Source organism: Bos indicus x Bos taurus, chromosome 19, assembly GCF_003369695.1.
Source record: "Bos indicus x Bos taurus breed Angus x Brahman F1 hybrid chromosome 19, Bos_hybrid_MaternalHap_v2.0, whole genome shotgun sequence".
NCBI classification, from domain to species: domain Eukaryota; kingdom Metazoa; phylum Chordata; class Mammalia; order Artiodactyla; family Bovidae; genus Bos; species Bos indicus x Bos taurus.
In genome coordinates this window covers 30,689,248-30,760,204 of record NC_040094.1, presented here as the reverse complement: position 1 = coordinate 30,760,204, position 70,957 = coordinate 30,689,248, and the positions used below count along the sequence as shown (strand labels likewise).

At 44.4% G+C, this 70,957-nt stretch overlaps 3 protein-coding genes across 5 annotated transcripts; 2 read left to right on the top strand and 1 right to left on the bottom strand.

Annotated features, from left to right (window-relative positions):
• Positions 1-24,866: 24,866 nt before the first annotated feature.
• TMEM220 (transmembrane protein 220) lies at positions 24,867-41,640 on the top strand. Of its 2 annotated transcripts, XM_027519295.1 has the most exons (6): positions 24,867-25,044; positions 25,732-25,761; positions 30,061-30,121; positions 32,197-32,320; positions 34,169-34,228; positions 40,391-41,640. In XM_027519295.1, the coding sequence occupies exons 1-6, from the start codon at positions 24,952-24,954 to the stop codon at positions 40,524-40,526; spliced, it is 504 nt and encodes a 167-aa protein (XP_027375096.1). In that variant the 5' UTR covers positions 24,867-24,951; the 3' UTR covers positions 40,527-41,640. The 2 variants fall into 2 exon arrangements, with proteins under 2 accessions (XP_027375096.1, XP_027375097.1); XM_027519296.1 differs by lacking the exon at positions 34,169-34,228.
• On the bottom strand, positions 40,877-50,439 carry ADPRM (ADP-ribose/CDP-alcohol diphosphatase, manganese dependent). Its single transcript, XM_027519293.1, has 4 exons — positions 50,355-50,439; positions 47,729-48,346; positions 46,754-46,870; positions 40,877-43,765 (listed from the first exon to the last, which is right to left on the bottom strand). The coding sequence occupies exons 2-4, from the start codon at positions 48,327-48,329 to the stop codon at positions 43,470-43,472; spliced, it is 1,014 nt and encodes a 337-aa protein (XP_027375094.1). The 5' UTR covers positions 48,330-48,346; positions 50,355-50,439; the 3' UTR covers positions 40,877-43,469.
• A 32-nt stretch (positions 50,440-50,471) lies between these two features.
• Positions 50,472-70,745, top strand: LOC113878282 (protein SCO1 homolog, mitochondrial). 2 transcript variants are annotated; one of them, XR_003506963.1, is made up of 7 exons: positions 50,472-50,800; positions 52,275-52,365; positions 55,002-55,199; positions 55,877-55,969; positions 60,626-60,741; positions 66,675-66,829; positions 67,746-67,824. XR_003506963.1 is itself a non-coding variant. In XM_027519294.1 (6 exons), the coding sequence occupies exons 1-6, from the start codon at positions 50,516-50,518 to the stop codon at positions 67,878-67,880; spliced, it is 918 nt and encodes a 305-aa protein (XP_027375095.1). In that variant the 5' UTR covers positions 50,473-50,515; the 3' UTR covers positions 67,881-70,745. The 2 variants fall into 2 exon arrangements, 1 of the variants encoding a protein (XP_027375095.1); XM_027519294.1 differs by lacking the exon at positions 66,675-66,829 and having other exon boundaries at positions 50,473-50,800; positions 67,746-70,745.
• Positions 70,746-70,957: the final 212 nt, after the last annotated feature.

Below are 70,957 nucleotides of genomic sequence, written 5' to 3'. Positions count from 1 at the left end.
ATTGAAAAAAGTGGAGAAAACCACTAGACCATTCAGGTATGACCTAAATCAAATCCCTTATGCTATACAGTGGAAGTGAGAAATAGATTTAAGGGACTAGATCTGATAGACAGAGTGCCTGATGAATTATGGATGGAGATTTGTGACACTGTACAGGAGACAGGAATCAAGACCATCCCCAAGAAAAAGAAATGCAAAACAGCAAAAGGGCTGTCTGAGGAGGCCTTACAAATAGCTGTGAAAAGAAGGGAAGCCAAAAGCAAAGGAGAAACGGAAAGATACACCCATTTGAATACATAGTTCCAAAGAATAGCAAGGAGAGATAAGAAAGCCTTCCTCAGCGATCAGTGCAAAGAAATAGAGGAAAACAATAGACTGGGAAAGACTAGAGATCTCTTCAAGAAAACTAGAGATACCAAGGGAACATTTCATGCAAAGATGGGCACAATAAAGGACAGAAATGGTAGGGACCTAACAGAAGCAGAAGATATTAAGAAGAGGTGGCAAGAATACACAGAAGAACTGTACAAAAAAGATCTTCACGACCCAGATAATCATGATGGTGTGGTCACTCACCTAGAGCCAGATATCCTGGAATGTGAAGTCAAGTGGGCCTGAGGAAGCATCACTATGAACAAAGCTAGTGGAGGTGATGGAATACCAGTTGAACTATTTCAAATCCTGAAATATGATGCTGTGAAAGTGCTACACTCAATATGCCAGCAAATTTGGGAAACTCAGCAGTGGCCACAGGACTGAAAAAGGTCAGTTTTCATTCCAATCCCAAAGAAAGGCAATGCTAAAGAATGCTCAAACTACTGCACAATTGCACTCATCTCACACGCTAGTCAAGTAATGCTTAAAATTCTCCAAGCCAGGCTTCAGCAATATGTGAACCGTGAACTTCCAGACGTTCAAGCTGGTTTTAGAAAAGGCAGAGGAACCAGAGATCAAATTGCCAACATCCGCTGGATCATGGAAAAAGCAAGAGAATTCCAGAAAAACATCTATTTCTGCTTTATTGACTATGCCAAAGCCTTTGACTGTGTGGATCACAATAAGCTGTGGAAAATTCTGAAAGAGTTGGGAATACCAGACCACCTGACCGGCCTCTTGAGAAACCTATATGAAGCTCAGGAAGCAACAGTTAGAACTGGACATGGAACAACAGACTGGTTCCAACTAGGAAAAGGAGTACATCAAGGCTGTATATTGTCACCTGCTTATTTAACTTATATGCAGAGTACATCATGAGAAACGCTGGGCTGGAGGAAGCACAAGCTGGAATCAAGATTGCTGGGAGACATATCAATAACCTCAGATATGCAGATGACACCACCCTTATGGCAGAAAGTGAAGAAGAACTAAAGAGCCTCTTGATGAAAGTGAAAGAGGAGAGTGAAAAAGTTGGCTTACAGCTCAACATTCAGAAAACGAAGATCATGGCATCTGGTCCCATCACTTCATGGGAAATAGATGGGGAAACAGTGGCTGACTTTTATTTTTCTGAGCTCCAAAATCACTGCAGATGGTGACTGCAGCCATGAATTTAAAAGACGCTTACTCCTTGGAAGGAAAGTTATGACCAACCTAGATAGCATATTCAAAAACAGAGACATTACTTTGCCAACAAAGTTCCGTCTAGTCAAGGCTATGGTTTTTCCTGTGGTCATGTATGGATGTGAGAGTTGGACTATAAAGAAAGCTGAGTGATGAAGAATTGATGCTTTTGAACTGTGGTGTTGGAGAAGACTCTTGAGAATCCCTTGGACTGCAAGGAGATCCAACCAGTCCATCCTAAAGGAGATCAGTCCTGGGTGTTCATTGGAAGGAATGATGTTGAAGCTGAAATGCCAATATTTTGGCCACCTGATGTGAAGAGCTGATTTGAAAAGAGTCTGATGCTGGAAAAGATTGAGGGCAGGAGAAGGGGATGACAAAGGATGAGATGGTTGGACGGCATCACCGACTCAATGGACATGGTTTGGGTGAACTCCAGGAGTTGGTGATGGACAGGGAGGCCTGCTGTGCTGCAGTTCATGGGGTCGCAAAGAGTCGGACATGACTCAGTGACTGAACTGAACTGAGGCCACCTTATTGACAGCCATCAAAAGGGCAATGAAATGGCCTAATTTTTTTCAAATCAGTGTGTCCATGTCCATCCCAGGAATACATAGCTACTGAAAGGAGTGTGTGTATGTGTGTTGCAAGGGATTAGGGGGTTGAAAGGGTCCAGGTCACAGTGTCCAGGGCTTAGCTGAGCTCTCCAGCCAAACTTTCTGAGAGGATGCATGTGTTTCCCATCTGTGCTGTCCAATGTGGTAGCTACTGGCCACATGAGGGTAGTGAGTCTTTGAAATGTGGTTCATGGGACTTTGTGAATTTTTCATGTTATTTAAGTTTAACTAATTTGCATTTAAACAGCCATGTGTAGCTACTGGCCACCTTACTGGACACCTCAATGTGGTGGTGAAGAACACAAAAGCCTGTTCAGATGGCCTGGGTTTGAGTTGCAGCTACTGCCACACTGACTTTGGCTAAATTATTTAGCCTCATTCTACTTATCTGTAAAATGGTGTGACCCTAGAATTTCCGAGAATTTCATGAGTTGCATACAGTCAACATGAATTGCTGTGTATACTGTGTGCTCATCATGCTCATAGGAAGTGACATAGAAGCTCCTGTGCTGGATTTCCTCCGTCGGCCCCTCCTGATCCACTCTCCACTCTTTCTGCCCCACTCTGTCCTCCAGGAGTTTAGCTTTCACGGACCACATCAATGGCTCCCTTGTCCTCTGGCTTCCAGTTGGCTTCAATCAATGAGAAGTGCTGACATGGAGCCGGAGGGTGGGAGCAGAGAGAGGGCAGGGTGTTTGATGATCCACCTCCGTCCTGTGTGGCCACCAAGCTGAGTCCCTCCACGTTAGGGCATGGCCCCTGTAGGCCTCTTGCACAATGCCCCTCTCCCACAATGCCCCTCTCCATCAATGCCCCTCTCCCACAATGCCCCTCTCCATCAATGCCCCTCTCCCACAATGCCCCTCTCCAGTTTCTTGGGCCCGGGGGTGGTAGGGATTTGCTCCTGGGGGCATCACTGACTCTCCCCACTGACTTCTGTTAACGCTGCCCACGCCTTGGGAACTAGTCCCTGTAACAAGCCCCGCAGGTGACGTAATCATTTCCGGTCAGACTTGCAGGTACCGTCTTGTTACTCCCATGGTCATCATTGTCTCACTGTCCCCCCACCACTACCTTGGGAAGTCTTTCTCGACTGTTGGGCTCTCTCTCTCTGTTGGACCCCTAAGCTTTGTTCACTGCTCTCAGCTGGTTGGGTTGTGATCTCTGCAAGTGGGAAGATGATCATCAGTGAGGAGAAAATGTGTTTTCTCTGCAAGAATCCCTGCCCCCAGAGGATAATCAGATCCACTCCGCTCACAAGCCAGAGCCAGAGAACACTCTAATTGCTGCTTTTCTGTGCTTTGCATGGGAATCTGAAAGCCTGAATCCATTATCCCCGTTCCAGGGGGAGGAGCACTCTCCCCACACCACCAGCCTGCCAGCTTGTCACACCCTTAACCACAGCCATCACTGAGGACAGGCTGGGATGAACCCTGTCTCCCCAAGAAAGACACACAAGCTCTGTCTCTGCCGACCTCAGGGCTCATTGGCTGGAAAGATGGCCAAGGTCAAGGGTTGGTCACTGAGTGCTCAGGGTGAGGACCAAGTATGGCCTTGAAAGAGACGAGGATGAAAGCTGGCATTGATCAGCAAGTGTTTACTATTTGAGAGGCACTGGTGCATCTGTGAGGGTTTGTATACACAAGTGGCAAAAGAAGTCAATTCTGGTTGATTTAAGGAGAAAAGTAATTATTGAGGGGACATTGAGTGAAATGGCCATGAGCCCTGGAAGCCAGGTTCTGGGAATGGGCAGCTCAGAGGGAGGCTGAGCCAAAATCATGCCAAAGAGCAAGTCACATGACTTCTGTCCCCAGAAGCCCAGGATCCCCAGCTCGCTCTGCTTCGCCACTGCCTCTACAGGTGCCACCACCCAAATGCATCCCCCACTCCAGCCCCCATCCCTGCTTCTTCGGGTCACCAGCTTCTGATTCAAATTACCAGGAGAGTGAGACTGCTTGGCTGAGTCCGCATGCCCATGTCCCTGTGCCAGGGGGCTGGGAGGGCAGGACTTGGATCTTTCAGCTTCTGTGGGGAAGTGGGCTTTGTCTTCTATCAGGACAAGATGGCCAGGAATCCTCCAAACATAGGGAGGGGGAGGTGCTGGACGGCCATTTCCACAGGGTGTACGTGAGTGAGCCGCAGAGCCATCAGCCTGGAGGGACTGATGGTCCCCAGACCAGAAAGTGTTGTCAAACATTAATGCCAATATGCATAAGAATCAACCCAGGTAATTAAGAAACAGTGCAGACAGGCCACACTGCTCTGATCCAATCAGCCTATGATGGGGAACACGCGTGATGCTGAGGCAGGTGGTTCCCATGCGGGCGCCATGACCCTGTACTCTGCAGGCACAGAGGAGGTTCTGACTTAACAAACCACACAGGGATGAGCTGAGGCTTGAAGGGCCAAGGGTAGGTGACGATGGGGAGGATGACGATACAGGCAGAGGGGATAGGGTGAGAAAAAGCACCAGAGTGAGGCCTAGCATGGGATTTGTGCTATGCTAAGTCACTTCAGTCATGTCCGACTCTGTGCAACCCCATAAACGGCAGCCCACCAGGCTCCCCGTCCCTGGGATTCTCTAGGCAAGAACACTGGAGTGGGTTGCCATTTCCTTCTCCAGTGCATGAAAGTGAAAAGTGAAAGTGAAGTCTCTCAGTCATAAAGGAACTCAAAGAAATGGAGACCAGAGACTGATGAGAACCTGCAACAGGAGTGGGGAGAGATGAGGCCCGGGAGCTGGGCAGGACCTGGGTCACTACGGAGCCTTCTGGGCCATTCCCAGGGAGCTCCGCTTGTTTCTTCCAGCCAGTGAATTTCGAACAGATCACGACTCACTGGTGGATGGTGAAAGCAGTTCAGTGGGTCTTGGCCAGAAGTTTTAAGAGTGATATAGGGTGGCAACTCGGGTAAGTAATGACTATTGAAAATGTTGCCTCAGTTATACAAATAAGTGCATTGTAAAATCAGTTGCAATGTAAAATAAATTTCTTCTTGTAGGTCAAGGTCATAGAACTTTGAAAGCTGTGCTTGTGGGCAGAAAGGCACTATTTGAAGCTTTATGAAGGAGAGGGTCTTCCCTGGTGGCTCATCAGTAAAGAATCCACCTGCAATACAGGAGATGAGGGTTTGATCCCTGAGTCAGAAAGATTCTCTGGAGGAGGGAATGGCAACCCACTCCAGTATTCTTGCCTGGAAAATCGCATGGTGACCAACAGTGAGACACGACTGAAACGACGGAGCAGAGCACGGCAAGGACAGGGGTGATGAGAGCAGATCTGCAATATACAAAGATCCTCTGCTGCTGGCTGCACATGGGAAAGACCCGAGGGCCGAGCCTTCGGGAGAAGGAAAGGCGCCGCAGGCCTGAACTTCAGCAGTGCTCGCAGGAATGGAGAGGAGGGTCATGGGCAAACGAGGTGAAGTCGCCACCACGCTGGAGGCCTGGAGGAGAAGAGGAAGGGCTCCCCACTCCCCGTGTGAGCAGCCAGGAGGACAGAGGTACCAATACCTGGAGTGGGGAAAGGACAGGGGAGGATGCAGACCTGGCTCACTGTTTGGGGAAGCAGAGCAGGTGGAGAGAATGAGCCGAGGGCTGGACACTGTGAGTCAGCCATGCCTGTGGGCCTCATGGGGCCCTTTGTCCAGCACATGGCCTGAGACGCGGGGCACCTGCCCTCACTCAGCCCATCAGACACCGTCCCTGGAGTTGGAGCCTTGAGTAGAGGACACAGGGCCATTCAATCTATAGGGCTGCCCTGGAGAGAGCCCTGCTTCTGCTCTGAAGGGTCCTTCTAGAGAGCTGGTCCTTCAGTTTTCCACTAAGTCAGTGAGCTCCCCTATCCTGTCCTTTCTGAGTAAATGAGCTGAAGCCCTTTTCTACTACTTGAAGGCGAAATGAAAGCAGCTCAGTCGTGTCTGACTCTATGTGACCCCATGGACTGTAGCCTACCAGGGTCCTCTGTACACAGAATTCTCCAGGCAAGCATACTGGAGTGGGTTTCCATTTCCTACTCCAGGGGATCTTCCCAGCCCAGGGATAGAACCCAGGTCTCCTGCATTGCAGGCAGATTCTTTATCATCTAAGCCACCAGGAAAGGCCTTGCATTGCTTACCACCGAAGAATTCTGAGAAATAACACCCACTCTACTGACCTCACAACATCTGGGGGATTAAAAAGGTAAGGTTTCAAAGTGCTCTGCAAACTGTAAGGTGCCAGACGGCTGTACAGAACAAGACCTGGACAACACCCGCTTCCGCAGGTCCTTCACATCCATCGTGTTAGGAGCCCACTCATTCCTTCACTTCTGAGACTTGCTGAGAACCTCAGGGGAGGCACGGTGCAGGTGAGCCTGTGAGAGGCCAGAGATGAACGCTGCATGGTCCTGAAACTGCCCCCACATAAAACAGTCAACCAAAACTACTCCCAACCCATACTACCGACACCCTTTACAGGTGAGGAAGCGTTTGTGATGGGCTTGGGAAAGCTGACCTAGACTGAGATGGGCCAAGAGAAAGGGAAGGAGGATCAGCCAGCAGGGGGCCTGGCATAGGTGACATCACAGAACCTGCAACCCTGCACCTACCCGACTCAGTCACTGCAAGCAGCCTCGTGGTTTGGGCAATGGAAACAAGGGGAAGGCTGTGGGATGTTACCAAACCAAACTCGGGTCCACTTGCTGGAAACGCGGCAAAACCAATGTACTGATACTGGGTTGCAATGAAGGAAAATGCAGCATTTATTGCAAGGTGCCGAGCAGGGAGTACAGGCAGTTTGTGCTCAAAGATGGAACTACCCTGAGGGTTTTCAGGAAAGGGTTTCTCAAGGCAAGGTGAGGGTGCTTGATCACCTTCTGGACATTCTCCTGACTGACTGGTGGTGAGGTCACCACAGTGTATTTCAGGAGTCAACATGACCAACCTGGTTCCAACCATCCTGGGGTCAACATGCCGGTGGTCAGCATGCAGTTAACTTCTTCTACCTGGTGTGTTTTAGTAGCTACAAAATAATTCAAGGATATTAAGGTCCTTGGTTTTGTGTTTCAGCTAAACTATATGGTTTGGTTTTGTTTGACTGTTTCCTTTGTTTCTGCATTTTCTCACTTCTCTGATTAAATTTGCTCTTTGGAACTTGGGGAAGGCCTAAGAGGCTAAAACTTTTCTACAAGAGGTGGGGGACACAGAGGGTGGTCTGTCTCGAGGAAGGCCCGACAGGTTCCTGATCAGTTTCAGGAGCAGAGGACTTGGCTCATGCAGATATGAAGATCAAAGCATAGATTTGATGCCAGAGCATTTAGGGATGGATCTAAAGGTTTAAAGCACTTTTGTTAAAAGGAGGGGAACAGAGTAGATTCATAGTTTATGAACAGGGCTTAGTGTCTTTTATCTGACCCACCCCAGGACAGGTTAAGTGCCTCTTTCAGGTTCAAATCACTCCTATGCTTCCCCAGGGTGATCACTCCTTCCTTGACAGTCACCCCAAAACTTGTCAGACTCAAGAGGGGAAGACAGTACCTTTACTGTGTCCTTTACATAGGGCCAAGCACCCAGCAGGCACTCCACAAGTAAAGAATGCATGAATGAATGAGTGGGTGAATGAATGGATGAGGGGCCCTTCCTCCTGCCAAGTAGCTACAATGCCTCCCTTTCTACTGAAGTATCAGAACTGAATGCTGTGTACACATGGCACTGTGTGACTTGTCAACCCCAGAACTGGCGCTCTCAGCTCCTTCTTTAGGGGATGTGTGGGGGCTCTTGTTTACCCAGGTAGATAAGCAGAGGCCATGGCTGGTCAAAAAGAGCTGAACACAGCTGGGTCATGAAAGAGGCAGCAGTGGAAAATAGCCAGCCCACCCAACCTGGATGCCCCACTGGGGGTGGGAACTCAGATCTCATGCTCCTTGTGCAGCAACATCCTGACGGTGCTGGATGGCAGGCAGTCCTCACCCAGGAGCCCCTCTTTGCTCCCACTCTTCCTCTTTAATATGTGGTGATGGTGTGGAGGGCACAGGTCTGGGTCAGGCACAGGACAGTCCTTCGTCACTGGCTCTGAAGAGAGGTTGGCAAAGCTTTTCTGTAAAGGTGTGCTAAGTTGCTTCAGTCATGTCTGACTCTTTGTGATCCTATGGACCATAGCCTGCCAGGCTCTTCCATCCATGGACCAGATAGTAAATATTTAGACATTGCAATCCGGACAGTCTAGGAAACGGCTCCAGTATTCTTGCCTGGGAAATCCCGTGAACAGAGGAGCCTGGCGATCCCATAGGGTCGCAAAAGAGCTGGACATGACCTACAGCAAAACAACAACAATCCGTCTTCTCCACAACCTCCCAAGCCTTGTTGCCTTTCCTCCTCTGATAACAGCCATACTGACAGGTGTGAGGTTCTGACTGGCATTTCTCTGATGATCAGTGCAAGAAATAGAGGAAAACAATAGAATGGGAAAGACTAGAGACCTCTTCAAGAAAATTAGAGATCCTAAGGGAACATTTCATGCAAAGATGGGCACAGAAAGGACACAAGTGGTATGAACCTAACAGAAGCAGAAGATATTAAGAAGAGGTGGCAAGAATACACAGAAGAACTATACAAAAAAGACCTTAATGACCCAGATAACCATGATGGTGTGATCATTCTCCTAGAGCCAGACATCCTGGAACGCGAAGTCAGGTGGGCCTTAAGCAGCATCACTACGAACAAAGCTAGTGGACGTGATGGAATTCCAGTTGAGCTATTTCAAAACTTAAAAGGTGATGCTGTGAAAGTGCTGCACTCAATATGCCAGCAAACTTGGAAAACTCAGCAGTGGCCACAGGACTGAAAAAGGTCAGTTTTCATTCCAATCTTAAAGAAAGGCAATGCCAAATAATGTTCAAACTACTGCAAAATTGCATTCATCTCATACGCTAGCAAAGTCATGTTCAAAATTCTCCAAGCCAGGCTTCAACAGTACATGAACTGTGAAATTCCAGATGTTTAAGCTGGATTTAGAAAAGGCAGAGGAACTAGAGATCAAATTGCCAACATCTGTTGGATCATCGAAAAAGCAAGAGAGTTCCAGAAAAACATCTATTTCTGCTTTACTGACTACGCCCAAGCCTTTGACTGTGTGGATCACAACAAACTGGAAAATTCTGAAAGAGATGGAAGTACTAGACCACCTGACCTGCCTCCTGAGAAATCTGTATGCAGGTCAGGAAGCAACAGTTAGAACTGGACATGGAACAACAGACTGGTTCCAAATAGGAAAAGGAGTATGTCAAGGCTGTATATTGTCACCCTGCTTATTTAACTTATATGCAGAGTACATCATGAGAATTGCTGGGCTGGATGAAGCACAAGCTAGAATCAAGATTGCCAGGAGAAATATCAGTAACCTCAGATACGCAGATGACACCACCCTTATGGCAGAAAGCAAAGAAGAACTAAAAAGCCTCTTGATGAACGTGAAAGAGGAGAGTAAAAAAGCGGGCTTAAAACTTAACATTCAGAAAAGTAAGATCATGACATCCTGTCCCATCACTTCATGGCAAATAGATGGGGAAACAATGAAACAGTGGGAGACTTTATTTTGGGGGGCTCCAAAATCACTGCACATGGTGACTGCAGCCATGAAATTAAAAGATACTTGCTCCTTGGAAGAAAAGTTATGACCAATCTAGAGAGCATATTAAGAAGCAGAGATATTACTTTGCCAACAAAGGTCCATCCAATCAAAGCTATGGTTTTTCCAGTAGTCATGTATAGATGTGAGAGTTGGACTATAAAGAAAGCTGAGTGCCAAAGAATTGATGCTTTTGAACTGTGGTGTTGGAGAAGACTCTTGAGAGTCCCTTGGACTGCAAGGAGGTCCAACCAGTCCATCCTAAAGGAAATAAGTCCTAAATATTGATTGGAAGGACTGATGCTGAAGCTGAAACTCCAATATTTTGGCTACCTGATGCAAAGAACTGACTCATTGGAAAAGACCCTGATGCTGGAAAATATTGAAGGCAGGAGGAGAAGGGGACAACAGAGGATGAGATGGTTGGATGGCATCACTGACTTGATGGACATGAGTTTGAGCAAGCTCTGGGAGTTGGTGATGGACAGGGAAGCCTGGCGTGCCGCAGTCCATGGGGTTACAAAGAGTTGGACACGACTGAGCGACTGAACTGAACTGATGATCAGTGAAGCTGAGCACCTTTTCATGTACCTGCTGGCCATCTGTGTGTCTTCTTTGGAGAAATGTCTATTCAGGTCCTTGGTCCATTTTAAAATCATGTTGTTTGCTGTCTCTGCTGTTGAATTGTATGAGTTCCTTGTCTATTGTGGATATCAACCCCTTAGCAATGCTGGAAAGCTAATGTATAACATTGTGACTATAGTTAACAAAACTGCACTGTATGCTGGAAACCTGAGAAGAGGGTGCATGCATGCGCAGTCGCTTCAGTACTGTCCGACTCTTTGGGGCCACATGGACCTTACCTGCCAGGCTCCTGTGTCCCTGAGATTTGCAAGGATACTGGAGCGGATTGCCATTTCTTTCTCCAGGGGGTCTTCCCAACCCAGGGATCGAACCTATGTCTCCATTGTCTCCTGCAGTGCAGGCGAATTCTTTACCCACCGAAGCTACCTGGGAAGCCCAATAAGAGGGCAGACCTTAAGTTTATTTTCACTACCAAAAGAACAAAGAACAGGATGTGACTGTGTGAGGTGATGGGTAAATTTATTAGCTTGACTGTGTTGACTGAGGGTAATTTCACATGTATACGTATACCGAATCAGTAAATCGTACACCTTTAAATGTACACAACTTTTAATTGTCAGTTATACCCCAGTAGAGCTCGTGGGGGAAACAACGGCAGACAGCTTTCCAGGTGATTCTGACACACACGAAAATCTGAGAACCACTTGGGGAAAGAGATCAAGAGAGGCTGGAGGAAAGGGAGGTGAGGAAGGGCAGGGTGGGCAGAGCTGGGAGCAGGGACATGCCAGGCTGTGTGCCGGGAGGGGTCTCAATGCGATGAGACAGAGGTCACATGACCCACAGAGGCAAGGATCAAGACGGGAACCCGTGGAGGTGGGGGTGGCGGCACTAAGGATGCCAGTCCCAGAAGGAGGTGTGAGAGACAGGAACACAGAGAAATCAACACTTCGAGCCAAGGGTGGAGCAAGGTGTAACCGAAGGGCATGGACAGATGAGGGAGGGAAGCAGAGTTCACCCATTCCCAGAAGCTGCTAGAGGAGGAGCAGAGCCCCTGATGGAAGAAGAGGATGAAGGGGAAGGGGGCATCGTGGACAGTCTTATTGCCTTCTCACAGCAACTCTGAAGGGTACAGCTGATTATCGGCTCTGTTTAGTGGATGAGGCTCAGCAAGGTTCAGTAACTTACTCAAGGTCACACAGCAGGGACATGGCAAAGTTGAGACTCCACGTCCTCAGGAAGGAGCCCATGCCCTCAGAGCACAGAAGTGACTGGAAATCAGGAGGGGACTCGGAGACTGGCTCTCTCCACAGGGCTCTGCAGGGGAAGAGCTGACAGCCACCTATTTATCGCAGCAATAGTAAGATCTCCAGCACTCCGCTCCATTCAGGGCTTCCCCACCCCCTCTCCATCTTAATTCCTATAATTTCTCCTTGAGAGGGGGATCAGCCAACTGAGACAAACAGCTATTCCAAGTTTCAAGTAAACATAACCCTGGGAGGTGAGAATTCTTTTCTAGGCCATTTTTTGGTGAGAGGCTTGGCTGGGGCCGCAAAGATAACCACTCCTGTGCTTCTCCCCCACCTGCCCCTGCTGATGTTCTCAACTACAAAACACTCCCCTCCTGGGATATTCTCCTTCCATAAAGTTCTTCCAGCATATTTTCTGATGGATTTCAAGAGTGAACCAGAGATTTTTATCTTTGTGATTTAATTAAAATGTGTTTGCTTGATGGTGAGGGAAGACAAGCTTCACCACTGTGGACACCTCTTCGAAAATGCCCTTTTCCAGCCCTTTGGTGGCTTCCCCGATGCTTGGGGCTGCCCCACCCAAGAGGGTAAGGGATGTGGGCTCTTTCAAAAAGGTACCCACCAGGGCCCACCCCCCCACAGCCTGATTATGCATGCCCACCTTCCCTCTGGGGCAGCCTACGTGAATCAGAAGGGAGAAAGCGCTGGGCGTGTTAGACGAGCAAACCAGGCAAATGCCATTTGCCCTTTGGGTGTTAGGAAATTGGCTGAGCAGCAATGGCCTCCTTAATTGTTGACTTTGAGCTCACGGGAGATGAAATGAGTGGGAAGAGTGAGCAGCCACTGCCTCCAGGGTCAGCCTCAAGGGAGACAAGCGCAAACTCCTAGAAACAGGAGTTGGAGATGAGGGAGACGGGCAGTTGCTGAAACAGAATCAGAAAGCTTACCAGGCAGTGTCCAAAGCAGATAGCTCCTGGATTAATCTCTTTGTCCAGGGTGACTCACACGTCCTCACTGAGCCCCACCCAGCCCCACCCAGCCACAGACCAGCTGGTCCCAGAGGTGGGGAGATACAGTGCAGCAACTGGCCTGAACGGTCGTGGCCCAGCAAGTCCCAAGTCCTGGCTTCAGACATGACACTCAGGAGAGCACATTGTCTACAGAAGCCGAGGAGGGAATTCAAGGATGTGCTGAGACCAGCAACTCAGACATCAGTCTGAGAGCACTTCAAGGCAGCCAACTGGGCTGTGATAGTAAAAGGGGACCAGTTCTCAACCCATCAAAGCCCTCTTTGCCTTTAGCAGTAGAGGTACTCTTGGACACCTTCTTCGGTTTCCTGAGCCCCACTTTGAACATCTGAGCTCTTCACTGGACTGACCTGTGCTCAGGGTCTCCCACTCAGAAGCTCACAACAGTAAGGGTCTCCATACCCTACCCCCTCCATCACTCAGGAGCTCACAATAAAGGTCCCCATACCCCACCCCTACATCACTGACTGCCTGGCAACTCCTCCTGCCTGCTTCTATTTTATGGGATATTTATATTGTTCTATAGCTTTCCTGGGAGTGTATGGTTTTTCCAAGCACATAAAAAATCTCCTGGAGATCAAGGTCCATATCTTAAACTCCACACTGTTGCACAACATATTAGACCCATGTCTCAACCAACTTGATACTTTCAGAGACATACAGATTAGTGGCTCGACTGATATACATAGTAGAGGCAAAAAAAAAAAAAAACACGTATTGAGTGAGTGAATGAATTTAGCTTCCATGCAGCTCTTCCTAAGAAGGCCCAGGACATCTCCTCCCCAATTCCTTTCTCAGAGCCTTCATGGCTCAGAACTCTGATTAATGGTCCTGCTGAGGAGGGCAGAGGCCAGTCTGCTGTTCCCCAGCAAGCAGAGCCCACGGGTGGCCAGGAGCTCCCAGAGCAGATACTTACACAATGCCCCACAACCCCACAATGAGCACACAAGACCCTTTGTGTCCTGTGCTCTGTGTCCACACCCTGTGCTCCCCTGGGCTGCCAGGCCTGTGCCGTTTCTAGGCAACCACCTCACTGAGCTTCCAGGTGATGGAGGACCTGCAGGTCGTTGGGGTGAGAAGCCCCTGCCTACTCCCAGGTCCAGACACTTGTGATGGGAGCAGATTGTCCTCATCTGGACCATCACCTGTGCAGAGGGCTTCCTCCAGGGCCTGTCAAGGTATGGATCAGGTCCTCCTGGAAAGACAGCAGTTGATGGGCCCTCCCCTGTGAGGAGAGCAGGCAGCCACCACTCTGTCCTGTCTAGCAAGGAAAGATAACGGTGGAGGGGTGAGGATGAGACCACATCCTGGGGATGCTGGGAGGTGTTGGGTGGTGTCTGTTCCTTGGAATGAAATCCCCAAGAGAGGCAGAGAAATATTTTGCTTTTCCCTCTCTCCTTTCAGAATCATGGAAATCAGTGGACCCCAACCCAGAATAATTTTGTCTCTCTGCCCCCTGTAGGGACATTTGGCCAAGTCTGGAGATATTTAGACTGTGAAGACTGTGGTTTCTGTGAGCTCCTGTTCATTCTTCAGATCTCTCCTCCCCAGCAAGTTTTTCTGACCCCACTGCCCTGTTCAGGTTATCTCCCACCTCATCCTCTTTTACCCTCTCAAAGCACCTTGTGCTCACGCATCATAAAAACACTCTTGTAGCTAAAGCAGTCGATGTGCAATTGCTGATTCAAGGTCCCTCTCATTAGAATATAAGCTCCTGACAGCAGAACCGGAGCTTTCTCATCCACAGTGCATCCCCCAACACCAGGATCAGGATGGAAAACGGAACCAGGAGTACCTTTGCTACTGTACTGTGCTCTTCTCCAACTTGTTCATTTCTCAGCACAGCTGAACTCACCTTAGACAAGTGCCTAATGACTCAAAGGCACTTAGTGAGATTTAATAAACATCGTTCCCTCCCCCACCTTGTTCCCACCCCCTCCCCTTCTCAACCTTCAGCCCCCAATCCGAAGTCAAGCACAAGAGGGAAGAGTCAACAACCAGTCTGCTGATTGACTGATGCCTGCCGGCACCTGAAACCCCAAATTCACCTTCCAGGCAGAGGGGTGAAAGATTCTCATGCTTCCACAGAGACTGAGGGCAGGAGCAGGGACAGCTCTGAACTGGGCCCCCAGGCAGCAGGGAGGGAATTAGCTCAAATCACATTAACATGCTTCTCAGGAAACACTGCTGAATTAGAGGTTACAGTCACAGCCACTGCCTCTTTTTAATAGGATGCTAATGCTCATTCTGAGCAATTACTCTATTTGCAATGGTTTCTTAATGTTCAGCTTCTGGAGCTCTGGGAGGAAAGGGCCTTGTGTTTCCAGTAACCCCGCCCCCCTCCACTGGCAAAGCAGAAGGATGAGCTGCGGAAATGCACCTCATGGCCGGACCAGGGACCTGCTCCAGTGAGCCTGGGGAAGGGGCTGGCAGCTGGCTGCCTCGACTGGGAACCAGGCCAAGGGTGAGCCCCTACAGGCTGAGGCAGAATGGTCTCCCTGAACCTCCTTCTCAGTTCCTTGAACAGCTGTGCAGCTGCTGAGCACTCTTAAAGCATCCTGTCCTTGTCCCAGCATAACACTTACCATGCTTATTTTGACTTTAACATTTCCCCCTTTTGGTTATTAGAACAATGGAGGTTCATTGCAAAAATAAAGCAAACTGTAAGAGAAGAAAACAGATCACACTGCATGGTGCCCAGAGATCAGAGCATGCTACCAGATTTTATTCTATATACAGGCACACATAAAAATCTGTAAATACCTTAAAAAAAAATGGACCCATTGTACTCTCTACCCTGCTTTTTAACAGTAGGACGAACATACTTCATTGTCATCGCTTATGCAATTGTCTGTCTTTCCCAGTGAGTTTTCCCCACAGTGTGGGCGGCTCCCAACTTCACTAGGTTCACTGTGCATGCTGGGCACAGACCCTAGCGCATGGCAGTCATCCCTTAAATGTTAATTAGAGATGACATGTCAGTCAGGATTCTTTGGGGCCACAAGTTGCCCAGTTAAGTACCCAATTAAAGCTAGCTAAAGCAAAACAGGAGTGTATTGGCTAAAAAAATCTGGGATGTTCAGAAATAGTTCTAGCTTCAAATGAGACTTGATCAGTAATTCAAACCATGCCATCCAGGACCTAATCAATCTCTGCTCAACATCTCTGTCTTGTCTCTGTGTCTCTCATCTCGTGTGGTGTTAGTGTCATCGTTAGGCTCCTCCTGGTGGCCCAGATCCCCCAGATCATGTCCTCACACCACAAGGTCCAGGAGAAGAGAGCAGGTCACTTTCGATAATGGCAGCATATGTTCTAGGGGTGATGGTGGGGTGGAAAGGAGGGGTCACTCTCTCTTTAGCCTAAATTGGGACACAGACCTTTCTCTGAACCCATCCCTGTGGCCAAGGGGATGCTAGAGCTGGGGGTGGGGTCAACCCCAGCCAAGTCCCAAGCATGAGGATAGAGAGTAGATGGAGTCACAGAGGAAGACAACAAGTGCCCGCTAGAAATGAACGATCACAGAGGCAGGTGGGAGAATGAGTCAAGTATTGAGGAAGGTGGGCAAATTGTTCTCTGCCAAGATAGTTTAGAATCTAAGAAAGGAAAATACAAGGAAGGAAGGAGCATGGCTCACTCTGCCTCGAGTTCCCAGCTCACCAACAAGGTGCAGAAGCAAAATGCAGTGACACCCACATCAGTCACGAGCCCTTGGGACTGTGCTCATCCAGTGTGAAGGGTTTCTTTCTCCTCTCTTGCCTCTCTCCCTCCTCCCTCCCTTTCTCTGTCTGCATGCAGGTGTGTTTTTCCCCATCTCCTTCTCTCTGTTTTGCTGCTATCAGGTATTTGAACTTGATCAAACACAGTTACTATATTATCAACCAAGTAGGTGCTCAATATTTGTAGTATGATTCTGGAACTTCAAATCTCCTTTCTGATAAGTGAATCCTGTTTATTTCCATAGACTATGAAGCCTTAAAACACACTTAGAATGTAATTTGATTTTTAAGAGCCATAACATGGGTCTCCTCACAGAGCTCAAAAGGCCCCACTTCCTGCAGGTGGTACAATGGGCCATACCTGTGTGTTGGCAGAGATAAGAAGGGCAGTGTCCAAGCTGAACTAATTTCAAGGCACGCCTGGCAGACTTCTGGTCAGTCTTTTAACCAGCTCTGCTGAAATGTCCAACAGCACTGCCTTGCAGCAACTGGAAAGCTCTGGGCTCTAAGTGGTGGTATGTTAGGGTCATTTCAAAGAAATGCTTCCCACGTAGAATCAGACAATCAAGTGAAGAAAGGGCTTTAGGCAGGAGGGCAGACTACTGACCAGGAAGTGGCGGCAGCCATTTCTGGATTATGTGACATTCTAGCGTCCAGTTCACCAAAGCAACATCTGATCCACACCCATAATAAACCTGACCAAGGGACTAAGGATTTTTCCCACTCAGCTCCCAACTTTGGGACCACAGTTGAGACCTCCCCCACAAATTTTGTCCTTTTTCTCCATAAAGGACCATCATTATGGTAATGAAAAAATCATTCTATGGGTGCACTTTCCAGGCCAGTGCTGAGCTGGGCAACTCTTCATCTGTTCATTCATCCTATAGTTCTTCATTGGCCAACTACTGAGTGCCAGGATGTTTTGGGTGTTGGGGTGACAGTGAGGGATAAAATATATGAAGCCTGGGTTCTCAGTGGGAAGAGACAGGTCGTTTAAAATGAGTATATAAACACAGAATATCGAGCAATGAGAGGTGCTCAGAAGAAACACAAAGCTGAGTAAAGGGATAGAACGTGAAGAGGAATGCCATTTCTGACAGAGTAGTACAGTCTTTAGGATGGGGTGCCATTTGCGAGAACCCTAAAGGAAATGAGAGATCAAGCCACAGGAGAGGGAAGGATGGTCTGAGTGGAGGAAATTGTGTCTGGAAAGGTGACAGCCTGCTTGGTTTGCTGGAGGAAGAGCTGGGAAGTCAGCAGGGACGGTGCAGAGAGAGCAAGGGGAAGACAGTAAGATGGGGGACCAGGGAGGTCATGGGCCATGTGGGAAGGATCCAGATTTGGGACTTTATTCCAGTGCCATTGGAGAGTTGTGAGATGGGGAGAATCTTGTTTTGTTTTGTTTTGCTTTAAGAACGGTTCTGGCTTCTGAGGGGAAAGGAGGGTCTGGGACAAGAGCGGAAGTGGAGGCACAGTGAGGCAGCAAATGCATTCTTCGAGGTGAGAGATTTTAGGGCGGGGAGGAGGGGCTGCTGTGGATGGATTTTAGAAGCAGAAGTAACAGGTTTTGTCACTGAATTAAGTACAGAGGAGAAGCATACGTGGAGGATCACTGCAAGGATTTTAGCTTGAATACCTGGGAGAACCGGTAGTGCCATTGACACACTGAAGACTCAAGGGCGGAGCCCATGAGGGGGTGGGGGCGGATCCAGGATTTGACTTCAGATGGGTTATCACTGTTGGGGCTGGGCAGAGGGAGACCAAAAGGCTGAGGAATCAACCCCAGGGGAATCCACCTTGTGACAGGGAAAGTGAGGATGGGGCAAAGGAGGCTGAGAAAGGGTGGCAGGGAGGCTGGGAGGGACCCAGGAGGGACCCTTGACCCCTGCCTGAGGGCAGCAAGTATTCCACGGAGAACCGGATCAACTGTGTCAAAAGTTGCTGGTAAACGGAGCAACAGAAAACCAGGGACTGACCTTGGAACTGAGCAGACAGGCCAGGAAGGCTCAGTGGTGCCGCCGAGGCCACGTCAGCAGTGAGAGGGTTGCAGTGTGGATGTATCTGTGCCCCAATCAAGGTCATCACACCCCAGCCACCCAGGCTCCTCACTCCTGTGGCCTCTGAGAAGACAGACCTGACTTTACTGCTAAGGGGTTGGTGTCAGCAGGCAGTCCTTTTAGAAAGCAGCTTGACACGGTTCAAAACACGAGCCTGACATTTCGTTTTCACTGTTTTGACTCCTAAAACTTACTAGGTTTTCTCTCAGCCTAGCTTTGAGATGATATCTTAAAAATGTTATTATTTGTAACTGGACAATTTTTGGTGAGCTAGTTTTGAGGGCTAACTCTGCCCACGTGATGATTAGGGGAACAGGTGGCCGCTGTCTCCCTTCTCTGTGCCTATCAACCCCTTGAAACTAACGCGAAATGACAATAAGTGATTTTCTTTTCCTGCATCTTTGGACTGTCTTATGGATTACAGCGAACATTAGCTACCTTTGAAATACAATTTTTTCAGATTATGTTATTTTTATTAAACAGCTCGTTATGAAAATTTTCAAACACAAAGTTGAAAGTATTGTGCTGTGACTGCCTAGATACCGCCACCTAGCGTCTACATGTAACATTTTTTTCTACTTGCCTTATCCAATCTACCTATCTATTTACCCTGCTGTCTGTTATCAATTGATTTTATTTTTTGAGGCATTTTGAAGTAAGAGGCAGATGTTAGTACACTTCACCTCTGAACACTTTGGTGTGTATATCATTAACTAGAGTTCAATATTTGCTTAAGAGGTTTTTTTTGAGATAAATTTTGCAAAAACAGAGAAATCAACACCTATCATGCATACATATGCTGAACTTGGACAAACACATTCACACCTGGGTAACTGAAACCTCTGTCGAGATGCAGAGATTTCCTTATCACCCCGGAAAGTTCCCTCACCCTCTTGCCCAGGGGGTTCCCACCTCCACCCCAGAGGCAACTGCTGATCTGATGTTTTTCACTGTAGATGACTTTGCCTTTCCCAGGGTTTTGCATAAATAGAATCCCAGAGTGTGTACTCCCTGTGTCTGCCTTGTTTAGCTCAGCATAATGTTTCCGCAGTTGGCGGTTGCACTAGCGGGTTATGGGTAGTCCATTTCCCTTTCCTGCTACTCGTGTCCACTAATGACTGTATCGCAGGTGGTTCATCCATCCTGCTGCTGATCGCAGTGATTATCTTAATAAAGGAAATTACCCTTTGATGAATTTCTGGTTAAGATGCTTCTGCCTTTCTGTTAAGCATCTGCTCATCATCTGAAGCAAACCGGACCTGAGTTGTGGCTGTGAATCTGAGCTGTGGCTGTGCATTGTTTGTGAAATCAGAAAGCTCTGGATTCCGAGTTCAGCTCCAGCAGTGATAACCAGAGCCCTTGGGCCAGTTACAATCATGCATGTGCCCTGCTTCTGACACCTGAACACTGGAAGCAGAAGAGTCTAAAGGATGTGAGATGCGTACTAGGATCAGAGCCGTGTATTCGGTCCCGGGCTCACTCACGAACTACAGTTAACAAGTGTTTGCTATTCTAACTTCCCTAAGCACTGGAGAAACAATAGGAAACAAAAGTGGGCCCAGACCTCATGGGCTTTTAGTCCAGTGGGCAACATGAACACCAAACAACCAACTGCACAATTAATTTATTGTCATTGTTCTTGGTGCTGCAAGGGGAGCTGTGACAGCTGCTGAGGGCATCCAACAGAGGCGCTCAAGGTGCTGAGAGTGTCGTATGAGCCAGAGTGAGACAGGCCCAGGGGAGCCTTCCAGGCGGGAGCCATCCGTTGGAGAAGCCGATGAACGCTGTGTACAGATGGTCCTGCACGTGCCCAGTGGTGGAGAAGGAGGGGGACGGGGCATACTTCGAGGCTGACAGGCCAGGATCCGTGGACAGTGTTCAAAATGTGGGGCTTTACCCGCAGAGCCATGCGCAGCCAGGGCAGCATCACACAAGACTGTCGTGTTTCATCCTTCCTGCTCAGAGCTGTGCCTGCATTGATTTCAGGAGGGGCGAGGGGGCGAGAGGCCAGCAAGCAGAGGTTTGAGATGCATATCTTTCATGGAGCCTTGGTGGGGGGCGGGGGGAAGCTCAGAGTCGCTGGGGCTGCTCGGGCTGCTGTGCCAAAACACCACAGGCTGGGGCTGGAGTGGCAGAAACCATCTTCTCAGGGCCCTGGAGATGGGAGCCCAAGACAGAGGTGCCACCAGGTCTCTCTTCCCAGCTCACAGACGGCCAGCCTTACTCTGGGTTCTCACAGCCTTTTCCCGGTGCGTGTGGACAGAGAGACCACTTGTGTCTCTTCCTCTTCTTAAAGGGACCCCAGTCCTCTCAGACTAGGGCCCCAGCCTTACAAACCTCTTTTAACTTTAATTAGGGCTTCTCAGGTGGCTCCGTGGTAAAGAATCCACCTGCCAATGCAGGAGAAGCAGGTTCAACCCTGGGTAAGGAAGATCCCCTGGAGGTCTGGCAACCCACTCCAGTATTCTTGCGTGGAGAATCCCATGGACAGAGGAGCCTGGCAGGCTACAGTCCACAGGGTCGCAGAGAGTCAGACATGACTGAGTGATTAAACAGCAGTATCTCCTTAAAGGCCCTTTGCCCAGTGCAGTCACAGTGGGGGTTAGAGCTTCAATACATGAATGGGGGCAGCGGGAGCACAGTTCAGTCCACAGCAGGGTGGGCGTGTGCATTCCAGTCGGGATTAGGGCGGAAGTGCCGACAGCGTGGACTAGGTATCCGCAGTGATGGTGAAAGGACACTGGGCAGAAGAATCTACCGGAATCAGTGGAGGACATCACGAGGCGGGAGGGGAAGGGAGGTGTCAATTCCTAGGTTCGTTGTCAAGGGCAACTCCTAGGTTCCTAAAGTGCGGTGAGCTGAATGATGGCCCCCTGAAAAGGCATGTCCATGTCCCAACCTCTGGAATCTGTGAATGTGACCTTACTTAAAAAGAGGGTCCTGCAGATACAACTGAGATGACATGATCCCGTGTTACCCGGGTGGACCCACATTAAAGGACAAGCCTCCTTATAAAAGACAGAGGGGAGAAGACACAGACACCCCAAAGGCGGAGACTGGCCTGGTGTGGCCACAAGGTCCCCAAAGCTGGAAGAGACAGAAAGGACACACTCCCCGCTGACACCTTGAATTTGAGCTCCTGGTCTCCAGAACTCTGAGGGAGTACGTGTGCCTGTGGTTTGCAGCCACCGGTTTGGCGATCGATCCTTTGCTAAGGCAGCCCCAGGCAACCAACGCAAAGAGTGCCTAAACGGGAGGTTCGGTCCCGGAGGTTCGGTCCCGGAGGTGGGGGCAGGGGTCGCTAGGGGGCAGGTCCTGTGGGATGGGAGGAAGAATTTAGGTTTAGAAATGTAGAATTTGTGACTCTAAGATGTCAAGGAGCTGAAAGGATAGCAGCCGGGCTCACAGAAAACACTCAATAAATGATAGCTATTCTCCTTATTATTTAGTTTTGGAATGCTCCGATATTACAAGGAATGGCTCCTCGTAAGCATATTTGGTTTTGCTGGAATCTTGGGAGGGCAAACAGTTTGAAGCTCTGCCAGGACACAGGGCAAAGTGCAGCTCTGTGTTAGCAACACCCCAGCGGGGACCAGCACTTCCTGGTACAAAGTTCTGTTTGTCCCTCTTCACCTCAGGTTGATACCAACTTCGTACCCACCTGGAAAGGCTACAGCACAGCCACATAGGACAGGTAGCCCAGGGGAGCACCGCCAGCCCTCTCTGCCCTCCCTTCCCTCCTCCCGGCAGGGCTGTTGGTGGAAAAAGCTCGCCACCTTGTGGACACCCACAGTTCTCGGTCTGAAATCAGAATCAGGCTTGGACACCCACCCCGAACCACCACCATCAAACCCAGCTTTCAGCAATATCCTTACATCTCAAGGCATCCCCACTCACTGTCAGATACCAGTGGTATCCAGGTATGCCAGGTGCTGTGGGAGGGGAATAAAAATAGGTAAGTTATAGTCCTTTCCTCCAGCAGTTGCGGGACAGTCCAGGAGCAGGGATGACACGGGTACACACCAGTGCCCTGCCTGCTCTCAGACGCTGCCAGTGACCTGGTAGACTGGGGCAGTCCAGCGGCGTGACGGCCCCTCCTGCCAGCCTTTCTGCAGAGGGAAGCCAGCACTGACAGGCCACTGCTCCCTTCCAAACCTCGTCCTCCCTGCGGCAGGTAACACCGCAGATGAGAAGGGAAAAAATGGAGTGAGTTCTCAAGCAGAGCTCTCTGGGAAACTGGAGTCACTTAAACTTATTTCTCATGACTTCTCAGGCTAAGCTTTCTCTTCCCTGTGTTTGCAAAAGCTGGACAAACATACAGCAGGAGGATTTAGAGGATTTCAAGCATTGACCTAACTGTCGAATTGTGATTTTAAAGTCATCATTCTGTGTTGTGAGTGGTAAAAAAAAAAAAAAAAAAAAACCACCCACACAGGGTTATATAGAAGAAGGGACTGTGCTGACTCACAAAGCTGAAGGGTGGTGTTCCCAGTGGGGCTAGACCCAGAGCCTCACGTGATGTTACCAGGTACATGCCTTCTTTATCTATGAGCTCTGCTTCCCCCACCTGGACTCAACCTCAGAAAAGCTTTCTCCCGGCAGCTCTACTTTACACAGTACCAGCTCAACCCACTTCTGTTTAATGCTCCAGCTAGGGTTACTGGATTTAGCAAATATTTGGGACACACTTAAAATAAAAAAAGTACTATTCCTTGTTGATCTGAAATTCAAATGCAACTAAACATCCTGTAGCTATCTGGCAATCCCCCCCTCCAGCGCAGGTTCTAGGACTGCATCTGGGCAATCTGAATCACACACCACCTCAGACCCAGTTGTGTGTTCAGGAGGATGGGCTGTGCCAGCTGGCAGACAAGGGTCACCTGCCTGTCTCATGTCAGCCCTCCTAGTACACGTGCCCTGATGTTGGGAGACAGGGTCCCTCCCTAATAACTGGGATGCTGACCCTACAGGCAGGGGGTAAACCCTGCACCAGCAAAAACAACAGATGTCCACACAATGGCCATGAATGTCCTGGTCAACACTGAGAACAGAAAACTCTGGGTGGTTGTACAGCACACAACGGTTTAGAAGGCATTTGCCCACCACTCCTTCTTGCCTCCCATACCTCTGTTTGGCTGGCAGAGCGGGCACTGTGATCACTTTCTGTATTTCTTTGTAAGACCATCACAACAAAGGGCCACAGACTGGGGCGGTGAAACAGCAAACACCTATCATCTAACTATAATTCTGGAGGCTGGGAGGGCAAGATTAGGGTGTCAGCAGGCTTGTTTTCTCCCGAGGCCTCTCTCCTTGGTCTGCAGACGGCTGTCTTATCGCTATGTCCTCAGTATATGTCTGTGTATATATCTCTTCCTGGATACTGGTCATATTGGATAAGGGTTCACCAACGTGACCTCATTTGACCGTAATTTTCTCTTTAAAGACCCAATCTTCGAACCTTCCTGGAAGTGCGCACAGCAAGCCCCCTTTGTGGCCCCTACACCAAATAAGGGGGCCAGGCAGCCCGTGTTTCTGAACTAAGCATTCTTTGAAAGGAATGAAATAGAGAAAGAAAGAAAGAAAAAACCCTAAAAGAGTTTTAGGAGATTTAGCAAAAAGGAGAGGAGCACAGGAGTACACGCTCATGATTTGAAGGGATTAAGACTTTTTAGAACAGCAAAAATGATGAGGCCTATGGATGTGTAAATGAGCCCCACGAAGAACTAATCAGAAAAAAAAAAAAAAAAAGGCCCGTAAAACAAGCAAGGGGAGAACAGTGAATATTTCAAGTGTCTTTAGTTCATAAGAAATTCATGAGCAAAACGTGTGGAGATCTTGTTGGTTTTGGTGGTGGGAAAGAATTGTAAATATGTATAATATGTAAATACCTCTGATAATAAAAGCCCATGAAGATAAACGAAGCTGTCTTCAGAAAAGCTGTGAGCTGTATGAGATGCTAATATCACTGCCGTCACTCTAAGAAATTACCATAATGCTTACAGCGCTTTGAAAGTTTCCGAGCTTTGAAAAGACGCGCATAAACACTAACCAGAAGGCGCGCACTCACACGCATACACACACACACCTTTTTTTCTCGTTCCTTCGTTCGTCTCTCCCTCCCTTCTAATGTCCTCTAATTTTTTTTTTTTAAATATGAGGAAGACAGCCTTAGTGAAAACTGGTGTTGGAGTTGCACCTCTCTGGGTTCAAGTGCAAATTCCTGCCCCCACGGACCAGCTGTGAAATGCTAGGACAGCCACGCGGGCGCCCTCGGACTCACTCTCCGCGTCTGTGAAATGGGCAGACCCCCGCGCCTCCCCGCGTTTGGGGAGGAGCGAATGGGGACACTCAGGGAAGCCCGCTCGGCGCCTCTCCCGCCCCGGCGCGCGCCGGCCCCTGGCCCCGGACTTTCCGGAGAGCGCGCGGGCGGGGCGGGAGGAGGGGCCAGAGGTGGACCGCCCAGCCCGGTGGACGTGCGCCCCGCTGGGACCGGTTTGTCCCGGCCCGGTCCGGCCCAGCCCGGCCCGTCCGCCCGACCATGGCGCCGGCGGCGGGGCGCGGGGCGCGGGGCCTGTGGCGCGCCTGCAACTGGCTTATGGGCGCCTTCTTCGCGCTGGCGGCCTTTGTGCAGGTCAGCGCCCCGGGCCGGGCGGGGGCGGCGGGAGGGGAGCCCCGGGCTCCAACTCCAGGCCGGTTGCGGTGTAGACCGACCGACCGGCGGGGTCGCAGAAGCCGGCCCGGTACAGGCAGGGCGGGAATTAGGGTTGATGCTTAGGGCACCCCCACCCCATCTGGGCTGAGATACAGCTGCGGTCACATGACCCCGTTTGCTCGCTGGAAGGAGCTGGTTTGGCGCGTGTCTCTTTGCGGGGTACCTTTATAAAAAGGCAGCCCGGGGGCAAGGCTGTGCACAGCTCGGAGAGCAAGCAGAACAAAAACCCTCACAGCTAATTATCCTTTCAAGTAAGATCTGGGGTCCCCTCGCGATAGCTTTCCTCATTTCTTGAGGCTGGAGGGCCGTTTAAACACCCATTCTGGGCTTGGCCCACACTTCGCAGAGCCTCTGTGCACTTCTTTACAAAATAAGTGTGGCTGTGTGTTTAAACCAGGTGCTGGGGTCAGCCAGAAACACCCCCTACACACACACACAACCAGAAGCACCCGCTACACATACACACACACAACCCCATCAACTAGACTGTCTTACTCCTATCCTCCTGTTGGGCTTAGCAAATTGCTGACATGAATGAAGACCAGACCAAATACTGGAATAGAACTGTGACAGCCTGGGGCTAATGCTGCTGTTCTGGCGTTCCAGGTGAACGATCCGGATGCAGAACTGTGGGTGGTGAGTATGGCCTGCTCTCCCATACCTAAAAGAATCAGGGAACTGGAGGAAATATGCAGTGTGTCTGTTTGCCTTCCTCCCTGCTTCGTGTACTTAAGAGCGTAGAAATCAAAAGTAAGAGCCTTTTCCTAAAATGTTAGGAGGAAAAGTGAAAGTGTTTGTTACTCAAGCATATCTGACTCTTTGCCACCCTATAGACTGTAGGCTGCCAGTCTGGAGTGGGTAGCCAGTGCCTTCTCCAGGGGGATCTTCCTGACCCAGGGATCGAACCTGGGTCTCTTGCATTGTAGGCAGATTCTTTACCATCTGAGCCACCAGGGAAATGTGAAAACATTAGGAGGAGAAGGATCAAATTGAGAATTCAGAATTTTAGAGAGATACAGGGGCCTTTCAGCTGTATTCCCTTTGAATAAAACAGGCCAACTAAGAACACTTTTCTGAAGACAGAGTAGACCTCTCAAGGTCATGTGAACCAATCCTCATGAATTTCTACCCAGAAACCCCAACAAACGTTGGACCAGAAAATGGCAGGCTTAAGGTTTGTGGTTCTGCTAATTCAGTGAGTTATATTCACAAAAAGTAATTAAAGCCCATAAAACCTACAGTATATACTGAACTGATGCTCTGACTAAACCGTTTAGAGGAGGGGGGAATTTGTTCCACACATTTTCTGAAATATCTGGATTTTGTTTCTTTTAATAGAGGCATCTAAGACTATACAATATCACCGATGAGATGATCTTAAGCTTTGGAATAATGTTGACTTTGTACAAGTAGCAACAAGTAAAAGCATTTGGAATGACAGTACATATAATATCACGTATAAATATAACCACATTCTGATATTCTTATTGTCCAGATTCTCATGCCCCTGCATCAAATCAAACTGCCTCTTCCTCAGGACTCTGGTCCATGTCCTTAATTCCAAATGTTATTTCTCCTGCAGTTCCAACTATCCAGCTTAATGGTGAATTTCCAAAAGATTCCTAGACCCATCCACCAGTACGTCACACTGACTCCTCTAATACGCACAAGGTCCTCTAATACGCACAAGGTCCTTTTCAGCATCTTTCCTTCCAAAACCCACTTTTCCTCCTGACTCACCATTTCTGTTATCAGCAGAGTCATTCTGAGTCATCCTTGCTCAAAACCTCAGCCATCTCTAATATCTCTGTTTTCTCACCACTGTCTTTGCTGCTGCTAAGTCACGTCACTTGTGTCAGACCCTTAGCAACCCCACGGACTGCAGCCTACCAGGCTCCCTGTCCATGGGATTTTCCGGCAAGAGTACCGGAGTGGGGTGCCATTGCCTTCTCCAACCACTATCTTTGAGTTCCCCTCAAAAAAACAAAATGAAGAACAATCCACCAAAAAGCAGTGTAGGTCTAATTGCTCATCTGTACAGTATCTGTACATTTTACCCTTTACATCATGCTTGGATGATGAAATATAAGCATCAACACCAGACCCCCACAGACATCCTCACTCACCTCCAGTTTAACCCGCCATTACCTCCCATGTGGACCCTTATGGGTCCTTTCTAATTCTTTGAGCTGCCTCTAATCTCTTACATTCCTATAATTCTTCCCACATATTGCTTCCTGATTCAGAAATGTTTGTCACTCCCCAAGACGTCTAAGTTGGCCCTCCACAATATGGCCCTAACCTACCTTCCCAACTTGGTCTTGGAAGCCTAGTCCACCTGTAGTACTTCTGGCACTTGCCCTGAGAATTCCTGTGTCAGACTCTTATTCAGATGTCCAGGCCTATCTCAAATGCCGTCTCACCTCAAAATCTCTCCACCTCTTTCCCATAAATCCCAAGCATCCTTCCTCTGAACCTTCACTGTAGCAGTAACTCATTCTGCTTTACATTGGAGTTGGCTCTGTATATGCCAGCTCCCAGGGGTCAGGGGCCAGTTCCCTCTTCTTGCTTGGCAACCTAGCATAGAGCTTTCCTATGGCAGTCCTTCCCAGACTGACTCTTAGAGTAGAAGAATGAACACGCAGATGAACTGACACTCGGTTACTGGGTCCTGGGCGCTTGTACTGTACCTGACTGATGTTCATGTTCTCTACCACAAATTGCGCATGGAGTATACTTGTATCAGGATGCATACAGGAGCAAATAACAGAATATCTGACTAGCATCAGGTTATAAACATACAGACCATCTCATGAGAAGAAGTCTAGAGGCAGCTGCTTAATGGTCAACAGTGTCATCAAGGACCTGCACTTGCTTGCTTGTTTCTCTGCCAGTCCTCAATGGGTAGGCGACATATCCTCATGTTTACAAAATGGCTGCTACAGCTCCAGACATCTCATCCCTAGACAAAAGCATCGCAAGTAGGAAGAAACAAGGCAGGAGGTAAAACCAGTTTTCCTCTGTGCTTTTTCTTCCTTTCATCAAATAGCAAATGTTTCCCAAGAAGCTCCCCAGACAGGCTGCTGCCCAGTTAGTACATATTACTACTAATAAGGCTTATGGTCTAGGATCCATCCTGCTGGGTCAGTACCCATGAATATTGAGTGTGAAGGGCTCTGCATATCAGCCTTGCCTCCAGAAGACTTTTCCGTACATTTCATTGCTGGAACATGATGGCCCCTCACTGCTAAAAAGGGTAAGAAAACAAATTGGCTTTTTTAGTTTTTATAGTGGCAGGGAGACGGGGGAGAGCATTGTTAGAAATGACTATTATGGGTCTCAGTGGCTATATGTTCAATTAAACTAAATATAGTAAATAAATATTACAGCACCCTTTAGTTTAAAAAATTCACCAACAAAAAGATAAAAGACCATTATACTTGGGTTCTACTGAGTTCATTAATGAGTGTTTATACTATGCATTGTTTTTACTTGTGTACTAAAAACAATTACTTTCAGTCTCTCTGCATGTAAAAAAAGAAAATCCTTAATCTCATTCAAAACAGAGATAAGCATTTAAATAAGGATTAACATGGCACAGCTACCTTGGGAAACGATTACTTAAAGATTTGTCCTGGTCATGTGTTTCCAATACACTGAAATAAGATCTTAGACCCTTTAATCACAGATATCTGTTATACTTAAATGCACATTTAAAAGTCTCCGCCAAACACTTCTTATGGAGAGCACAGTTAAATACTGTATGATGTGTATGTGTTTAATTTCTGTCTGTCTGTCTATCTCCGTCTCTCCCTCAGTTGCTAAGTCATGTAGGTTTTCACTGGGGGAACTAACTAACCCCTTAGTGCTCTAAGTGTGGTCCTTGGAAAAGCAGCAGCAGTGTCCCCTGGGTGCTTATTAGAAAAGCAGAATCTTGGGCCCTACCCCAGACCTCTGGAATCAGATCTGCATTTTAATCAGACCTCCAGATAATTCATATGCACACTAACGTCTGGTCTAACCCTCAGCAGCATGGCTGTCCTTGCAAATGTCGGTACCTGCTGATACTCCAGTCATCACTGGGGACCCTTTGGGAGGGATGAACATGGTCTATAATACAGATACCATCTCTCCCCAGGGTCAAGACAGGTGTGTTTTCACAGTGACAGCAGATCACTTAAAATGTTGAGCCCTGACAACATCCAGATAAACTAATGGTTTCTAACTAGCCATCACGATTGATGTGGCTCATAGCTACATTCTGGGGAGGCCCCCATGCTTCTTATAAACCTCCCACCTCTGCTTGTCCTCTGCCCACAACATACAAGCAATAGGTTTTTCTTGAATCTGCCTGCTTGCTGTGAATGAGGCCTCTTCAGGGCCAGTCTTCGCAACTCCAAACCAAGTTATCAGTTTCAGAAATGAAGAACCTGATCTTATTGGGCACATGTGATCCATACACTGTTAGTAAACTTTCTGTGGTCTCACTTGCAGATGGAGTATGGGGCTGGATGGCCCATGGGTCTAGACTCAGCAGGGCCACGTAGCTAATTATGGCTGCTCAAGTCCTGCTTTTCATAGAGCAATTTTTGAAAAGTAGGGGAAGGCCATTTAGGCGTGGGTGTCGCTTGGGAGAGATTAGGAGGTCACTGTGTCTTGAGATCAAAGCTCTGCTCACTGCTAGAGCTTGAGAATGAACAAGTCTTTCCTGGAAGAGCCTACGGTCTAGGAAGAAGGCAGGTAGAATGACACCCTGACACGGTAAGTGCTGTAAAAGCCGAGGTTACCACTTCCTTGGCTGTTACTAAAAGCTGGAGGTAAATCGTGGCACGTGGGACCACCACCGGTGTCATCTTTCTCTGCTCCCTAAACGTCTCGGAACATCTCCTGTATCGGGCATCCTTCTTACCCCTGTAATTTCCTTTCTGCTCACAGGTTATGTATACGATTCCTGCCACTCTGACCCTGCTTGTTGGACTTAACCCTCTTGTCACAGGTATGAACCTTGAATTCTCAATGGTGATACGGAACATCAGATTTCCTTTTAATAATGAGAGTCTGTCTGCCCAACTCCCAGTAAAAAACTGGAGCCCTCCATGTCTTTCTTCTTCCTTCTGATCCTAAGAGGAGGCGAATTCCAGTCTAGATCATCCCCTTCCATCTTCAGGAAAACTTGATGCAGACGTGCCATACTAAGACAGGCTTTATGCACTTGGATCCCAGCATCTCTGATGCTGATGTGGAACAGCCCCAGAGAGATGGGCTTCAGTCACTGCACTTATTTCTTAAGCCACTAAACTAATGGAAAATCAGCAACAATCAAACTGCTAACTTTGTTTCCATACTCAGTGGGGATCAATGTCTATTATTTATCTACTCTATACAAATCCTTCTCCCAGTACCACTCTGGTTCATCACTTTCTGATTTTCAATTCATTCAAAATGAATGAACTGCTATGTATCTGAATTGCTACTATTATATAGAAACTGTCTATAATGTCTGTAACACATCTCTGGATTTCTCATTAATACATATTGCCCTTTCTAGTCTCCCTGTGTACCTTCACAGTGAAAGTGAAAATGAAGTCGCTCAGTTGTGTCCAACTCTTTGTGACCCCATGGAATGTAGCCTGCCAGGCTCCTCCATCCATGGGATTTTCTAGGCAAGAATACTGGAGTGGGTTGCCATTTCCTTCTCCAGGGGATCTTCCCGACCCAGGGATCGAACCTGGGTCTTCTGCATTGCAGGTAGATTCTTTACCATCTGAGCTACCAGGGAATCCATCACAGTAACTCCAGCAATTTCCTGCACACTTTTATATATGTTCCCTCCATCTAGACTGTAGGCCCTTTAAAAGCAGGATCATGTCTAACTCATGTACCCAACGCTTGTTGAGTCAATGAATGGCTGTATAACACAGAGGCTTTATCGTGTATTTGTCTCATAACTTTCTCCTTGGACTCCTTACACATATATATCCCAGGTGAGAATACATATAAAACATTCACTTAAAATAGCTGGCTTGTATGGGCCACAGGTCACCAACCTCAGTCAGGGGCAAAACATAGCTGCTTCACCTTTTACGGCCCTAAAAATTCATTAAACCTAAATTGGACAGTTTTATTCTATAAAAGTGTCTTATAGCAGAAAAAATTTTTTCACTGTTTACTAATATTTTCTTATTAGTGGAGAATATCAGTCCTGCAGGTTATTCTTCACTTTCTTTAAATCAGCTTCTACTAATGGGGCTGGAAATTTCTCAGGGCCTTAGAATAAAGACGAATGATCCCCGCCTGGGTGGGGAAAACTCCCGTGGCCCAGATGTACAGGCTCCTTGTACAGCCCTCTAGAACTCTGTTTACATCTTTAAGGTGTATCCATTAGGGCTCTGTTAGTTGCAAGCAAGGAAAAAATACTCAACTCAAATGGCCTATAAGCTGAAGCGAGATGTACTGGGATCCTTTACTGAAAAGACTGAGGCAGTGCTGGCTTCAGGCGCCGGTGGCGGCTCAGAACTTACACTTCTCTGCAGTCTTAGTTGCACATCAGCTGCACTTCAGCCCTGGGCTCCACGTGGTGGCCCTGCTGCTCAAAGGTCACAGCTTCACCATGCTAGGTCCAACAGAATCTAGAATCCACTTCCCTGATCGCTCCGCAAAAGCTCAGGATGGAGCTGGTGCTCCTGATTGGTTATCTGTTCATCCTGAGACAAATCACTGTCACCAAAGGGATGGAATACATTGACCTTGTTAGTGTCCAGTCGTCTGGGACACTGGGACGTGTGTGGGAGAGTGTGGGAAGGGTGGTTCCCCAGAGAAAAGACAGGTCGTCAGCATCCGAATGGGAGATTATGGACAACCAAAATAATAAAGTGTCCACTTAAGTTTATAAGTATTGTTTTCACTTCTGTTTTAACCTTTTGATTTGAGGACAAATCAAAACAACAGCCAAAAAACCCCCAGCCTTTTCTGTATGCTTTCCCTGAAGGCAGATGAAAAGCCAATACAAAGAAATCTTGTTTCTCTGGGGCGTGGTTCCATGATTAACAGCACCAGGATATCTGTTTTTAGGTAACTTTATTTGGAAGAGTGTGTCTGCAATACACATATTCCTTTGTGTCCTGTGGGCTATCAGCTTGGCATACAACCTCTTGCTTCATAAGAAACAGAACCTCTTGCATGAAGAGGAAGGCAGGTGAGTGAGTGGTGGTTTTCACAGTTTGGGGTGGATGGGGAAGAACTGGGAAATTTGTGTCTTCACAACACCTTATCTTGGTGATTTAACTCCCCCAATACTTTGAGGAGGGCTTCCCTGGTGGCTCAGAGGTTAAAGCGTCTGCCTGCAATGCGGGAGACCTGGGTTCGATCCCTGGGTCGGGAAGATCCCCTGGAGAAGGAAATGGCAACCCACTCCAGTAGTCTTGCCTGGAGAATCCCACGGATGGAGGAGCCTGGTGGTCTACAGTCCATGGGGTCGCAAAGAGTTGGACACAACTGAGCGACTTAACTTTACACTTCGAGGGGCAGGGAAGATATCTCCTTTACAAGCTAAAGAAACTGAGGCAGTGACGGAGCTGGAGCCGGGATTTAAACCCAGCACTGCCTACCACACTCTGTGATAGTTGCTACATATCACCTTATATTACCATCAGGCAGTTGGACCTTGGCCCCCTTTGTGATGCCATAATGTTCAGTCCAATCTAATGAGGTGAAAACTCGGTCAGCATCCGGGTTCAGTCCTGGTACAAGCCACCTCTTACACGGTTAACTGGCCTCCTCAGAGGGGGACCTCTGCCAGCCTTGCCCTTGCACATCTCCTGTCCTCTGCACCCTCTGTCACCATCACTGGCTCTTGTTTTGTCACCTCTTCCACTGCTTCCCCCCCTCCCCACCGGCTTTTATCATCTTTTCCTCTGCTTCCCCCCACCCTTGATTCCCTGGCCTCACAAAGAGCCCCCGTTCCTTTCCTTTCTGTCCCACTGCTAACATCTGCCAACACCAAGATTGAGAGTCCTGTAGGTTAAGTCCCACTGGTTTTGTGCTGCTTTTACAGGCCCTAATCTTTGGAAACTAGATCAGGTTGGGGATGGGAATGCAGACCAGATGGTTTGAATCAATCCCCATCTACTTGAAGCCAACAAGATTCAGTGAAATCAGAGGGGTTTCCAAGTGGTACTTGGCCAAATACAATTATTTTCTACTCTGTGTGGAAGATACGACCTTTAAACAAATATTTCTAGAGGCATATGCTGCTGCTGCTAAGTCACTTCAGTCGTGTCCGACTCTGCGACCTCATAGACGGCAGTCCATCAGGCTCCACCATCCACGGGATTTTCCAGGCAAGAGTACTGGAGTGGGTTGCCATTTCCTTCTCCAATGCAAGAAAGTGAAAAGTGAAAGTGAAGTCACTCAGTTGTGTCCGACTCTTCGCGACCCCATGGACTGCAGCCTACCAGGCTCCTCCGTCCATGGGATTTTCCAGGCAAGAGTACTGGAGTGGGGTGCCATTGCCTTTTCTGCTAGAGGCATATACCCACCCCCAAATCATTAGACTGACTCATTCGACAAATCATCCCTGTCCTCTAAGACATGACCTGATCTCCTACAGTGTGTACTTGAACTACTGATTTGAGCTCAACCTGCCTAACACTGACCCCTCTAAGACAATATGAAGAGAGTGCCTGGTCAAATCTGGGATTATCTTCTTGACTGTAGTTGTTTCTCTGTTCATCTATAAATTGGGAAACAATCATGAAGTTCCTATCTGCCTCATAAGATGAAATTTATTTTCATATAGGGTTCTTTAAAGGGTCTGACAAAAGTAATTTATGAGTCATGGCCAGACTTGAAAGTATTTTGTAGATGCTTGTATCTTGGAGCAAGTCATCAGACAATCAGCAGAATCAAGTGTCATTGTAGATACTCTGTATCTTGGAGGAAGTCATCAGACAATCAGCAGAATCAAGTGTCAGGGAGAAAATGGAATGATATGCATCTCACTTACAGCCTCTTCAAAAAAAATGAAATCTCTGCTATTTTGTAGGGAGCTGTTTGGTCTCGTGATCATCACAGCATGGCTGGGCCTGTGCCACAGCTCTTCAAAGTAAGTTTTCGACCCATCAGTTAAAATCAGATGTGCTCAAGTAGGTGAATGAGAATGTTGACACAAATGTAAACAGGAATCTTTTGAGAGAAATCTTCCCTTTCTGTAGGGGAAGCTAACAATAGTTGGCTCAGTGTTTCATGATCACTTATACTTTTGTGAATACCACAACACACAGTTTTCTGTGTCATCGCAGGGAGCTGCCAGTCTAAGAGGGTGTCCTTCAGGGAGAAAGTGATCTCAAAAGGAAGCTCGGAGATAGAGGAAAAGAGAGTAGCAAATAAAATATAAAACTGGAGGTATATATACGTGAATATTAACTTTGTAAAACAGTAATAGAAAAAGAAAAATGCATGACAACTGAGCATGTAAGTTGGAAGGGAAAAAATGGAGCTAAAGCAGTCTGGGGTCCTTGAATTATCTGGGAAGGGTAAAAGTACTAACTTATATCAGACTTTGATAAGTCAAGGATTCATGTGGTAATAATCTAAGAGAAAACCTTAGATTATTAGAAAAATAATTAAGAAAAATAATATTTAAAAAATCTTAGAAAAATAAGAGGTAACCACTAAGAGAAAAGGAGTATAGAAGGCAGGAAAGGAGAAGAGAAAAACACAGAACAGATGGGGAAACAGGAAGCAGATGTTAAGATAGAGAATTACATTCAAATATATGATAAATTACATTAAATGTAAATATTCCAATAAAGATTCAAAGATTTTCAAAATGGATAAAAAGGTTAAAAACCCAACCAAACACTGCTTACAAAAGAGAACTCTTAAGTACACAGAATCAGAAAGATTGAAAGTCAACAGGTGGAAAAATCACAGTATACAAACACCAACCACATGAAAGCCTGTATAGACATTTTAATTTTAAAAAGTAGACTTTAAAATCAGCATTAGAGTAGAGGACTGTTTTTGGTAATGAAAACATTTTTGTTTTTTTATTTTGAAATACCTAAACATATTCAAAAGCAGAGAGACTAATATAATGAATCAGATGTACTCATCACCCATTTTCAACATTTATTATATATCCAATCTTGTATCATCTATCACTATCCTGATTATTTTGAAATAAATCTCAAACATCATATTGTTTTATGTTTTATGTATTTCAGTATGTATCTCTAAAAGGTAAGCACTTAAAAAATAACCACTCTACCACCATCACACACACAAAAATAAAACAGTAATTATTCAGTATTGAGTTGTGCAGCCAATGTTTACATTTCCACAACTGTATAAATGCTTGTTCCTCTGTGCTCCATATTTCCTATAAACTGGTGGTAAGATCACAGGCTTAGGCACAGGCTGGTCATCGTTGTTGTCTTCTTCTTTTCTTCTTATCATCATCGTCACCATCACCACCACCACCAAGCAAGACCACTTCATGGGTGGTGGTATGTACTTCCATCACAATGTACATCACACCTAGATGTTTCTCTGTAACATTATTATAACATTTTGATGACCATTGCCTAAACCCACTAATTCATTTGAGTTGCAGAATGCTGATACTCTAATTATATCATTTCTTTTCCTGGAAAACTTCTAAAACTTCTACTTATCAATTATTTGACTACTCAGATACAAATCGTAAGAGGAAAAGGAGTTGATTCTCTTAATTTCCCATTTTTCAGAATAATGAGTTTTTCTTGCCGGGCATCTTCCAAAAGTGACCAGTGAGTTTTGTTTATCTAACAGTACCATTATGAAGTCATAGATCTCAACATACTTGATGTTTTTTCAATCCACGGCAGTTGCTTAAACTGTTCCATCTTTGATCAGTGGCACTTATTTACGTTGGCTCCAGAAGTTTAACATGATCCTAGTAAACTTTTAGTTTTTTGGGTCTTAGTAAATTTTGATTGCTTCCTTGCTTTCTGACAAAATGTTCCACGCTAAGATGTACATTTTATGCCACAGACCTGGAATTAACCATTTTCCCCAAAAGCCTTCATTACTTTTGGTAGCTAATAGTATTTAGAAGTCACATTCTGGGTATAAACGGTGCTCACTGCTACTGGGTTGAGTTCATTCTTTTTAGTGGTTAGAAGTAGGAAATTCACATGTATGTACATATGTATGTGTGTATACACACACACACGTGTATTGTGTCATAAATGTATATGCATACATGAGTATATAAAATACATATAAAGTATCTATATGTATATATATTTTTACATAGATACCTCAACATAACTCATCTGACTTATCTGACAATACACAATCAGAATAGCAATATAATTATGGAAAATAGGCACTTTGTGTTGTTGTTCTTAGGGAATATCTCTTTAAGGGATGCACATTCAAATTACGTGGAATAGTTACTCTGTATGCTAATCTCACCAAGTGAATACATAGTTGATTTCATTTTACTTTAAATTTCTAGGGATACTTTAAAATATATTGTTTTATAATTATGTAAAATATCTATATGGTTCTACATACAGATCTACAAAACAGAGGACATTCAAAGGGCTCTAACTTCTCTATCCCCGAAACCTAACTCCCCCCTTTCCTCTACAGGTAAACCTTTTTTCTACTTTGTGGTTTATCCTTCCATGCTTTCTTAATGGAGCAAATACATGCATTCACTGTTAGATAAAGTGGAAGCACATTATACACAATTGTATTCTTCATTTTACCCTTACACATCCTGGAGATCATTCTGTGGTATATGAAGACTTTCCTTATGTTGATATGTCCACAGTATATGCATCCAGCCCTCTACTGTTCAGACTGTATCCAATCGCTTGATAGTAAAAACGGTACCAACAGAGTGTATTGTCAAATTTTTGAAGTCTTACTAATTGGTTAGTTGAGAAACGGGTAGTAGCTTTCACTTGCATTTTTCTTACGGTGAGCATAAGGTGAGCGTATTTTCGTGTGATGAAGAGCCATCTGCATTTCTTTTTCTATACACCTTAGTTCATCTCTGAGAGATGTAGGTTTAACCAGTTTCTAAGGCAGTTGGTCTTCTCTACTTTTAGAAGCTCTTTAGGGCTATTAACCCTCTGTCTGTGATATAAAATGAACATTCTTTTTTGCTTTTATTGTCCTTTTACTCTACTCATGCAAAGTATGCTTTGCCATGAAAAAAAACTTTAATGTATCCAAATTGATCAATCCATTCCCTTACTGCTTCTGGATCTGGAGTCACAGGTAGGAAAACTTTCCCTCCTCTCAGGTTTTAAGTAACTTACTTAAGTTTTCTCCTAATACATGTATGGTTTCATTTTTACATTTAAATCTTTGACCTGTTTAGAATTTATCCTAGTATAATGGCAAAAAGAATGGATGCAATATTATCTTTTTCCCCTTTGGCTCTCTGGTGATCTCAACACCACTTATTAATAAAAGGCATATATAATTAACATAGCCTCAAAATAGATAAAATAAATACTGACAAGCCAAAAAAGAAAAACTGAAAAATTAACAATCATTTTGGGAGACTTTAATACACTTTTTCCAGTTACTAACAGAACAAGAAGATTTTAAAAATCAATAAAGATACAGAAGACTAGCTACACAATAAAAAAATTGACCTAATGGACATGTATAGAACACTAGCACCAAGAAGGACAGAATTCACATTCTTTTCAAGTAAACATTGAATATTTACAAAAAGACTTCATGTTGAGCATGAAATAAGTCCCAACAAATTTCAAAGAACTGTAATATGGAGCATGTTCTCTGACCACAGTACAATTAAGCTAGAAATCATTAACAAAAATAATAATTATATAACCACTGTATGTTTGGAAATCAGGAAATACACTTCCAAAGAACATCTGGAAAAAATCACAATGAAAATTAGAAAATATTTTGAACTAAATGATAAAGAGAACACTACATATTAAAATTTGTGGGATGGTGGCTAAAAAGCATGCTTATGGGGTCATTTATAGCCTTAAATACATATATTAGAAAAAAAAAAAAAAAAGGCTGAAAAATCAATGAGTTAAGCTTCCAAGAAGTTAAGAATTTTCCAAAGAAGTAAGGAAAATAACAGCAAAATAAGCCCAAAGAAATAATGAGAAAATAAACACAAAAGCAGAAACCAATGAAATAAAAAAAAAATCAACATTTCATTCTCTGAAATGATTAATAATATTGATAAACCCTGGCAAGACTAAAAAGGTAAAAATAATTAGAGCAAGGAAAGGAAGGCACAAAACACCAATAATCAGGACTGAAAAAGAAAGTTATTACCCATGCAACAGACACTGCAAAAATCATAAGAGGAGATTATTAACAACTTTTTCCCAATAAATATGAAAATGTAGATGAAATGCACAAATTCACTGAAATACAATTTGTCAGAACTGACAAAGTAAGAAATACTCAGAATGGTCTCATCACTGTTAAAGAAATTGAGTAGGTAACTTTTCCTAAAAGAAAACTCTAAATGGCCTAACTGCAGAATTCTACCTAATATTTAAAGAAGAAATAATGCAAACTTAAACAAACTTCTTTCAGAGAACAGAAAAAGAAGGAATATTTTCCAGTCTATTTGTTGAGGGCACAATAATCTGGATACCAAAACTTGACAAGAATGTTACTCCTACCACCCAAAAAAAGGAAAGAAAAAAAGAAATTATACAGCAGTCTCATTCATGACCACAGACGGAAAAACCCTAAACAAATTAGCAAATCAAGTCCTGCAATTCATGACCCAACCACCAAGTTGGTTTTTTCCTAGGAATAGTTAGTTTAACATTTGAAAACCAAGCAATGTTTTTCATCAGATTAATGGAAAGAAAAAAATATCTATGCAAAAAGAACATTTGATAAAATCCAATAACCACTTATAATAAAAACTCATAGAAACAGACTTACCCTGATAAAGGGTGGTGGTTGTTTAGTCGCTAAGTCGTGTCTGACACTTTATGAATCCACGGACTGTAGTCTACCAAGCTCCCCTGTCCATGGAACTTCCCAGGCAAGAATATTGGAGTGGGTTGCCATTTCCTTCTCCAGGGGATCTTCTGGACCCAGGGATCAAACTCGTGTCTCCTGCATTGCAGGGAGATTGTTTAACACTGAGCTCCCTGATAAAGGGTAGCTATACCAAAGATCAACCCTTAATGGTGAGCCGCTGAATACTTCCTCTGAGATCAGGAGTGAGAAGTGGCCACTGCTGCCACTTCTCACCACTGTTCTAGCTCTTGTCCTTGCCAGTACAATAAGGCAAGAAAAAGAAAGAAAAGGCCCAAGGATTGGAAGGGAAAAATTAAATTTTCCTTATTCACAGATAACATTAATTACATATGTAGAAAATTTTTTAAAAATCTAAAAGTTTCTTCAAATAGGTGACTTTGGCATGATTGCTGGATACTATGTCAATTTACTAAAATCTTATTTTTAATCAGCAATAACAGAAAATGATAAAAATAAAAAGTTACCATTTATAATATCAAAATATCAGCACCCCAGGACTAAATATAGCAGAGATATGCAAAATCCCTACCAAGCAAAACTATAAAAACTATAAAACATTATGGGAGAAATTAAAGATCTCAATATTAAAGAACACCTAAATGATTCTTTGTGAGTATACGATAAATCCATACTGGCAAAAGGATAAATGAATGAAACAAGAGTCTAGAAACAGTTCCATGTACATATAGAACCTTGATTTAGGACAATGGTAGCACTCTCGGGTGATCTTTACAATAAATAGTGATGGACCAATTGAGTATCAATACAGAAAAAAGAGAAACAACCCCTACAACTTTCATAAAAATCGATTCTAGGTGGATTATAGATCTAATGTAAAAATCAAAACGATGAAACTTTTAGAAAAGATAATTTAGTATCTTCAAAATCTTGAGGAGAAAAAGTTTTCCTCAACAGGACACTAAAAGCATTAGGTGAGGATCCATTTTAACACTGCTTAATCAATGATCTCAGTTCCTCACAAGACATTAAGTGAGCAGGAAAAGCTATATAGAATACACATTAAAAAAAAAAAAAAAAAGGATTTGCAGTAGGAACATATAAAGAACTATAAGAATTATATTCCAATTTAAAAAATTAAAAACTGTATAAAAATGCAGTGATGTATTAAATTCAGTCTTCATATTTGTTACCAAACCAAATCATTATTTTTATTGGATTTTTGTTTCTAATCATTTTTGTGTGTCTGTAGGGCTCCAGGTGGTGGAAGAATTCAGCTGGCCATTGCTACCACAGTTGCTTTTCTCCCGTTTATCTCCTGGGTCTACATATATATAAACAAGGAGATGCGCTCCTCCTGGCCAGATCATTGCAAGACGGTGATTTAAACGAAGAATCCTGTTCTTAAAATGAGAGTTCTTGATTTTTTATAAACATGGTTGTAACAAGCTGACTTCCTAGGAATTTATTTCAGTTACTACTAGAGATGAATTTTTTTTTTTTTTAATCCTAAGAACCAACACAGGACTGGATGGGACTAGTAAGAGAAGGATCTGACATTCTGTTTTATCATACTGTAGTAGGAAAGTTAAGAAAGATGAATTCCAACTCTGCTTCATCACTATCCATGTGACTTGGACAAATATATAAATCTACTTTAATTCTTTGTAATTAAAGAATTCCAAAGATAATTGAAATTATCTTTTGGATAATTCTTTATCTGTAAATACCAGCCTGCCTACTTATTTATATAATTGTGAAGATTAAAGTAGATAAAATGAGAGCATTCCAAACATAAAGTCCTCTGCACAGGGTAACAGAGGGAAGCAGGGTTTGGATGATAGATAGGAGTTTAGGAGAGAGCTATGCCCTTGAACTAACATCGTTAGACTGGACTGGTACCATGAATTAAATGAGGTGCCGTGAATTAAATGAGGACTTTGTGTGAACAAAGTGAACAACTATGTCTTGGAAAAAAAGGAAAGTTAGTTAGAATAAAGGAATTTGGGACCAAAAAGAAGCAGATAGGGAATATTAATTACCATGTAATTGAAAAGTCAGACCAAAATCTATACACATATCGTTAACAAATGTCAGAAGTAGCTCTGGAGAGATCACTTCAGAGCTGCACCATCTGGCGACCACAAGCCACATGGTGTATTGAGCACCTGAAATGTACTTACTGAAGAAGTTTTAATTTTTTGTTTTAATTTACAAACATCAATTATGAGGAAACTGATACATGTATTTGGAACACTTGGTTTAAGCTTGTTTGGAACAACTGAATTATGTGAATCCACTTCTTCAACTTTAAATTTTGTACCTAAATACAGACCCAAGTTTTTCCAATGAAAAGTTATTGTCCAAATGGATGGATTATAAGCATAAAACACACACTACATTTGAAACTTAGTATAAAAAGAATGTAAAATATTTTTATATTGATTACATGTTGAAATAACATGAGATGTATTGGAATACACAATTATATTATGACAATTACTTTTATGTTTCTGTGTACTTCTTAAAATGTGCCTGCTGAAATATTTCAGATTACCAAGGTGGCTCACATGTTGTTTCTGTGGGTCAGCGCTGTTTTAAAGCACCCGGATACAACCCTTTTAGTTGATGGCATCAAATTCCGTAGTTTGATGGTACGCAGGCATCAAACTCCATAGTAAAGACAGTTTCCTGAGATTTAGGAAATATTTGACCCAAACAGTATTAGCACCAAGTGTATGTCAGGAGAGTGAAGAGTCTGGTAGTTTGTCCCCTTGTATAAAGGGTTTCGGCGTTCCAGCGTACACTTATGGTGCGTATTTATGGTTTTGTATATATAACTGTTAGTCAGGAAATGAAGAAACAGACTTATTTTCAAATTCCAAATTCCTACCCAGCCTCCAAGCAGTGCTTGACACTGTGCAGAGAGCACATTATCGCCAAGTCGGTAAAGTGAATAGAGGGCCTCAGACGTAACCGGATCCCAGTTCTTATGAATGTTACACCACAGTACGCACTTCCCAGGTGTGAGTAAGGATCTTGAGATGGGGACTGTCTGGGTGAGCGCTCAATGCCCTCACTGTTACAAGAGGGAGGCAAGGGGAGGCCTGACCACACAGACAGAAGAGGAGAAAGGCACGTTGACAGTAAAGCAGCAAGAGGCTGGAGAGAGCCGTGAGGCTGTCTCTGCAGAGGGCGGGGCCGTGAGCCAAGGACAGCAAGCCACGCAGTTCTGGAAACTGGAAATGGCCAGGAAGCAGTCTCCCCCAGAGTCCCTGGCCCTGACGACATGGTGCTCTCAGCCCAGTGAAGATGTTTTCAGACTTATGACCTCTGGAACTGTCAGAGAACACACACACAGCTTATGCCACCGAGTTTGGGGAAGTTTGTCACAGCAGCCAGTGGAAACGCATATGCTGTACCCCACAGTGCCTTGGTACTCAGCAGGCACACTACGCTGACTAGCACTGGCTTTTGTCGTCCCCTTCCTTAGGCCCTGAAGCACACTTTCTGTACACTCGAACAGTCCTCATTTGCCACTGAGTAAATGTTTTTGCAAACAAGCCTCAGAATATATGACAACTCAGTTAAAAACACCCCACTTGTCTATGAAGGGAGTCAGGGGTAAATTCATTTACCTACTACAGTCTCACACAGCACCGGCTGGGGGCCCAGACAGGCAGGATGGCAGGCACAGTCACACTGGTGCTCGGTCCTGCTTTGGCTGAAATCACAGGAGGTGTGCAAGGAGACCACACATCTACCTGTGTGAACGGAGGTGCCATTTGTTCACCTGTGAGGCAACTGGTGATCTTTTTGGCTTATAAAATAGCATAAACCCATAAAAGTACAAATATGATGGGTTCTATAAGCAAAAAGTGTCCACAGCTCATTCACACAGCTGGGTAAACGGAAAAAGTTTACCTGGGCTTATTTTACTTTTTTATTGTGAATTTTAAGTTACATGGCTAACACAGTGAATGAATACATTCTCCTCGTAAAAAGTAAAAAACATCTCAGGTAAGGCTAAATAGTGTCTGTTTTGAGGATTATATCCACCTTCCCACCTCAGTCTCCTCCCTGCTTTACTCAGGCTACTTTCATTCATCTTCTTTCCAATTTTCAGCATTGGATCTATTACCCAAAAATAACGCTTCAGAGTATCTTACGAGCTAACACACATTGAAGCCATTTATGGCTATCTGTTATGCAAATAGAATCCTAAATAATGAGACTGAGTCTTGGGGAATGGGGGGCAAACAAAACCACAAAGCCAAGTCAGTCTCTGTCTATAAAAGTAAACAAAATCAGACCAAAAATGGAAGGAAGGCTTATTCCTTCCTGTAATTCATAATTCTGTGTGGAACTCTGCCCCTCCCTTCCAACATCATTTTGTCAGGATAGACGTGAACGGTGCCAAAGGCCTGGCTGTCCGGAGCTGTTTCGATAACCCCTTCTATGTTGACGTGGTGCACACCGTAAGGGTCCTCAGAGTAGCCGCCATCGTGAGTGTGGCCGGCGAAGAAGCACACCACGCACTTGTGAGACCAAATGACCGCCAGGGCGTCTCTGTAATTCCAGGCCAGGCACACACTGTCAGAGGCCTCGGGGTAAATGGGAAGATGGCCTGTTTAAGAGAAGAAGAGTTATGAACCAATCAAGAAATATCTCTTTCACAAAAAACAGGCTAACAACGAGTACTCAGGAAAAAGAAAATGTGTACTGCTACTCATCCTGGACTGAGAACAGAGAGAATCAACATACGCAAAAAACTAGATACTCTACAGCCACGTCTCTGGAGCATAAAGAAGGGGGAGACGGTTCATACCCAAGGGGACAGCAGCCGCTGTACAGGCAGAAATCCGAGATCTACGGCCTAGGGTCTCAAGATGTACTAACACCAGGGGAGACAGAGGGCGACCTGGGCAGGGCGGTCAGCAAAGGCAGCCACCGGTCAGGCAGATGCCATGCTGGAATCCAGTCTTGCCAACTTTCCTACATGTATATGAGTGTCACACACATAGAACGAGCTGCTCAGAAGTAACAGAACAGTCTAGGGAGGCGCCCATGGATTATATGTCATTTGTATACTCGATGTTTTATAAAGAACTGACTTGTGTCACTTTAAACACTTCCAGGTCAAGATGGTCACAGCCATTGTACACGAGAAAACTAAGTTAGAGCAGGGAACATTCACACCAGCTTCCCCAGGAGACAGAGGCAGAACTTCAGATTCTCGATGCCAAGACACGTGTGAGGCCACATCACATGGCAGGTGCGGTTTCATGCCCAAGGATGGGCACTATAGCTCACTGGTCTTTACTTCTTCCCAGTAAATCACTTTCTTTTTTTCTCTGCTACCATTTATTTTTATTCTGAATATTTTTATTCTGCTTAAAAACTATTAATTAAAAAAAAAAAAAAGGGGAGGCGGTAACAGAGGGTTGGCACACAGACAGAGACACACACACACCCCATCACCACCAGCACTCTCGAGCTGTGATAAGGGCTGAGAGTCCAAGGAGGCCACGTGACTTTCTAGACCCACTGTTATGCTGGACACATCAATCAAGTCCCAGTGGTGTCTGACACAGTCACTTGTTCCCTTCTCCTTGAAATACTTGGCTCCAGAACACCGCCATGCCCCTACTCTTCTCCCAACCTTGACTGCTCCTGATACTCACCCTCCTTTACTGCAGTCTCACTTCTCTGGGTCCTACCCGGGCTGCCCGAATGCTTGCTCCTCGGGATACACTACACTATCTACCCCTAACAGCATAGTGACCTCTTAGTAATTCACGATTTTAAACATCAGGTCTATTCAACTTCCACATTTAGATATCCAACCCAAACTTCGACTCCAAGTTTCTGACAAGTATGTCCACAATGCTTACTCAGTCTCTCTCCTGATGTCTAAGAGGCATCTGACGCTTGAAAATATTTTCAAACATGAACTCCTGAAGTCTTCACCCGAAACCCCTCCTACTGCCGTGGTTCCATATCTCAACTAATAGCAATTCCGTCCTTCCAACTGAATGGCCAAAACTTGAGTAGGCCAAATACCACTGAGTAGCCAAAATGAAAGTGAAGAAACAAAATAAAATGTCTATTAGCCACTTTAAACTTTGCTAAAGAAAACCCAAGGCACTCAGTTATTACAGGTTTGTTTACCTGGCCTCTGAGCTGAGAGCGAAATGGAAGAAACCTATCAGAAGCTAATGCAGACATGTGCACGGAGAGAAGTGCAAAGAAACGGGAACACAGAGGGAGAGATGACAAAGGGGCTCGACTCAGGAGCCGCGCGCCGTGAGCTACGTGGTTCAATATCTTTGGGTTCAAAGACATCAGAGTATTAAGTACAGGTACATTTTGTACACTCAGTACAGGTAAAATTAACAGGTACACTTTGGCAGCAAAAACTAAGAAGCAGAGACAAGAAGTACCCCATTCTGGAGACCACTTATTACAGAACCAAACAGTGTCACATCAGGGCTATCACCCCTGAGGGCACCTTATTTAATTTTCCAAGCCTTGAATAACATTTGATATTTTAGAAACACTTTGTTCTGAATAAAATTTAAGAATAAAACACCATCTCGTGCACCATCTTATCACATCAGTGAAAGAGAAGTAAAAACTGATTTACAGAAATATAATTTATTTTTTGGCTGCCCCACGTGGCGTGCAGGATTTTGGTTCCCCAACCAGTGGTCATAGAATCCAGGCCTCAGTAGTGAAAAGCGCGAAGTCCTAACCACTGGACACCTGGGAATTCCTTGGATATAATTTTATATTACCAACTATCTGAAAAGCTTGTCACTTTCAAAAGGACTTCATGTTCACAGTTTCATTTGATACAACATAAGAAAACTGCAGTGTGTACACTGAACATTTGTCCAGTCACATGGATCACAGAAACAACAGCCAGAAGGGCATGCCATCCCCATGCCCCTCAGTCCAATCTTCAGGCAATGTCAATTTTAAACAGGAGAACTAATCTCAGCCCCCACACCACGTACACCAGACATACCGCAACCCAAATTCAGTTCATGTGTGTGCGTGAGAATGTGCATAAGCACCCGCACACATCTACATCTGAGTGTACTTTAAGCACCTCCAGATTCCTATGATCTCTGGTGGCAGTATGCCGCAAAAAATAACTCTAAGTGAAAACAACACACTTATTTCCTTGCAACCACATGGAGGATTCACAGTCCTGCCAGGCGGTCCTCTCACACTTGTCTCCTGGGACCCCAGCTTTGCTCTCAGTGGGCAGCAGAGGCCACTGCACCCACCAGCAGGACCCCTGAGGCTGAGACGTGGGCCGGGGCCGGACTGGAATTTTTCACTTACACACATCGCTACACAAATTGATCCTATTTGGGGAAATTCTACTTTGAAACCTAAAAGGCCAAATCACAATCTCTAATATATGTTTTTCTCCTTTTTATTTTACAATTCTTAAACATTAATTTTATATTCAGATTGTTTCTCAACGAAGAGTTTTAAACTAAGCTTTTATTTTATAAAAAAGAGACATCTCAATATTGTTAGTATGCTTTAACTAAACCCATTCTCTAAAATGCCAGAGTAACAGAATCATGTAAATACTTACTCACAATCACCACCTTTTCTTGGTTTCTGTCCGAGAATGTAAGAACTGCATTCAGCCAGTTCAGCTGTTCTGGGCTAAATCCACCATTAAACTGGACAAACTGGGGCTCACGAAGTCCTGAAACGAATCCAGTCATTTACACCCGTCAAACGTCAACACTACTCTCACTCGGGCATCCAAACTTAGCTACCAGGGGGGAGACTCGTGCTTTTTTCTTCAGGAATACTCGGCAGCAGTTGACTTAAAATAGGGAACTAAAAGAATTTAGAGCAATGTAAATCACGCTGTGTCTTACTCCTGATCTCAATACTCCTCTGCTTACTTCCCTTACTCCTCGTTACACTGAATACAAAATAGACTGTTTTCATGTCCACTGAGTCACTATAAAGTCACTTTCACCCCCAGACCCTTGTGCGTGCTTCACTAACAAGGTCTTACTCTGCTTTGCATCTCTGTGTTTGTTTTTGTCTTGAACACTATGCTCCACCCACTCTTCCAAAGGATGATGACTCCTTCTCACTCAGGTTTCAGCTGAAATGCTTTTCTCCTTAGAGAAGCTATTTCTGGCCAACTAACTACAATGGTACCTCTAGTCCTTTTCTGTAATATTATACTATATTTTCTTGGTGGCATTTATCACTTCTCTTTCGTTTATTATCTGTCCTGCACACTTTCTTCTCTTGCTTCCTCCACTCGGTCCACAAAAAAGCGGTGCTGTCAGTACTGCCTATAACTCTGAATAGGTGCCCTAGTGAAAGTGCCCGGCCAGAATATTAGGCCCTCAGACATCTGCTACATAAATGAATCTTGAACCAACTGCCACCACTCCGTGTGCCTTGAGGCGAGTGAGAAATCCTGACCCTGAACAACAGGACAGTATACTTTTACCTTATCATCCATCTTCCTGCTGAATAAAAGGTAGCTGAAGAATTTAAAGACAATGTATAAGATTCTCAGCTCAAAGGAATAATTCACCTTGAGGACTATTCAGTTCCGTATTTGGGTTGTGCTCCCTCAGTATCTTCAGACACTGCTGGTATTTTGGAGAAGACTGATCCACGCCCAAGACACTCATGTCATAAGCATCGAGTAAAATGAAGCGGAATTTAGGGAATGGTACAAAATGATACGCGTAATAATCCTCCGAGGGCACAGTCTCAGGATGGTGGGCAATCTGGTCTTCCAGAAACTTTGTGTTAAGTTTGGAGTTTGTTAAATAGTCTCTGCTGAAATTATAGAATTCGTGGTTTCCCCACGTGTGATGAACAGGGACTCTCAGCATTTGGAATGTGTTCATGACGCGCTCCAGTGACTTTTCTGATGCTTTGTACTGCGCATTGTATCCGTCGATGATGTCTCCAAGCTGAAGCACACAACGGGGCGGGCTGCGTTCTTGATTCCAGTGTTCGATAGCACCCTGTAAGTGAAGAAGACTGTGTCTGTAGTACCTCCTTCTGTTTCCCTGGAAATTATAGCCATCTTCCAAATCAGCATATTGAATATCTGCTATCACTCCAAAGGAGAAGAGACGTTCTGAGCTCTCACTGAGGAGTTCAGGTTCGGGCTTATAATCCATAACCTCCAAATAGCTTTCTAAATAAAGAAAATGAAAAAGGTAACTGTTATAAATGTCTTAATTTCCTACTGGACTAAAGAAAATGGTTAGATGAATGTTAAACTTAATAGTCAATCCACTAGGTAGCCAGGTAGAGAAAAGTGCATGGGCTTTAAAGTCTGATGGTTTAAGTCCAAATTATCAAGTCCTCAACCTGTAAAATAGATAATCTCTATTCTGCAGAAGAGCAGCAATTAACAAAAGAGTATTAACATATTAATGAACAGGCATTCTAGTTCCTGTGAAGTCAAATTCAAGTCTGTAATTTTTAATAAATATACACTAATTTTAAACATACACACGTGCCCTTCTTCCCCAGACACCAAATAATTCTATCAAAAGCTCAGGACACCTACTTTCAGTCAGGAACTGTTTTAGAAGTTACTATTTTATTTAACATTGTAAATTTAATATGAAGAAGTTGTATAAAAATACTTCAGTAAAGAAACACAGGAACAAGTTTTAGAAGAATCACTCTGGCAAGTAAGAGTTAACAGATCAGCTGAAAAAACATTGAATTCAATTTTAATGTATCTGACGGCTGTCTGATCAGTTAACCTACAACTGAACAAAGAGGTGAACAACTTTTATATGCTCACTGCCTGAATGAGCAAGGAACTTTTGTGTCTTTTTGTTGATTTGAGGAATAACTTCTCCCTGGGGAAACAGAGACATGGGGTGGTGGGGGGGGGGGACCTTAACCACAGGCAAGTTCAAGACAGAAAAATTTGTTCAATTAAAAACGATCTGACGTGCTAAGTAAATATTTACTTCCAGCAGATATTCTAGAGAATTCCAGCATAATTCAGGAATCAAGAAACATGGGTAATAGCAGACCACCAACTTCCTGGTTAGCGAGCAGAGGAGCACCCTAGCTAAAGATGCCAGTTCATAGAAAATATCATGTCCCAGGGTCACCATCGCCAGATGCTTCTGCTCAGAAGAAACCTTGGGGGAAAAAAAATCCCCCGCAGGAGTGGGATCCAAAGTTAAGGAAGTTAGAAGACTGGTTTCTCCTGTTTTTTTTTTTTTTCTTTTCCCCTATATTTTGCAAATCCGCCTCAGAGATGGAGAAGGGTAAGATTAAGACAGCAGATGTTGAAGCAAAGGCAAGACAGAATGAACGCGAGTTAAATTTTCGCAAGGAATTAAAAATAAACCTTTGAGTGCTCTCCCCCTCATTAGTGTCAGTCGCTCAGTCATGTCTGATTCTGTGTGATCCCATGGACTGTAGCCCACCAGGCTCCTCTGTCCACGGGATTCTCCAGGCAAGAGTACTGGAGATGTCCACAGGATCTTCCCGACACAGGGATCCAACCCCAGTCTCCTGCATAGCTGGCAGATTCTTTACCGTCTCAGCTACCAAGGAAGACACCCCTCGTTAGCAGAGAGCTTAAATAAACGTAGGCTTGTATCAATTACAGAGCCCAGGAGGACCAAGTCCAGGGCTGGGATATAGCACAGAACAAACGCTACTCCGTACAGTGCCGTTATTTGTAGTTCGGTCCCTTATAACTTGGGAATATAAGTTCCAGGGAGTTCGGTCATACTTGACTAGTCCTTGTCACCCTGCACTACTCAAATAGACTAATCAATTTTTTTTTCTTTTTCAAGTCAAACAGTATTTCAAGTGCAATGGGTGCAAAGCGGTCAACGACCGGCCTCCTGGCTGGGCTGGCCGAGGGAGCCCAACAGGGTGGGGACGGGGGCTGCCCGGTCCCGCCCGTCTCCCGGCGCCGTTTTCTCTTTTCCAAGGCGGGGGGCGCCGGGGGAGGAGCAGCTGCTGCGGGCGCCGAAGCCTGGGGTCCCTGAGCTGTACTCAGGCCTCTCGGCCCAGGACCCGCCGCGGAGCCCAGCCCCGGAGGCTGCCCCCTCCTCAGGCACTTGCCCCATCCCGCGAGCCCGGCCGTCTACCCGGTCGGACCGGCCCGCGAAACCCCCGCCCAGCCCGGTCCGCCCCGCCTCCGGCCGCGAGGAACCACCTACCGCGCGCCAGCTCCTCGGCGAAATGCTCCCTGGCTACCGGATGGGCTACCGCGTCACCATCGAGCGCAGCGGAAAGAGCGGCCCTCCCTCACTTCCGGAGGAGGTGGAAACGGCGCCGGAAATCGAGGGGCGGGTCAAAGGAGGCGCGGTCTCTCGAGCTCATGGCAGGGCTGTTGCTCGCGCGCGGCCGGATAATGCGGCTTCCGGGCAGCCAACTTTGGCGTCTCTTTCCTCGCGGATTCGGGGTTTGGGGCCCAGGGAAGGAGACCGCTAGCGTCTTGCTAGGGCGGCTCTGCGCGAGGCCAGAGGAGGCATGGCGGGCCTCGGGGCTCGCTGCCTGCTGCCTGGGGAGCCGCCCCCTCAGCACTGCAATGCCGCCCCCGCCCGGGTCGTCAGGACCGGAGTGGAAGGGCAGCGGAGACCCCATGCGCCCCTCGAAGCCCGGGGTGAGTACATACCAGAGCCTTGCCTTTGCTAGTCTCGGCTGTCGGTCAGCCCTGCGCCCTTCCCATACCACTTGGTCATGACCTCAGAAACCACTCTACCTGGCCTCAGGTTGACCACTCAGCCTGCTCACCTGAGTCACAGAATCTCATCCCGCGTTCCCCTCCGTTTTGCACGTACCCCCGTCATTAAAGGGGCTTCCCTTGTGGCTCAGCTGGTAAAGAATCCGCCTGCAATGCTGGAGACCTGGGTTCGATCCTGGGTTGGAAAGATCCCCTGGAGAAGGGAAAGGCTACCCACTCCAGTATTCTGGCCTGCAGAATTCCATGGACTGTATAGTCTATGGGGGTCGCAAAGCGTCGGACATGACTGACCGACTTTCACTTCCAGCGTTAAAGAAGGATACGGACTTGGATTTTAGTTAGCTATTGCGCGAAGAAAATAAGTTCCAGGTTTTTTCAGGGGGTCTCAACCGTAAGTTTGCCATAATTAAAGAGTTAACGTTTTTATAATTTGTCACTCGACTCTCCCTTCAGAGGCTTTGTGTGTTGTATGCTGATTCTGAGCAAATGTGCGTCATGGTTGCATGCTGGGTATGCTTTTTTCCCTTTGGTTTTTCCTGGATTCTAGGACCCCAAAAGAACTTAGGAGCCGCTGCTGCTGCTGCTAAGTTGCGTCAGTCGTGTCCGACTCTGTGCGACCCCATAGACGGCAGCCCACCAGGCTCCCCCGTCCCTGGGATTCTCCAGGCAAGAACACCGGAGTGGGTTGCCATTTCCTTCTCCAATGCCTGAAAGTGAAAGTGAAGTCGCTCAGTCGTGCCCGACTCTTAGCGACCCCATGGAGTGCAGCCTACCAGGCTCCTCCGTCCTTGGGATTTTCCAGGCAAGAGTTCTGGAGTGGGTCGCCAGTGCCTTCTCCGTAGGAGCCACTAGGCTGTAGTGATAAGTAAGAGAAGCGGTTATTGGAGCTGGGGGAAGATTAATGAGTTATTTTACTTATCGCGGGACTTGGAAGAAAGTACAAAGAAATAGTGATGCCATTTGCAAGAAGTTCCACTTCTAAGTCTCTTCTACTTTGGCTTTGTTACTTCTGGAAACTGATTTAGGTTCACTTCCCAGATTTATTTGGTTTATTTCTCAGTATCTGCACAAGCAGGTGATTAACTGATTTTTAAATCAGCAGTTGGGATCTCAGTCATACGGGGTAACATTCATGGTGCTTGCGTCTTGGGTGCTGTTTTCAGGTGAACAGAAATTGATTTAGGGAACGTTCCCTTGGAAAGAAGTGCCTTAGTAATTGTGTTAGGAGCTCAGATGCAACTGTGTTTTTTCATCCCAAAGTACTGTGAAACATCCTGTCTGTTTAACAAGATCGAGGCTTCTGTGTATGTATTTTAGAAACTGCTGTAATAAATGTAGTGTAATTAAATGCAGTTTACTAATACTTTTAATTTTGAAATCTCTGCCCCAGTAGCCTGTTTCCTGGAAGTCTTTAGCCGTCACGTTTGCTATTGGAGGAGCTTTATTGGCTGGAATGAAGTACTTCAAGAAAGAAAAGACGGAGAGTACGTAGATGCCATCCAGTGAGCTCTTAATATAACCCTTCCTGGCTATGGACTAGCATCTTGGTGGTGTTGGTGTTAAGCTTTGTATCTTGAAATAATTTTATGTTTATGGTAGAATTGTAAAAATGACAGAGTTCCCACATATCTTCCACGTATCTTCACCTAATGTTACCATCTTGTATAACCATGACTATTCACTATACTACAGGCTTTATTGGGGTTTCATCTGTTTTCCCACTGTCCTGTCTGTTCAGGGCACACTGTCCAACTGTGTGAAAAGACTTGCTGTGGACAGATTAGGATGCAGATGGTAAGAAGTCCAGAGGGTACAAAGATGACTAGGGTGCAGTCCAGCCATCGAGGCGCGCATTGAGTGAAGCAGACACAGAAGCAAAGGACTTCACTCGATGAGGTTCTGCCCGGTCAGGGGAAGTTATGAGAACCTGGGGTGGGAACGCCAGGAGCTGCTCTGAATTAACACTTGGAGTTTAGAAATTGTTTACAAGAACTTTATATTTTAGTGAGTATTTCAGGACTTTTAAGGTTTGTTTTAGAAGTTTCTAGTAAATCCCTAAAGTATCACTTACTCTGTTTTGATTCTTTAGAGAGTCTCTTTTGATGCCATTATACAAAGGATAATGTTTATATCTGGGAGTGAGAATTGTAGGCTTTAGAACCTTAGGAATATAAGCACCATATTGATACACACATATATTTCTTTGGTGTAGCAAGCCGTGTTTTACTAATTACGATTTTCATATTTTAATATGCACTTAAGTTGCTTCAGTTTCAAAATGAAACAAACTTGACAAACTAGGAAAATAATAGTAGAGACAGTTCTAGAAAACCCAAGCTTCTTTTGACTTTAGTTTGGAATTTTCACCTTCTGTTAATAATCTTGTTTTGTAAAAACTTGTATTATGAAACAGTATTAAAAGTGAGAGTACTTGCTGACATACTGCCTTATCATCTCCAAATACTTTATTGTGTATTTTCTACAAACAAGGACATTCTTAAACATGACCACAATACAATCAACAAAATCAGAAAATTACTACTGTTCAATCTTCAGATCTTGTTCAAGTTTTGCAAATGATACCCTCCTTTTATTTTTTAAACATTTTTTGGCGGTTCCTCATGGGATCTTTGTTTCCCTACTGCGGATTGAACCCTCACTCCCTGCAGTGGAAGCGCACAGAGTCTTAACCTCTGGACTGCCAGGGAAGTCCCAACTGTTGCCCTCCTTTTACAGCAGAAGGATCCAGTGTAGAACCACACTTCATAGCTAGTTCTTTCTGTTCTCCTTCAGTCTGTAACAGTTTTGCAGCCTTTACCTGACTGTCATGACCTTGACAGCTTGGAAGATTATAGTCCAGTGATTTTGTAGACTGTCCCTTAGTTTGGGTTTTTCTGGTGTTTTCTCCTGATTAGATTGAGGATGCTGTGTTCTTGTTGTATTTAATCAGGTGTCACGTGATTTCATTCAATTTGTGCCGTTACTGATAAAGTTCAGTCTGATCACTTGATTAAGGTGGTGTCTGTCACGCTTCTCTACTGAAGATGTAATTGTGTGTTTCGTGATGTCCATTTATGTATGTAAATATTCTGTATTTATGCATGTAAATATTCTGTTCCCCATGAAATTCAATTCATGTATTTATGTCAGTGTGGGCTTATGATTTTCTTGCAAGCCAGTGAGTTGTAGTCCACTATTCTCTTTAGTTTGACACTCCCATTGTCCCAGATTGGTCAATGGGCGTTCCTTCTAACAAACTGTTGTTTCCTTTCAACAGTCCTCCAATATTCTTTTGAGGTCATCCTTAATTCTAGTGTGGTAGAATGTTCTGGGATCATGTACTTTCTCTGCCCTAACCCTGGTACCAGCCATTTCTCTAAAGAGCCTCATTTCCTTTCAGTGGAAGATGATGATATTTGGAAGTCAGGATATGAGCTCATTGCTGTTGGGGTGTGTCCACTCCTGCGTCCTTTTAGTGAACAGAGCTAGGAAAGAGATATACATGTTTATAGCTATATTTATTTCTGTATCTATATGTATTGAAACCGTAAGTTCATACACTACCTCCCATCTCTTTCCAGTACCTCAAGGTTTGTTCTACTGTCTCTTTCCATTGTCCTAACTCCTTTTCCATTTGTTTTAACACTTACGTTTAATATTACTTGTTTGATCAGGCTCCTGTATGTAATAACTAAGGTCACATTTCTTCTGTCCTCTCCCCATGCAGCTGCCCTCCTGTACACTCAGGCTCCAACATCACTGCCAGGCCACCTACCTCTCCCACTTGGTCTCAGACATTCTCTTCTGCTGTGACCCTCCTCCACCCCTTCATGGCCACACCTAATGGCTAAGGATTGAATTGTTCTGGAAGAGGAAGGAAATTTTTTTTACTGCTTTTTTTTTTATAGTCCTTATTATGTACAATAGCATTTCATTTCATTTTACTTTATGCTTATTTCTCTTAAAATATATTTTTTTAAGCTTCTTGGAAACAGGCTATTTCTTCCACATTTTGTGCCCATAGTCATTAATATAGTGTGAACCATAGATGAGGCATTTGAGTACCTGTGGTTAGATTGACTTTTTTTTCCTCTCCTTCTGTGTGTGTTTTTTTTTTAAGAACTGGAGAAGGAACGGCATCGGAGCATTGGAAAGCCTTTACTTGGGGGCCCATTTTCCCTCACAACTCATACTGGCGAGCCCAAAACTGATAAGGACTACCTGGGTCAATGGGTATTGATTTATTTTGGTTTTACTCATTGTCCAGATATCTGTCCAGAAGAACTAGAAAAAATGATTCAAGTCGTGGATGAAATAGGTAAGAAAACTGTCTCATTCTGTAAAAAGTACATGTTTACTTGATGCCCTTAAGGTTACTATGCTTTTCTATTCTTACGTTACCAGTAGGTGGAGGGCTGTAATCATTCACTTATCTCAGTGTTAGACTTGTTAGTTGCTGTGATACCTGTGACCTTATTCCCCACCAGAGAGGAAGTTTGTTTTGATGCTAAATGTTAGATTGCTTAAAAATGTCGGTGTGGTCTGGGTCTCCCTTAACTCTGCTTTGTGTCCCTTGCTTTTTGTAGCCTTTCATCACAGACCGTGCCGTTGCCTTTCTGCCGGTGACTGCTGGTTAGACTAGGAAATGAATTGTTCCAGGATATTCAGACCTTATTAACAGTTTCCTGGCACTTGAGAAATGGTTGTGGGGGGAGGCGGGGCCGGGAACCCTATAAACACTGGATTGGATTAGAAGACAGGATGTCCACAGGATGTGATTCTGAGTAACAGCATGTCCGCACTGGTGCGGGTGTTTGCTAGGATATGTATCTGACTGCACCATACACGTACATACAGACATGTTTGTACCTGCACTTCCTGAGGCTCCCCTCCCCCCCGCCCCCAATTGGTGTTAGCTGTCCCTCTGTGTTGCCTGACTGCCTTGCTGTGCTGCACACAGAATGTAAATAATAACTAACAAGAACTTTCTTTCAGACAGTATTCCAACTCTGCCAAATTTAACTCCACTTTTCATCACTATTGACCCAGAGAGGGACACAAAAGAAGCCATCGCTAATTATGTAAAAGGTATTTTTTATTTCCAACACTTTATGTCTGTTTAGTGCTTAGCGTTTTTGGAAGATCGGCTCACTCGCACCTTGCAGTGCCTTGTGAGATACAGGGACAGGTGGCACCATCACTTGTTGCACAGGTGGGTAGAAAGCGGCTCAGAACTCTGACTCTGGCTGGTAAGTAAATTATTTTGTCACAGGGGAAGGATTGAACTTGGTCTTCATATATCAAAAAGGAAAGAGAGAGCCTTGAGTTGAGAGGCTGTAATTGCTTCTGAGCAATTCATCAGGAGCCTCTTGATGAAATGAAAGAGGAGAATGAAAAAGTTGGCTTAAAATTCAGCATTCAGAAAACTAAGATTATGGCATCCGGTCCCATCACTTCATGGCAAATAGATGGGAAAACAATGGAAACAGTGACAGACTTTATTTTCTTGGGCTCCAAAATCACTGCAGATGGTGACTGCAGCCATGAAACTAAAAGATACTTGCTCCTTGGAAGAAAAGCTGTGACCAGCCTAGACTGCATATTAACAAGCCAAAACATTACTTTGGCAACAAATGTCCATCTAGTCAAAGCTATGGTTTTTCCAGTAGTCACGTATGGATGTGAGAGGCGGACCATAAAGAAAACTGAGTGCCGAAGAATTGATGCTTTTGAACTGTGGTGTTAGAGAAGACTCTTCAGAGTCCCTTGGACAGCAAGGAGATCTAACCAGTCAATCCTAAAGCAAATCAGTCCTGAATATTCATTGGAAGGACTGATGCTGAAGCTGAAACTCCAATACTTTGGCCACCAGATGCGAAGAACTGACTCATTGGAAAAGACCCTGATGCTAGGAAAAATTGAAGGCAGGAAGAGAAGGGGACAACAGAGGATGAGATGGTTGGAAGGCGTCACCGACTCGGTCGACATAAGTTTGAGTAAACTCTGGGAGTTGGTGATGGGCAGGAAAGCCTGGTGTGCTGTAGTCCATAGGGTCTCGAAGAGTCGGACATGACTGAGCTATTGAACTGAACTGAAGTTCAGTTGCTTCTGATTCCAGCTCAGAACCTCATTCTCCCTTTCGTAAAATTAGGGCAAACATGCATTCTGAGAGTATGTTCATTGGGAGATTAAAGAAAAATAACTAAATATAAACACATTTTTTAACTCAGTGCATATTTTATAAATCTAAAGTATAAATGATAAACACATAGCTGTTTTAAGGAAGAATTTCAGTTCAATCATCTCAACATGTAGTTAAAGCCTATTAGAAGGTACTTTTAAAGGCTAGAAATTATGATAGAATTAAGGGTGAAAATTTAGGTTCTTATGAGTTTGGGTAATTTCTCTGAATTCAAGTTTTTTCAGCTAAAACAAGTGATGAGAACACAGTATTGTGAATCAGCTGTAATTCAATTAAATATAATTCAATTAAGAGAAAATATGTAAAAGGAAAGAAAAGAATGACTTGTTAAAATTCGTGTGATTGAACACTGGAAGCAAAAAAAAAATAATAATAATAATAATAAGTAAAAATATGATCAGACAGGTTTTGTAGTTATACTAATGCCTGGAACGTGGGTGCTTAAAAATCAGGAATTTCGATTTTAATTATGGTGAAATTGATTTAAGCTACTGGTCAGAAGGACTAATGAATTGTTTTCTAATTATTTTTATTATATGACACCTAATACATACCCTCGAGAACTTTGAGTTATTTTCAAATGTGTTTTATGACAGACCTGCTGTATGTTTTATTATTTAACATATGTAATGAGAGATATATGAAAAGAGTACTTAAAGTATAGCATAGTGTGTTCCTTTTGACACATGTAAGAACTCGGGACACCATCACCACAGTCCGAGTGAATGTATCCGTCACCCCCATCAGCTTCCACGTGCCCCTGCTATTCATGTCTCTCGCCTGCACCTACCTTCTATCTCCAGGCAACCACTTATCTGCTTTCTGTCGATACAGATTAGTTTGCAAATTTATAAGTTTATGTAAATGGGATTATACAGTATATGCTGTTTTTTTTAATGACTTCCTTCAGTATAATTATGTTGAGATTCATCCATGTTGGTTCAGACAGTAAAGAGCCAGCCTGCAGTGCAGGAGACCTGGGTTCAATCCCTGAATCAGGAAGATCCCCTGAAGAAGGAAATGGCAACCCCCTCCAGTATTCTTGCCTGGAAAATCCCATGGATGGAGGAGCCTGGTGGGCTACACTCCATGGGGTCACAAAGAGTCAGACATTACTGAGTGACTAACGCACATACACAGACACACACCTTCAGTGTAATTATGTTGAGATTCATCCATGTTATGGTGTGTATCAATAGTTTATTCATTGTTTTTGTTCAGTAGTATCCCATTGATGGACATTGGAATTATTTCCAGTCTCTGATCCTTACAAATAAAGCTGTTGAGAGCACTCGTGTGCACGTCTTTGTGTGGACACATGCTTTCATTGCCCTTGAGTAAATACCTCGGAGTGGAGTGGCTAGGTCCTGTAATAGGTGAGTGCTTAACTTCTTAAGAAGCTGACAGACTTTTTCCCAAAGTGGTTGTGCATTTTTACACTCCCACTGGCACCACATGAGAGCTCCAGCTCCTCCACATCCTTGCCACACTTGGTAGGGTCAGTCTTTTTAATTTTAGCCGCTTCAGTAGGTGTTCTAGTGGTGTTTCATTGTGGTTTTAATAATGCATTTCCCTTAATAACTTTTAATATTAAGCATCTTTTCATGCCGTTACTTGCCATCTGTATGTCTTTGGTAAAGTGTCTCCACATCTCTCATTTTTATGAGCTGTTTGTTTCATTTTACTTAAGTATTTGTTTATTATTTATATTTCTGATAAAAGTCTTTTATCAGGTGTATGATTTGCTGATATTTCCTTTTAGCCTATGGCTTGTCATGTCAGCCATGTATTTTGAAGAGCAGTTTCCATTTTGGAGGGCTTCCCTTGTGGGTCAGCTGGTAAAGAATCCGCCTGCAATGCGAGAGACCTGGGTTTGGTCCTTGGGTTGGGAAGATCCCCTGGAGAAGGGAAAGGCTACCCACTCTAGGATTCTGACCTGGAGGGTTCTATGGACTGTATATTCACAAACACAACTGAGTGACTTTAACTTTTCACTTCACACTTCCATTTTGGAGAAGTTCCATTTATTAGTTTGTTCTTTTATATTAATGGATAATCTTTTTGGTGTCATCTGTGAGAAATACTTGCCTAACCCAAGATTACAAAGGCTTATTTTCTCATTGAAGTTTTAGAATTTTTATTATATGTAAGCAGAATTTATATCCACAGCTTACAGGTGTGTCAGAAATTGGAGCAATAGCATTGTTATTTTTTAAAAGCAGGTGTAACTCATTGGGTAATAAATGATCTCAAATTTAAATATGTGTCATACTGACTTTTACTTATCATCACATATTAACCAAACTTAGGTATCCCCAAATGAGTAAATGTTTGAGTTGCTGTACCTAATGGAAATACCAAGACCCTATGGTAATATTCTTCATAGTAAGTACAGTGGTTGATGATGATACCATTTCTAGTTGCATTTGGGGAGAATTTTAAGTATTTAAGTTGGTATTTAGAAAATTACTGGAGTTTCAGCAATTGTTTTAAAAGGTTTGGATGTGCAGCTAGTTCAGGCTTCACTTAGCTTCTCTTCATTTACTCAGAGAATGGGGAAGTAAGACAAACCACCTTGCTTTTTTAGTTTCTGAGCAGTTTTTCAATTTAGAATGAGTTAGACCAGAGAATGATAATGGGTTTCCTCTCCCTTTGAAAGAAAGTGCTGCTGTTAAATGCTGGACTCAGCTCAGTGGTCTGATGAATCCAAGTTTTGTAAGTGACTTCCCCAGCTTACTTATACAAATTCCAAAAACTTAATAGCAAATGCATGCTGTGAGATTATGTGCTGGAAAATGAGGCACAGGTATTTTGACCTGGCATGAACTAATCATCAGCCAAGTTTTTTCTCATATGATGCAATGGAAAACTGTCGTGCTTAATTCATAAGAATATCTTTAAACTTCAGCATATCTCAGAACTATACCTAAATGTTTAAAAACAACTAAGTTAACAAAAGTTAAGACAAATAATTAGAATACATTGCTTCCAGCTTTATTAGATAATCATGAAAGGATTTGACATACATTATCAAGAACTTTTGGTTTCATTGCTCTTCTCTATTAATACCCCGTTTTAAGTTTCACTGATTTCTGCTCTAATTCTCTTCTGCATACTTTGGATTTAATTTTCTCTTTTTCTAGATCCTAAGGTAGAAACTCATACGTTTTATGTCTTCTTTTCTACTATATGCATTCAATAAGTTGTATTTCCATTTTGATTTTTAGTTTCTTTGGAGATTTCTTCTTTGGCCCTTGTGTTATTTAGAAGTGTGTTTAATTTCCATGTGTTTTGGGGATTTTCCAGATATCTTTCTGCTATTGATTTCTGGTTGAATTCCAGTGTGGTCTGTCTTGGTGAATGTGACATATATCACAGAGGGAATTTTTCATTTGTTTTAGATTAATTTCTTCTTTGAAACATGGAAAACTGTTAAGGGACTCACAGGAAGAAAGTAGCAGTAGCTTTATAACTGTTTTTTGAAGTAGGGATGGTTGTTTTTTGCCTCTTCTTTTTCACTGTCTTTCTCATTTTTTATTTAGAATTTTCTCCCAAACTGATTGGCTTGACTGGCACAAAAGAAGAGATCGATCAAGTGGCCAGAGCATTCAGAGTATATTACAGCCCTGGCCCCAAGGACGAAGATGAGGACTACATAGTAAGTAAATGCTCAGTTTCAACACCTGGGCGGGCGCCCGGGTCTCAGACATTTATAAGCTTTCCATGGCAACTGGCTTTAAAAGCAAAATGAAAACGGTAAATAATCTGAGATGATAGCAGATTCCTTAATAATTAGGGATGCTTGAGAGCCAAAGATGGAGAAGCCCTATACAGTCAGCAAAAACAAGACCAGGAGCTGACTGTGGCTCAGACCATGAACTCCTTATTGCCAAATTCAGACTTAAATTGAAGAAAGTAGGGAAAACCACTAGACCATTCAGGTATGACCTAAATCAAATCCCTTATGATTATACAGTGGAAGTGAGAAATAGATTTAAGGGCCTAGATCTGATAGATAGAGTGCCTGATGAACTAATGAGGTTCATGACATTGTACAGGAGACAGGGATCAAGACCATTCCCATAGAAAAGAAATGCAAAAAACCAAAATGGCTGTCTGGGGAGGCCTTACAAATAGCTGTGAAAAGAAGAGAAGCAAAAAGCAAAGGAGAAAAGGAAAGATATAAACATCTGAATGCAGAGTTCCAAAGAATAGCAAGAAGAGATAAGAAAGCCTTCTTCAGCGATCAGTGCAAAGAAATAGAGGAAAACAACAGAATGGGAAAGACTAGGGATCTCTTCAAGAAAATCAGAGATACCAAAGGAACATTTCATGCAAAGATGAGCTCGATAAAGGACAGAAATGGTATGGACCTAACAGAAGCAGAAGATATTAAGAAGAGATGGCAAGAATACACAGAAGAACTGTACACAAAAGATCTTCACCACCCAGATAATCACGATGGTGTGATCACTGACCTAGAACCAGACATCCTGGAATGTGAAGTCAAGTGGGCCTTAGAAAGCATCACTATGAACAAAGCTAGTGGAGGTGATGGAATTCCAGTTGAGTTATTCCAAATCCTGAAAGATGATGCCGTGAAAGTGCTGCATTCAATATGCCAGCAAATTTGGAAAACTCAACAGTGGCCACAGGACTGGAAAAGGTCAGTTTTCATTCCAATCCCAAAGAAAGGCAATGCCAAAGAATGCTCAAACTACCGCACAATTGCACTCATCTCACACACTAGTAAAGTAATGCTCAAAATTCTCCAGGCCAGGCTTCAGCAATATGTGAACCATGAACTTCCAGATATTCAAGCTGGTTTTAGAAAAGGCAGAGGAACCAGAGATCAAATTGCCAACATCCGCTGGATCATGGAAAAAGCAAGAGAATTCCAGAAAAACATCTATTTCTGCTTTATTGACTATGCCAAAGCCTTTGACTGTGTGGATCACAATAAACTGTGGAAAATTCTTCAAGAGATGGGAATACCAGACCACCTGATCTGCCTCTTGAGAAATTTGTATGCAGGTCAGGAAGCAACAGTTAGAACTGGACATGGAACAACAGACTGGTTCCAAATAGGAAAAGGAGTTCACCAAGGCTGTATATTGTCACCCTGTTTATTTAACTTATATGCAGAGTACATCATGAGAAACGCTGGACTGGAAGAAACACAAGCTGGAATCAAGATTGCTGGGAGAAACATCAATAACCTCAGATATGCAGATGACACCACCCTTATGGCAGAAAGTGAAGAGGAACTCAAAAGCCTCTTGATGAAAGTGAAAGTGGAGAGTGAAAAAGTTGACTTAAAGCTCAACATTCAGAAAACAAAGATCATGGCATCCAGTCCCACCACTTCATGGGAAATAGATGGGAAAACAGTGGAAACAGCGTCAGACTTTATTTTTCTGGGCTCCAAAATCACTCCAGATGGTGACTGCAGCCATGAAATTAAAAGACGCTTACTCCTTGGAAGGAAAGTTATGACCAACCTAGATAGCATATTCAAAAGCAGAGACATTATTTTGCCAACAAAGGTTCGTCTAGTCAAGGCTATGGTTTTTCCTGTGGTCATGTGTGGATGTGAGAGTTGGACTGTGAAGAAGGCTGAGCGCCGAAGAATTGATGCTTTTGAACTGTGGTGTTGGAGAAGACTCTTGAGAGTCCCTTGGACTGCAAGGAGATCCAACCAGTCCATTCTGAAGGAGATCAGCCCTGGGATTTCTTTGGAAGCAATGATGCTAAAGCTGAAACTCCATACTTTGGCCACCTCATGTGAAGAGTTGACTCATTGGAAAAGACTGTGATGCTGGGAGGGATTGGGGGCAGGAGGAGAAGGGGACGACAGAGGATGAGATGGCTGGATGGCATCACTAACTCGATGGACGTGAGTCTGAGTGAACTCCAGGAGTTGGTGATGGACAGGGAGGCCTGGCGTGCTGCGATTCATGGGGTCGCAAAGAGTCGGACACGACTGAGTGAGTGATCTGATCTGATCTGAGAGGATAGAAAAGTATATATAGTTTTTGAAGGATGATTAAATTTTTTGTTCTAATAGTTTAATTGCCTACTTTTCTCATGCCATGTAAAATTGTAGAGCAGTATATTAAAATCTGGGCTATCTTAAATTCACTAGAAATAAAATAATCATTTTGGGCAAAGCTCATTTTTAGTTTATAAACACTATTGGTTCTCTCTGCCCCCTAATGAAGAGGTTTAAGAAATATGCTTCTTTTGAGAAGCAGTATTAGGCCTTAGGGACCTGCATTTTCGGGTTGAGTGAGTAAGAATTCTGAAAACCAGGAGAAAAGAAAGCCATAGGCAGTTACTTTTTATAAGATTTCTTTTCATATCAACTTTATACATTTACATAATTTTGTGTTTAGTTGCATTTGCAACTGTTAGGCTCTGCATAATTAGGTGTTCAATATGCTTTTTTAAAAAGAAGAACAAATTCTATTAGGTGGTTCTTCTGCAGCCCTTACGTTAGAGAGCTGTCTTCACATTCATCAGCAGTACCCAGGAGTCTCAGTCACCTTGTTCCTCTTCTTGTCAGTGGTTTCTCAGTGAAGCATAAGCACCACCCCTACCCACCCAGTTTCCTTCCCAACATGGACATACTTCCCTATCACATGAAGCGCTTACATTGTATTTTAATATTATTTCAAGATTTTTCCTCGGTTGCCATGCTCTATTTTCTCTGAAATATTGTTGTGACAAAGTGGTGAATCATAAGAGACTTTCCAGCTGCAGAGCTGGTTTTGTAGAAAGGCAGTCAGGACCCTGAAACACTGGTGTGTCAGCAGGACCATGGCCAGCTTCCAGGAGGATGTGCAGAGGGAGCGTCTCACTGCAGGGCTACCTCTACAGCCCACTGTGATTTCCCCACCACCTCTGAACCTGGAGCATGTGGGTGCCCCATAGCCTTTGGCCTAAATTAAAGGTGTGTTTCTGGTCCCTTTGCCTTAAACCCACATAGTAATCTTATTTTTAGTTCTGGTGCCTCATAGACTTAGGGAAACTTGAGTTCATGAGAGAAAAAGAGAAAAATCAGCGTTTTTTCTTATACACTAAGTTTAAGCAAAGTAGAAGGACCTACTGTGGTTTCCTCTTGTCACACTAACAGCATGAGAAGAAGCCAAGGAGAAAGAGCTTTTTAGACTTCTTTATCTTTCTGTAAAAGAGAGTTGTACTGACTGGTTTTGAACTTAACTTTGATAATAGTGGGAGCATTTGAGCTAGTCAGTCAGACTTCCAGGGTTGAACAGCTTTATTAAATTAAACATACACACAATTGTCAACTAGTTAACACTTCTTAGTCTTGTGCTTATAGCTCATAATTCTAAAGTTAAATTTTACAGATTAGACCAAACAACCTAAAATACTCAGTTAAAACATTCAGCTAATGTTAAGAGATACTTTGCTGAACCCAGAGCACTGCTTAGCACAGGAAAAGTGATTTGGGTCACACTGCTGTCAGACACCCACCTCTATTGGCAACTGACTCTCATCGTTTTTTATTTAAAATACCTTGAGGGAATTCCTTGGTGGTCCAGTGGTTAGTACTCCACAGTTTCATTGCAAGGGCCAGAGTTCAGTCCCTGGTTGGGGAACTGAGATCCCACAGGTTGAGCAGTGCAGTAGACAGGTAGATAGGCAGACAGACAGATAAAAATACTTTGAAACCTTTGAGCTGGTTGGTCTTCACTTAGTAAGAGTTCATCTTTTCTTGTCTGACCATAACCAGCAGTGAAAGGCAAGGTGCCAGTGAGCTCATAAACATAAACCAAACACAGGTGCTGACATGTGTACCCTAAGATAGGCATGCAGGTAATCCAGAATATGGATATTAATCTTAATCTTTAAAATGTGAATATTTAAATCTTGTGGAGATCTCTTAAACCCTCTAGAACCCATCTGAGACCCCATTTTGAGAAATAAATACTGATCTACCATAGAATGCAATGTTTTGATAAGAATCAGTGCGTTCACTGCTATACACTTGCAAAATCAACCAGTAGGAGGAGACATTCTCCAGCTTCCTGGTTTTTTTCAACTAGTGTGGTTTTGTTTCTTGAGTAGATGGTAAGGGAACTTAAGATTTAAGGACATGCAGGGAGTGAGGGAGTGCTTTTAAGATGGAGAGGTAAAGGAAGGAGATTTTTTTAATCTCAGTAGCGACAGAGATGAGCTTCTGGCTTTGATTGCTCATGGCGTCCTCAGACCCATAGTGTGCATAACCTGAACGTGCTACACATTCCTGACAGCTACATGTGCAAGCCATCGTGTGATATGTGTAATGTTTTATTATTTTCTAAGTGTTAGTTAGAAAACACTTGTGGAAAAGAATACATGTGGCTTTCAAACCTGAGATGTTCAGTCTTAATAAAAGAAGTGTGAGTTGTATAATGTGATGTCATCTTTCACCTGTTGGATCAGAAAGGCCAAATATATTGTCATGATCTTATTTACGGAAAGAGAAAACACTACAGTGAGTGAAATTGGACCCACTGGCACTTCCATGCCTTGTTGATGGGATTCAACTGATACACACTCTTCAGAAGGCCATTTGTATTATCATCAGCATTTAAAGCATTTAAATACTTTTTAGGTTAGAGACCCTATGTTTTGGAATCTGCCCTACAGATAAAACCTACAGCATTGTTTGTAAATGGACTGAAAACCAAGCAACCATTTTTTAAAAGGCTTCTATACATGTACTGATACAGAACAACATCCAGTATATTGCCATGTGGGGAAAAAAGTATAGTGTGGTGGTGGTTACTCACTTGTGTCTGACTTTGCAACCCCAAGGACTATAGCCCGCCCGGCTCCTCTGTCCACAGGCTTTCCCAGTCAGGAACACTGGAGTAGGTTGCCGTTTCCTTCTCCAGGGGCTTTTCCCAACCCGTTGATTAAACCTGCGTCTCCTGCATTAGCAGGTGGGTTCTTTACCACTGAGCCACCAGGGAAGCCCCATAATGTGTTGTCACTTTTGCATAAAAAGAAATGGGTGGGTATTGACACACTGATAAATGCAAAAGGATTGTCTGGAAGAATCCAGCGGGACCTGGTGGCAGAGGCGCCCCCTGAGGAGAACCTAGAGAGTCTGAAGGAGTATGTATGTATGTGTACAAACTGCATGTTAGACACACTGCGTGGTTGCGCCCCAGCATTCCTGCAGAGACGGAGGTGGGACAGTCCAAAGACTATGGACTTTGGAATGGGGTAGATCTAGGTTCTAAGCTTGCTGTGGCACTTACTAATTATGTCACTTGCCCCCCTGGAGCCTGTTTGTCGCTTGCAGAGGAGATAATACCTGTCTCCTGGGTTAAGATGGTACATGGAGGTGCTTGTCAGCAGATGGTAGTATCCTTTCTCTGCACTAGAAACTACTCGAAGTTTACAGTGGAAGCATGATGATTTGCTCTGCCCATGACCCCAGTGAACACTGAGACATGGCCACTGACCAGTCTGACAGTTTGGGTGGGACAGTATTTTTACTATGTGTTAGAATGTAATTTATATGAGGGATACTCATAAAATTAAGCCAAACACACACTGAAATTCTGGTTTTTTAAGGAGGAGAGAGAACAGAATAGAAAGAGTAAGAGTAAGGAAGAAATGGGATGAAAAAAGAAGAGGTGTGAGCTATGGAGTAGGGCTTCAGGAGATGCCTGGAGGCCTCGTTCTGACTGTCAGCTATTTGGAGAAATGCAGGCCCCTGCCCTCCCGAGGTGAGTTATCCCCAGACCCCTGAGAGCAGCAGCTGTCTGAGCCCCTGGCTCTGCATTCTTTCCGATGTGAGTAGGCTAGTGACTCTTTCCATTTGCTCTCTCTTTACAAATGTGTGTGTGTAAAAGCATGACAACTTCACAGACATAGCATGTGTGTCCGGGTATATTTGGGGTGTCTCCAGTCTGGTATGTGTGATCACATTCCTGTCTTTGTCTTGCCAAATAGCAGTCAAGCCTGGAATAAATTCCAAAGATTCCAAGGGCCAAGTCTTCTGCTCATTTTCATGTTTCCTTTTGAACCACTAATATCCGAACTAAATACTGTGTTGGAATTTATATATATTATGTGTTTAGTGGTTAGTGGTCTGGGTTTTTTCTCATAAAACATGGTAAGTAGAATTTAGGATGTGATGAATGATAACTAGTTCTTCCAAAAACATAAAAGAACATACCCAAGAACTTAATAAAGTAATTTCTTACCAACACTTTTAATTCCATGGGATATCTCTTTATGATGTGGTTAAGGGGTCAGATAAAATGTTTTACTCGTAAACATGGACTTTTTCCAAGCAGGCATCAGTGATCCACAGCTTTGTGAAGGCCAGCAGCAGCCATTTCTTAGAAGTGTGTTCTTTCCTCAGAATTGTGTAGATGAGTGTGTTAAGGATTGAACTGAAAGAATTCCAAGTTCTCGCTTGATGTGTCAAGCAATAGTTAGGGCAAATTTCTGAAACAAAAGATTTTAGATAATTTGTGGTTGTGAATTGACTGTAATAGACTTAGGCCCATTCCCTAAATGATGGAAATAATAGATGCTGCAGAAGTTAGTGTCTTACCTGCAGGATTCATTCAGTACAGTAAGGAGCTTATTTTGGTGAACTTTTTGTCATCCTTCCCTTTCCCCTTTTCTCTGCAGGTTGATCATACAATCATAATGTACTTGATTGGACCAGATGGTGAATTTCTAGATTATTTTGGCCAGAACAAGAAGAATGCAGAAATAGCTGGTTCAATTGCTGCACACATGAGGACCCACAGGAAAAAGAGCTAATAGCTAACGCAGCCTAGCCATGCTCTATTCTCCTGCCAAAGAGGAAGGACTTCATCTCCTGTAGGAGCCAGTACATACATGTACATACATGCAGCCTACAGAAAGGACTTCACACCAGGAGAAAATCTGAATTTTGGACAGGGCATATTACACTTGGGTTCATCAAGGATGAATTCTTGGAACTGTATAGATTACAACCCAAAGTCTCCCAAATTGTGGCCTTGAGACCAGAGAACCCATTTGTCTTGAAACCAGTGGAATGGACCTCAGGGAAGGATACACCTGGAAAAGACGCATCCTAGGCATCTCCCCACATGAGTGGGGCTCTCTGGTCACGTGGCTGCCTGTCTGGAGTCTTGAGGCCTTGCTCAGACAGGTTGTACTGAGTTTCCAGGAGGAGTGTCGCTTGCTTTCCTCTTTGAGGTGGCTGATGCAATCAGCTCAGGCTCTCTGACATTCATAATTAATCTTTACGCTTGAAAGCATTAGTATAGTCTTCCTTGTGAATGAGAATCATTGTCATTGTTTGCAGTGTGATTTTACTCAGAGGGAATCTGTTGTTTGGGACAAACTATTAGATCGGGTTCCCTAGGGATCTTTCTTGTGATTTTTAGCAGTATGATGTGTGGGGCTTCCAGGGACCTCCCGGAGGGTATGAGGATATGGACCATGCACGTGTACAGAGTACCCGCCTGCCTGTGCTAGACTGCATTTGCCTGAGATAAAGGTGTGCTCAGCTTTGCAGCTTGGACAAGCATGGCCTTTCTCATGGGTGCAGACGTGACAGCTTATAGCTCTTGGGGCTGGTAGGTAGGTCTTGTTAAAGTGCAGGTGCCCGGGCCCAGGGCTGGGTTCACACTTGCCACCCAGGTTCCTCTGATGCAATGGCTGGGGACTGGGGCCTCAGAGGCTGTTTTGGGGGTCAGTGGGAGGGATGTGGGGAAGGCAGGTTTGGATCTGGGTGAGGACTCTGCTCATCTTTGGCATGTCCATCCACAAAGTGCTGGAGTCAGAGCCATTAAGGGAGACGCTGGCTTTTATTTCAGAATTTAACTTCCCTGAAGTCTGGACTTCACTGTCTTATCACCGTTCTCCACCTGAAGCTGCTGCAGAGCCTTTGCCAGCCTCCACACACCCTGACAGGTGTGGTGCCTCATCAGACGCGGACTTTGCCTTCACATCAGTTCTGTTGCTGTGACATGGCTCTATCTTTTGGGTTTTAAATCCTCTTCTCAATACTTAAGTTAAACCTACTACAGATATTTACATGAAGGGGTGTGAAGAAAGTCAAACTCGAGCTGTTCTGGGCTAAGCTGTTCATATGTTCATTGAAGTTCTAACCCCAGTGCCTCAGAATGAGACTGTGAGAAGATAGGGTCTCAGATGTTAAAATGAGGCCTTTCAGGTGGGCCCTCATCCAGCATTCCTGTTCTTACAAGAAGAGATTGGGACACAGGCTGAGAGAAGACCACGTGAAGACACGGAGAGAGGCAAGAAACAAGCCCTGCCCTTCCCTGGATCAGGGGCTTCTGGGTGCCAGAGCTATGAGACGACGTCTCTTCAGGAGCTGGGGCAGTCATGCTTTGTGACAGCACCTAGAGGACTGCCACAGTACCATTCTCTCTTTGGCTCCTTCATACAAAACTACCCAGATTTAGTTTATATAAACCTAAACGCAGGCAGAAGTCATTGGTTTGGGATGACTTTCCTGGGAACCTTGTCAAGGAGGTGAGAAACTTAGAAGAACCTGGGTCTCCTGCATTGCAGGCAGATTCTTTACACTTTGAACCCCAGTGGAAGCCCCAGTAAAAGCCAAGTCTCACATAACAAAGAAGATCTTAAGTATCTGAAATGCCAGACATGTAAAAAGATGGTCTGTTTTAAGCCACAGAACATTTGTGCAGATCACTTTGCAGCAGCTTATACCGGAGAAAATTCAATCTTCATTCTCAGCTGTTGCAGGTTAGAGCCTGTGTCATGATCCAGAAAAGGAACAGAAGCATTTGAAAAAGGCCGTTTATTTGCTCTTCACTCCAGTGTCAAGTTTAAAGGCTTAGAAGTTGGACAGAAGACCTCAGAGATGACGTCCAAATGTCTCTATGCAGGGGCGGACGCTCCCAGAGATGAAGTGCTGGCCTCACTCCTGAATCTGCATTAGAAGTTGGGTCCCAGTTTGTGGTCAGGTCCCTGCCTGTCCCAGGGCTGTAGGGTGCCTGTGAAAGTCGCTCAGTTGTGTCCAGCTCTTTGCAACCCTGTGGACTATACAGTCCATGGAATTCTCCAGGCCAGAATACTGGAGTGGGTAGCCTTTTCCTTGTCCAGGGGATCTTCCCAACCCAGGGATCGAACCCAGTTCTCCTGCATTGCAGGCAGATTCTTTACCAGCTGAGCCACAAGGGAAGCATGGGGTGTTCATGGGGGCCAGACAAAAGCTGATGCAGGGAGGGGGTACACTGTGGCCACGCGGCACCCGTTCGTTGTAAGCCTCCGGAAATTAAAGTCAAGGCTGCCTCTCAATAAAATACCACTTGGCAAACCTTGACCTGGATGGGTTGTGTTTTTGCTGGACTCTTAAGTGGAATTACTATTTTAAGAAGTGGCATTTATTTGAAAATTATAAAAATCCTGTGCATGCAGCAGGCCTGAAAGTACTGTGTGCACCTGGCTATCGGTGAGATAGCTGATACTTCGGGTCTAAGAGCCGAGACTCGCTGAATACCAGTAAAAACCCTGTGTGGATTGACAGCTGATGTGAACCCAGTAAATGGTTTGAATTTGTGAATATCTGTATAAGAGATTGTAAAATATCTTATGTTGTTTTTAAATATAAGGTTAAAAGAAATTAAAATTTTCAGATCACCAGTACTGCTCTAAATAATGTCTTTTCTTTTTTTGCATATGGCACAGTTAAGTCGTATGAGTGTGTGTATGTTGCAAGAGCTACCCTTTCAAAGACCAGTCACGCAAGCATTCTTCATCCATTGAGCTCATACATTTTGCCTGTGGTTCTTAGTTACATTACTCTGTAGAGATATGGGTGGTTATTCCTATTAATGAGGTGCAATTAATAACCTCTT

Coding starts and splice junctions, on each gene's coding strand:
- ADPRM (XM_027519293.1), bottom strand. CDS start 48,329: ATGGATTATAAGCCCGAACCTGAACTCCTCAGTGAGAGCTCAGAACGT. Junction 46,871..47,728: donor GGAACTGAATAGTCCTCAAG/GTGAATTATTCC, acceptor GATTCGTTTCAG/GACTTCGTGAGCCCCAGTTT. Junction 43,766..46,753: donor AGAAAAGGTGGTGATTGTGA/GTAAGTATTTAC, acceptor TCTCTTAAACAG/GCCATCTTCCCATTTACCCC.
- LOC113878282 (XM_027519294.1), top strand. CDS start 50,516: ATGGCAGGGCTGTTGCTCGCGCGCGGCCGGATAATGCGGCTTCCGGGC. Junction 52,366..55,001: donor CAAGAAAGAAAAGACGGAGA/GTACGTAGATGC, acceptor TTTTTTTTTAAG/AACTGGAGAAGGAACGGCAT. Junction 60,742..67,745: donor ACGAAGATGAGGACTACATA/GTAAGTAAATGC, acceptor TTTTCTCTGCAG/GTTGATCATACAATCATAAT.
- TMEM220 (XM_027519295.1), top strand. CDS start 24,952: ATGGCGCCGGCGGCGGGGCGCGGGGCGCGGGGCCTGTGGCGCGCCTGC. Junction 32,321..34,168: donor TTGCATGAAGAGGAAGGCAG/GTGAGTGAGTGG, acceptor GCTATTTTGTAG/GGAGCTGTTTGGTCTCGTGA. Junction 34,229..40,390: donor CTGTGCCACAGCTCTTCAAA/GTAAGTTTTCGA, acceptor GTGTGTCTGTAG/GGCTCCAGGTGGTGGAAGAA.